The 71,503-nt window shown below is 42.6% G+C and overlaps 4 protein-coding genes across 6 annotated transcripts in view; 3 read left to right on the top strand and 1 right to left on the bottom strand.

Annotated features, from left to right (window-relative positions):
* Positions 1-1,266, top strand: part of aga (aspartylglucosaminidase) — a 7,410-nt gene extending 6,144 nt beyond the window's left edge. Inside the window, exon 10 of one of the 2 annotated variants that reach the window (XM_060926774.1) lies at positions 783-1,266. In XM_060926774.1, coding sequence (XP_060782757.1) covers positions 783-836 — 54 coding nt within the window. In that variant the 3' untranslated portion in view covers positions 837-1,266. The remainder of the gene's footprint in view (positions 1-782) is intronic. The other variant, XM_060926775.1, reaches the window with a different exon arrangement.
* Positions 1,267-16,208: 14,942 nt separating this feature from the next.
* Positions 16,209-23,238, bottom strand: gask1b (golgi associated kinase 1B). Of its 2 annotated transcripts, none has more exons than XM_060926777.1 (4): positions 22,002-23,238; positions 19,765-19,970; positions 18,536-18,762; positions 16,209-16,582 (listed from the first exon to the last, which is right to left on the bottom strand). In XM_060926777.1, exons 1-4 carry the CDS (start codon positions 22,918-22,920, stop codon positions 16,420-16,422), a joined length of 1,515 nt encoding a protein of 504 aa, XP_060782760.1. In that variant the 5' UTR covers positions 22,921-23,238; the 3' UTR covers positions 16,209-16,419. The 2 variants fall into 2 exon arrangements, with proteins under 2 accessions (XP_060782760.1, XP_060782759.1); XM_060926776.1 differs by having other exon boundaries at positions 16,209-16,619.
* Positions 23,239-29,207: 5,969 nt separating this feature from the next.
* On the top strand, positions 29,208-44,596 carry LOC132890390 (alcohol dehydrogenase class-3-like). Its single transcript, XM_060927209.1, has 9 exons — positions 29,208-29,225; positions 30,280-30,381; positions 30,493-30,643; positions 31,934-32,021; positions 40,649-40,868; positions 41,559-41,819; positions 42,075-42,207; positions 42,303-42,441; positions 44,501-44,596. The coding sequence occupies exons 1-9, from the start codon at positions 29,208-29,210 to the stop codon at positions 44,523-44,525; spliced, it is 1,137 nt and encodes a 378-aa protein (XP_060783192.1). The 3' UTR covers positions 44,526-44,596.
* A 9,345-nt stretch (positions 44,597-53,941) lies between these two features.
* LOC132890391 (alcohol dehydrogenase class-3-like) lies at positions 53,942-65,572 on the top strand. The gene is made up of 10 exons (XM_060927210.1): positions 53,942-54,103; positions 54,223-54,269; positions 54,419-54,520; positions 54,662-54,812; positions 54,950-55,037; positions 59,728-59,932; positions 60,087-60,347; positions 60,578-60,710; positions 64,735-64,864; positions 65,295-65,572. The coding sequence occupies exons 2-10, from the start codon at positions 54,252-54,254 to the stop codon at positions 65,317-65,319; spliced, it is 1,113 nt and encodes a 370-aa protein (XP_060783193.1). The 5' UTR covers positions 53,942-54,103; positions 54,223-54,251; the 3' UTR covers positions 65,320-65,572.
* Positions 65,573-71,503: the final 5,931 nt, after the last annotated feature.

The following is a 71,503-nucleotide window of genomic DNA, read 5'->3' on the forward strand; positions in this document are numbered from 1 at the left end:
TTCTAATCATCCATTAGCCTTCTGAGGCAATGAGCAAACACATTGTACCATTAGAACACTGGAGTGAGAGTTGCTGGAAATGGGCCTCTATACACCTATGGAGATATTGCACCAAAAACCACACATTTGCAGCTAGAATAGTCATTTACCACATTAGCAATGTATAGAGTGGATTTCTGATTAGTTTAAAGTGATCTTCATTGAAAACAACAGTGCTTTTCTTTCAAAAATAAGGACATTTCAAAGTGACCCCAAACTTTTGAACGGTAGTGTGTGTGTGTGTGTGTGTGTGTGTGTATGTATGTATATATATATATATATATATATATATATATATATATATATATATATATATATATATATATATATATATATATAATATTTTAAATGAAACATTCACAAATTATTAATGTAGATTTTTTTTCACAACAGAATTCTAGCGAACGTCTTTGTTTATTTAAAAACACAAGCTCATGATGATAAATAAAAAAGCTCTTAAATAACTTGAGAACAATTAAGAGCCTTTGTTTAATTGTTATAAAGTTAATTCTGTATCGTTAGCGTTAACATAAAATCTTTTACTATTTCAGAGAAAAATTAAAAGAAAGATGAAAAATTAAAAACTGCTTCCATATAAAATAAATGTATTAAACTACTCTTTAAAAAAGATTATTTTAAAATAATGAGTATTATTTAGGGTCATAATTAAATATAACAAACAATAAAGTTAATAAAGCAGTGTTTCCAGTGTAAATAATGTTTTCTTGTGTTTTCTTTTAAAGGTGCAGCATGTAATAAAGTCTCGAGCTTCTCGCAGTTTCCCTTCATGGTGTTGAATCCACAGAGCAGCAAACCTGAGCTGCACAAAGTCGACTGTGTGTAGCGCCGAGTTTACACACACACACACACACACACACACACACACACGGAGTAAACACTGAACTGTGGAACGGACTGAAATCACTTCAGCACTCAGGCACAGGGATCGTTTTTAATTCCTGTGAATTGAAGTTTTAATAAAAACTTCAGACTCAAAGTTGGAAATTTCGTGATTTGAGGAATCCGAGAAAGTCCGTCTCTTCAACATGAACGCAAAGAGAAACTACTTTTATTAATGATATTTCTTTAAAATATTAAATATTTTATTAAATGTAAATGTTTGTACACCATTTGAAAAGTTTGATTTAGAAATTTACCAAATGAAATGAAGTTTTGCATAAAAGTGTATGTTTAATTTTTAAATAATGTTTTTATCACTGTGATGTAAAAAAAAAAAGAATTCTTTACAATAATTATTAATAATCCTTTGTTTTCATTTTTGGGTATTTCAAAAATAAGAATATAGAAAATGTATTCAGAAAATTTAAAAACTTTCATAAATTGGGATTAAATCAAAATAATTATTGTGTACAAATATAACCTGCATTCCTAAAAAAAATTGTCATAATAAGTGTTGAATTTTTTTTTAAATCTAAATTTGATTAGCAAATAAGCTGCATTTTAAAAAATGAAATGAGTTTTTAAAAGTGTTTGCATATTTAAATGAAATATTTATAATAAAAGAATCCACAGTGCTGGAGGTAACTGCGTGCGATGATGTGTGAGGTGAGCAGCTGATTGGTTCACAAGCTTTTCTCCGCCCACTGGAACAACACACATCGTTTCAGCGAACAAACGTTAAAAACGTTGCCCGTTATTCGTCCCCGGTTTCAGGACCGGGTTCTCAGGGTGTGTTTACTGTGATGACGTGCAGATCAGCCCACTGCCACGACACGGGGTGAGAGTTTGGGGGGGGAATTAAAATCTTTTTGTAAAAAATTTTATTTTAGAGTCGATAGTACTCCTAAAGAAAAGTAAACAAACTAGCAATATTTATGTATTGTTTTCCTTGATATTTGCTATTTTAATAAAACATTAATTATTGCTGTAGTTTTCTCAAGAGAAAGCATTATAAAGTTCCGGTGTTTAAAAGCTGCACAATAACAACTTTTACATGAAATTGCGTTTTAGATTTTTTTTTCTAATCCAAAACATTGCTGAACTCCGGCAACTCAAACAGGACAAAAACTAAATAGGTTCCACCATTAGGAGGCGCTGATGCGTCTGTTCTGTGCCTGATTCCACCATTAGATATCCAGTATATATTCATTTTTTCTTCAAGAATCTTTCCTTTATTCATCTTTAATGTTTTGATTTCTATTTTTTTATCTTTTCTTGAAATTTAAAGAAATCACACCTTATTTTTTATCTCAAAGAAGTTACACTGGGGGGGGGGGTTGAAGTGCCTGCCCTTATTCTCCCCCTCTTTAATTGCCATCCTGAGGACATTGGGACGGCGGTGAGTGGTGCAGCAAGGGATTGTGGGTCGGGATGTAGCGCCATTGCTGGAAAGAGAAAAAAAAACCCAAGCAGGTTTGTTTTAAAATGGAGAGATAATAAAGTAGTGCACACTATAGGTGATTTAAACACAGCTTCACCTTAAAGTGTCCTGGGTTTTACCCTGAACCTCTTCTCCTGTCTGAGGTTCACGCTCCATTTTCTCCTCTCACTGGGAAATCCAGATGAGGCTGGTTTGGAGATATGAGCTCCTGTGGGTTGTGTTCCAACCCCAGCAGTGTTGGAGTCAGTCCCCAGCCCTACGCCGCTCCAGAGTGTGACCCGGAGGCAGGGCCGTCGACAGGGGGGGACAACCGGGTATTTTGTCCCGGGCCCAGGCATGAGGGGGAGCCCAGAACTGGTCCCTCATGAAGATGCCATTAATCATTCTGTTTCATTTCAAAATGTGTTGATTTGGGGGAGAAAAATGTGCTATATTTGCATTCAATGAATGATTTCTGGTTCTTTTGCCTTTATTGTCTTCGAAAATAGATTCAAGAACCCACCTACCACCCCTAATGCAGAAATGGTTTGGTCTTTGATTAAGGCGCCAAATAACACGGCACTATTCCATCATAACGCTTCGACAATAAGCGTGCGAGCCCGTTTGCCAACATGCACAAGTCAGGAGCAAAGAAAAGAGAAAACGAGATGAAGAAGCCAAGAGCCTCAGGGGCTCACTGCATAGATATTTTAGAAAAGATTCAGATGATGCAGCAGGTGGTGAAGGCAGTGGGGCAGCTGAGCCAGGTAAGACACAGATAACTTTTTTCCAGCCCCGTAATGTAACCCCAGCACGCGCGACGCGCCATTCATAATTATAAAGTAGGGGATAGCAGGGTACACTGAGTGAACACTGAAATGCACAGGGCATTGAATTATTTCATAAACATATCGGTTTAATAACACTGTGTTGCATATATCTCAATGAAGCAAAGAATAGCACATTGGCCCGCAATCATATCCAAATGTTTTAGGCACGCTTGCTGAGCTGCGCTGAGCTGGACTCCGGTTAGCTGAAAGCCCGTGGAACGCTGCCTCTTGTTAATTAAACCTTATTTTGTTGGAAATCATCCCGTGTAGATACGACGGCATGTGAAATTGCCAGCTAGATAGAGTTTAATGTAACGAATGGGCTATAAATGGGGTGTTTTGAGGTTAGTCTGTTGCAAAACATTAAACTTTCGCTTAGACTGGATACTCTTCAAACAATTCCCTTGCTCAAGTGAAAAATGATAGGCCTGTATGAAAAGCACAATTAATGAAAGTAGCCTAATAAGCCCTAAATGAATAAAACAACCTCTGTTTTATTGTTGTTGCTTACACGTTAAGATTTTGAAATCTTCTCGGTCCAGTTCTATATCCAGGGAACGTTGTAATCCTTTTGGTTTATCCGTAATAAACGTGTCAGCCCCCAGGTCAGATAGGCTAATGTTACGTGGTTGGGAGGGTGTCAATTTTTTTTTGTAACATTCTAAATCGAGTACGGAAAGGACGTTTATGAAAAACAAGACAAAAAAATACACTGAAAAACTCACTGTACACATCACTAGTGGTGATGCGTCTATGTTCAGATTTTGGGAAAGCCATAACTCCGTTCTCATTGAGGCCCAGTTCCATCCCGTAAACAATCATTTTGGTTTATCCGTAATAAATGGAATTTCAGCCCCTTGGGCAGATGACGTAACGTGGTTGGGAGAAGAGCGATGGATTTCCTACTTTCGTGTCTCTGGTTGGGAGTGTGATAGGCTAATAATAATAATAATAATAATAATAATAATAAATATTACTATTATTTATTAACAATTAAAAAAATGTGAAAGTGTGTCAAACTTTAGGCCTAGGCGTACTTGTAAGCTTTGGGATATGTTATCCAGTTTGCTCATCTTTCATTATTCCTTTCTGTGATTGATAGTCTAATTAAATATTTTTCAAATGGTTAATTGTGAAATGGTTGATTTTGACCCCTGTTAATGTAGCCAGGCCTACTTTGTAATAAAATATTTTACCTCTAGAAACTGTTGAGGGTGGAAGCTCCAAGGAGGATGAGAGAGAGAAAGGAGAGGCTACCAGGGAGGATGAGAGAGAGGAGAGAGAGGGTACCAAAGAGGAGAGAGAGACTAGGCCTACCAGGGAGGATGAGAGAGAGGAAAGAGAGGCTACCAAAGAGGATGAGAGAGAGGAAAGAGAGGTTATCAGTGAGAGAGAAGGAGGAGAGAGAGAAAGCCAAATTGATGCAGGAGGAGGGAGTCCATCCCTCAGAGTAGAGGAACAGTCAGAGGCTACCGGTGAGAGAGAAAGTCACAGTGGAGTGGAAGGGGCTCATTTCCCTGATTACCTTGATCCTGCCTTATGGCCAGCAAACATGGGAGACACTGACAGAGTAAATGTTGTGCGTGTGATGGCGAAACGAACACCGTTTTCAGAGATGGCAAAAGACTTGCCAGCAGATGCAGAAGGGAGGGTATTTCCCCACTATTTAACATATTCCACCTCTCACAATGGACGGGAAAAAATTGAAAGGGACTGGATAGTCTACAGCAGGACAAAGAGGGCCTTATTTTGCCTACCATGTTTACTGTTCTCCCATGAAGTACAGAAAAGGTCAACAAGTGCACTAAATTCAACAGAAGGGATGCACATTTCTAATGTGAAATACAAAAAATTGTACGAAAGATTTCCAGAACATGAGAGAAATGTTGCACACAAACATTGTTATTGGAAGTGGAAAAACCTACAACATTCTGTCTTGCATGCAGCTGGGATTGATTGTGAACAACAAAAATTGCTGGAGACAGAAATTGAAAAAAACAAAGTACTACTGAAGCGAGTGCTGGATGTGACCCTGTACTTGGCTTCGAGAAATCTGCCATTCAGGGGCAGCACATGCACCATCGATGAGCCAGATAATGGTAATTTCCTCGGCCTAATTGAGCTGTTATCGAGGTATGACAGTGTCCTAAAGGATCACATCAAAACCATCAGACAGAATCTGCTACAGGGGAAAAGGCTCCAAGCACATTACCTCTCACCGTCCAGCCAAAATGAGTTCATTGAAATTTGTGCACAACATGTCCTTAACACCATTTTGAAGGAAAGGGAGGAAACATCCTTTTACTCAATAATTTTTGATGCAACCCCAGACATCTCCAACCTGGAGCAAAATGTCCTTTTACTGAGGTATGTCAACCAAACTGAAGGTGAATGGGAAATAAATGAACGTTTCCTGGAATTCAAAGATTTCTCAAAGAAGACTGGCGAGGAAATAGCCAGAATGATGGAAGAAACACTTGCTCAACATGGTGTAGATATAGCTGATTGCAGGGGTCAGTGTTATGACAATGGGGCAAATATGGCAGGAAAGGTGAAAGGGGTACAAGCACGCATACTTAGTAAAAACCCCTTGGCCAAATTTTCACCATGTGCATCTCACACCTTGAACTTGGTTGGTGTTCATGCTGCCAGAGCCTGCCCAGAAGTGGACCTTTTCTTTGGATTTATCAATCAGCTATACAAGCTGTTCAGTGGCAGCCCTCATCGTTGGGAAATCCTGCAGAAAGTTTTAGGATGTTCTCTTCACATGTTATCAGACACGCGATGGAGTGCCCGGATTGAAGCTGTGCGCCCAGTGGCAAAGCATTTGTCTGGTGTGATAAAGGCACTAGACACACTGATTTCAGCAGGAAATCTGAGCAATGAAACAAAAGCTGAAGCACATGGGCTGAAAACATATTTTCAGTCATTTAATGCTGTCTTGCTCCTCACAATTTGGGTGAAGGTGCTGCAATGTATTGAGGACAGAAATATCATAAGCCAGTCCTCAGCCATCTCACTCGATGTCCAAGCATCCAATATTAAAGAGTTAGAGGGGGAGATTGCCTACATGCGTTCCTGTTGGGAAAATTTTCTGAAAGAGGCAACTGTTGTTGCCACATCCTTGGGCATCAGTGCCAACATTGAAATGAGGGTGAGAAAGAGGAAGCGCTTCTTTGATGAGGTAGAAGAGCAAGAGACCGAGGTGCAAAGTCCAGAGAACCTCTTCTGAGACAGGGTGTTTCATGCTACAATGGACAGCATAATGTCCCAATTACAAACAAGATTTTCATCAATGCAGCAGATATGTGGGGAATTCTGTGTCCTATGGAAATTCAGAGATATGCCAGAGGAGAGCATCAGTGAAGCATGCACAATGCTCTCTGAGAAATACAAGAGTGACCTGACAGAGTCCCTTGAGGACCAGATCCAGCACATTAAAAAGATATATAGCGCAACATTCCAAGAAAATCTTCAACCCCTGGATCTACTGAATGCCATACACAAAATGGGGCTACAGAGCATCTATGGGGACTTCTGCATCTTGTTGAGGATCTTCCTGTCCCTGCCTGTGACTGTGGCTGGAGGTGAGCGTGCCTTTAGTAAAATGAAGCTCATAAAGAACTACCTGCGCTCAAACATGTCACAGGAGAGGCTCAATGGGCTGGCTATGCTCTCTATAGAGCGCGAACTTGCAAAGAAGCTGGACTTCAATGACCTTATTGACGACTTTGCCACAGCAAAAGTCCGGCGCATTGCATTTCGCACCTGAATAGTTGCAGACTAAGGAAATGTTCAAACTGTAAATATGTTGAAATGTTGAAATAAAATGGTTGACTGTTATAATGGGCTTGGAATACCTGTTATTTAAGGGTTGGAGTGAATGGAGACTGTGAAAAGAGGGGTTGGGTGTGGGTGGTTGCTGTGTGGCGATGTGCGTGCGCGCGTATGTGTGTGTGTGTGTGGGGGGGGGGGCACTCAGATTATTTTGTCCCGGGCCCAGCCAAAGCTGTCAACGGCCCTGTCCGGAGGTGTAGCAGGTCCAGAGCCGAGGTCAGACAGGGCAAGGGTGGTGTTCCTGAACACGGCTTCACTTCCTGCTGTGGTTTGAACCCAAATTAAACCAAATGAAATACCTAAAATATCTTCGGTTCCAGGGTTTTGTTATTGTGCAAAATTTAGTGATGACAAATAATGAATTAGAAAAAAATATATTTTTCTAAACTATTATATAAAACTCTGTAGGACTTTTATTTGGCCACAAGATGGCAGTGTAAATGTTATCATTACAGAGATGGAGTTTGAACTGAATAATTATCCAAATATTTATCTCTTTATTATCAATCTGATTAAACATAGAAATTGATAATGAATAGTAGAATTTCTCCAAATGTAATCAATCAGCCAAAACAGTTTGGTGTCTGATGCTAACAAAATGTGGCTAACGAATAAGAAAAACATAGCTTTAGCCTCCTGTTTAGCACCGAATCTGTGTGAGACATCTGTCCCGAAACAGATGAATAAAATATCTGTATTATTAAAAACAAAAATACAATTCAAACCCGAACTCTTTTTTAAAAAAATAAATAACATCTATTTTATTTCTACATTCTCCTGCTGTGTGATGATGATTTACACCATGCTTAACTGGGGGCTAATCTGTTAGCTACACAGAGCCTGTGATGAAGGGACTTTAGGGACATTTTATTTTTGGATGAATGATGGTTTAAGTGCAGAATGACACAAGGAGCTGCTTTTATTCTAGTCTAATCTTAACACTAATCTCAACACGTGACGTTTGACACTTTACCCTCCTCTTAGAGTGCCTACACACACACACACACACACACAAAAAAAAAAAAGCCAGATGCACTTCATATTCCAAGAAAGGAAGTACACACTGGGTTTGCCATGCTGTTGTATTAAAATATTAGTAAAACCCTTTGGGATGAATAAATTAATGTTTCAGAATGAAATGTACAAATCTCTCATGTCTCGTGTGTGTGTGTGTGTGTGTGTGTGTGTGTGTGCGCTGCACAGTCTAAAGTCTCCGGATGACTCTGGATGGAAGGAATGGTGTGTTTTTTCCTCGGCTGTTCTTTGTCCTTCCTCTTTCCTGTCTGAACTTTGCCCACACGTTCCTCCTGTTTGTCTTCCTGTAAACTACGACATCATTTCCTTTAAGAACCTTACCAGACATGTAAAAGCAAAGGCTTGGGATTGTTTTTGATCGGGTTTATTCAGCGAATCCACAGTTCAAGATAAATGTCATAGTTTTTCTTTGAAGAACAGAGATTTGTCTTCAGTTAACGCCTGATTTCACTCAGCGCTAAACTCATTACTCACTTCAGTGAAAGAGATCAAATGAAACATTTGGAATGTCGTAACCTTTCAGTTTGACCCCAGTGACCTCTAACAGTGCCTGATTCAGCAGGTTAGTCCAGGTGTCACTGTTCCAAATAACTGTCTCAACACACCACCACCTCAGACTCAGGTAGGGGCGGGGCCTGGAGCTTGAACTTTGGAGGTGAGAGGTGAAAAGCTATTAGTTTCATTAAGACTGATTTGTAAATTTCATGAGTCATTTATCCTCAACTTTAATATTTCAGGTTTATTTTTACACCCTCTCTTACCCTGCCCCTCCCTCTCTTACCCTGCCCCTCCCTCTTTTGGCCTTGCACCACCTAATCCTGTTGTGCTCCATTTTTTTTCTTCCATTGCCTCCCTTTCCCTCCGGTTATCTTTTCTTTTTCTTATACATTTCACAGAGACAAAAACAGAGGGAGGGAACTGGATAAAGAGAGGGTTAGATACAGATACAGGTAGAGAGAAAGTGAGGGAGAGAAGAAGAGAGAAAGATAAGGAGAGAGAAATAGTCTCATATCTCTCTCCCTCTATTTTATTTCTTACATTTCTTCTTCTCTTCTCATTCCATCTTTCCATTCATTTGTCTCTCCCACTCCATTTCTCTCTCTCTCTGTTTAACAGAAGGGTCTTTATGAAGTTCAGCTTCTCAGCATATTCACTTCACTTCATGACTCACTATGACCCGGTTTTTCCTTCCATTCTCTCTCTCTCTCCTTTGACCCCAGATGAATTTGGTTCAGTTGCAGTAGGCTGAGTCTTTCATTATGCTGGATGATGTTTCTGTCCCGGCATTACTGCCATTCTGGAGGGTGATGTGTGTGAAATTATTTCAGCAGAAGGATTGTAAAATTTTGAGATATCCATCCATCCATCCATCAGGGTTGTGGGGAAGCTGGAGCCAATCCCAGGTGACTCCAGGTGAGGGGCGGGGTTCACCCTGGGCGTGTCACCAATCTGTCACAGGGCTACACAGAGACAAGCAACCATCTCATACACACACTCTCTCTCTCTCTCTCTCATATCTCTGGGGGGTTTAGAGTCACCAGTTAACCGAATCCACGTCTTTGGCCTGTGGGAGGAAACCAGAGACCTGGAGGAAACCCACACAGACACGAGGAGAGAACATGAGAACTCCACACACCCCAGCCCACCGCAAGGCTCGAACCCAGAACCTTCTTGGTATGAGGTGACAATGGACAATGGTCACTGGACCACCGTGTCACCCCATGAATATTTATGAATATGCAAATTACAAACGCCCCAAACATTCTTTATATTATGTGGATTATGATTTCTTCTTATCAAACAATATTTTTTCTGATAGTATCCACACTTATTGTGTGAGTTCAACCTCACAGTGTGTGTGTGTGTGTGTGTGTGTGTGTGTGTGTGTGTGTACTTAGAAGTGCAGATCTTCAGATTAGAAGTGGGCATGCATTCCTTCCTCTGTGCCACAACACACAAAGAATTATACACAACACCTCTCTCTCTCTCTCTCTCTCTCTCTCACACACACACACACACACACACACTAAGGAAGCTGTGTGAAGCTGCTCTACGAGTCAAAAATGGAAGGAATGAAAGCAGTAATGACCACAAGACGATGATTTTGTGATTAAAATATTTGGAAGCTTTTCTCTACTGAGTGGCATGTTAAAGCCTGAAGAGCATGAGTGTGAGAGGCCTGTGTGTGTGTGTGTGTGTGTGTGTATTTCTCATGGGATTTTCCTGCGGAGGAAAGGACAATCTGCATGTGAAAACAGCACTCAGGGCCTCAGGCTTACAGCCAGGTCTTTGTGTGTGTGTGTGTGTGAGAGAGATGTGGATTCTCAGATATTTGGGGATTTGCACAGCAGTCAGTTCTGACAGTTTGATATGAGACACTGAACTCTCCCTCCATTCTCTCTCTCTCCCTCTGTCTGTCTGTCACTCTGCCCAAATCACAAAGGTCAATATTACTGAACTTACCTTCCTCCTTCTTGTGATCTTCAGGAAATTTGGATGATGCAACTTCCTGTTGAAATATTTCAGAGGAGTGAGTGTGTTCAGGTACAGTGGTGCTTGAAAGTTTGTGAACCCTTTAGAATGTTCTATATTTCTGCATAAATCTGACCTAAAACATCGGATTTTCACACAAGTCCTAAAAGTAGATAAAGAGAACCCAGTTAAACAAATGAGACAAAAATATTATACTTGGTCATTTATTTATTGAGGAAAATGATCCAATATTACATATCTGTGAGTGGCAAAAGTATGCAAACCTCTAGGATTAGCAGTTAATTTGAAGGTGAAATTAGAGTCAGGTGTTTTCAATCAATGGGATGACAATCAGGTGTGAGTGGGCACCCTGTTTTATTTAAAGAACAGGGATCTATCAAAGTCTGATCTTCACAACACATGTTTGTGGAAGTGTATCATGGCACGAACAAAGGAGATTTCTGAGGACCTCAGACAAAGCGTTGTTGATGCTCATCAGGCTGGAAAAGGTTACAAAACCATCTCTAAAGAGTTTGGACTCCACCAATCCACAGTCAGACAGATTGTGTACAAACGGAGGAAATTCAAGACCATTATTACCCTCCCCAGGAGTGGTCGACCAACAAAGATCACTCCAAGAGCAAGGTGTGTAATAGTCGGCGAGGTCACAAAGGACCCCAGGGTAACTTCTAAGCAACTGAAGGCCTCTCTCACATTGGCTAATGTTAATGTTCATGAGTCCACCATCAGGAGAACACTGAACAACAATGGTGTGCATGGCAGGGTTGCAAGGAGAAAGCCACTGCTCTCCAAAAAGAACATTGCTGCTCGTCTGCAGTTTGCTAAAGATCATGTGGACAAGCCAGAAGGCGATTGGAAAAATGTTTTGTGGATGGATGAGACCAAAATAGAATTTTTTGGTTTAAATGAGAAGCGTTATGTTTGGAGAAAGGAAAACACTGCATTCCAGCATAAGAACCTTATCCCATCTGTGAAACATGGTGGTGGTAGTATCATGGTTTGGGCCTGTTTTGCTGCATCTGGGCCAGGACGGCTTGCCATCATTGATGGAACAATGAATTCTGAATTATACCAGTGAATTCTAAAGGAAAATGTCAGGACATCTGTCCATGAACTGAATCTCAAGAGAAAGTGGGTCATGCAGCAAGACAACGACCCTAAGCACACAAGTCGTTCTACCAAAGAATGGTTAAAGAAGAATAAAGTTAATGTTTTGGAATGGCCAAGTCAAAGTTCTGACCTTAATCCAATGGAAATGTTGTGGAAGGACCTGAAGCGAGCAGTTCATGTGAGGAAACCCACCAACATCCCAGAGTTGAAGCTGTTCTGTACGGAGGAACGGGCTAAAATTCCTCCAAGCCGGTGTGCAGGACTGATCAACAGTTACCGCAAACGTTTAGTTGCAGTTATTGCTGCACAAGGGGGTCACACCAGATACTGAAAGCAAAGGGTCACATACTTTTGCCACTCACAGATATGTAATATTGGATCATTTTCCTCAATAAATAAATGAGCAAGTATAATATTTTTGTCTCATTTGTTTAACTGGGTTCTCTTTATCTACTTTTAGGACTTGTGTGAAAATCTGATGATGTTTTAGGTCATATTTATGCAGAAATATAGAACATTCTAAAGGGTTCACAAACTTTCAAGCACCACTCTAACAGGGATGAGAAGTAATGTTGACTAAAATGTAATTTTTTTTTCATCATCTCTCACTAATGACTCGTGTAAAAGGATGTTTCGAGCAGGAATTCAATCAATTCACACAAAAATGCAAAAGTAACACTTTACACTGAAGCATTTGAAGTTTGAAGGTAAAGTTATACATAACGTGGAGTGCAGCTTCATAAATACTTAGTATACTGATGTGTATAATGTCCTGTGAATGCGTTATGAATACGGCCTTCAGAGAAAGTCTTTCCTCATGTTTTGTTTGAATTATTTGTGTATTTTTTGTTTACCATCTGCACTTAGATATCTGTAAATGTAATATCAGTGGAATATAAACAACACCTCGATCAGAGAAATCATTCACGGAGAAATAAATCAACAGGTTTAATAATGATCAATCTGGCAACAATGTTTAAAGCCATGCATATAGATATGAGCTGGTTATTTTCTCTCTCTCTCTCTCTCGTCCACAGGAATGCAGCTTGAACACTGTGTGTGTACGGTACGTGTTTATATCAATACATTTATAAACTATTCCAGATTATATAATTTTTAAATCATCCCTACTGTTCCTAAAGACAAACATTTAATCAGATGCTTCAAATTTTGGAGCGTCACACATCTTTCATGGAAAAGAAAGTCCTATAATTATACAATTCCCCAAATTTCCCTGTGGGGATCAATAAAGTCTGTCCATCCATCCAATTCTACTTTATTTTTCTAAAATATATAAAAAGCAAGTATCCTGTGATATAAACGTTAAATATCATGACTGGAATGACTGTGACACACTAATGAACGCCTTGGAGATTTCCCCCGTGTTTATTTGGGAATCGCAGAGCTCAGGACTGTGTGTAATTACAGCCTGGGTTCAGTTCAGCCTGCTGAATTTTCCAGCAGCATCACTGAGAACAGAAACGGGCTTCAGCTGACTTCAGGCTGCTTCCTGTGTGTGTGTGTGTGGAGAGTCTGTGTGTGTGCGGAGAGTGTGTGTGTGTGCGCGTGTGCGCGGAGAGTCTGTGTTAGTGTGGAGACTCTGTGTGTGTGTGTGTGTGCGGAGAGTCTGTGTGTGTGTGTGTGTGTGCGGAGAGTCTGTGTTAGTGTGGAGACTGTGTGTGTGTGTGCGGAGAGTCTGTGTGTGTGTGTGTGTGTGCGCGGAGAGTCTGTGTGTGTGTGTGTGTGTGTGCGCGGAGAGTCTGTGTTAGTGTGGAGACTGTGTGTGTGTGTGTGTGTGCGGAGAGTCTGTGTGTGTGCGGAGAGTCTGTGTTAGTGTGGAGACTCTGTGTGTGTGTGTGTGTGTGTGTGTGGAGAGTCTGTGTGCGGAGAGTCTGTGTGTGTGCGCGGAGAGTCTGTGTTAGTGTGGAGACTCTGTGTGTGTGTGTGTGTGTGTGTGTGTGTGTGTGGAGAGTCTGTGTGCGGAGAGTCTGTGTGTGTGCGCGGAGAGTCTGTGTTAGTGTGGAGACTCTGTGTGTGTGTGTGTGTGTGTGTGTGCGGAGAGTCTGTGTGTGTGTGTGCGGAGAGTCTGTGTGTGTGTGCGGAGAGTCTGTGTTAGTGTGGAGACTGTGTGTGTGTGTGTGGAGAGTCTGTGTGTGTGTGCGGAGAGTCTGTGTTAGTGTGGAGACTCTGTGTGTGTGTGTGTGTGTGTGTGTGTGGAGAGCCTGTGTGTGTGGAGAGTCTGTGTGTGTGGAGAGTGTGTTAGTGTGGAGACTCTGTGTGTGTGTGTGGAGAGTGTGTGTGGAGAGTGTGTGTGTGTGTGTGTGTGGAGAGTCTGTGTTAGTGTGGAGAGTGTGTGTGTGTGTGGAGAGTGTGTGTGGAGAGTGTGTGTGTGTGTGTGTGTGGAGAGTCTGTGTTAGTGTGGAGAGTGTGTGTGTGTGGAGACTCTGTGTGTGTGTGTGGAGAGTGTGTGTGGAGAGAGTCTGTGTTAGTGTGGAGAGTGTGTGTGTGTGTGTGTGTGGAGACTCTGTGTTAGTGTGGAGAGTGTGTGTGTGTGTGTGTGTGTGTGGAGAGTGTGTGTGTGTGTGTGGAGTGTGTGTGTGTGTGGAGAGTCTGTGTTAGTGTGGAGAGTGTGTGTGTGTGTGTGTGTGTGTGAGAGAGAGAGAGAGAGAGAGAGAGAGAGAGAGAGAGAGAGAGAGAGAATCAGATGCTGTATGAGTTTGGAAAGTTTATTTGGTGAAGCAGACTACAAACCAAAGTCTGGGATTTTGTGCGTGATGTCTCTGGACCTCCACACCTTCATGCCTGCAGTCCAGACGTCGCTGTCTTTCGGAGCGCTGCAGGTCGATGGATGGTTTCAGCTGATGTTGGAAAGCAGCAGGTTATTTCTGCAAACTGTCTATTTCAGTGCTGCAGCCTTCAGCTGCTCTGTTTGTGTTAAAGCTGTGTGTAAATCAGTCAAGGACAGCTGACAGACCACACACACACACAAGAACTGAACATCTAAAACAAAATGTTTACCTCGGGATGTAGCTACACAAGATGCATGATGTAATGAAATAAAATTGATATTGTGATAAATTCAGTTGACCGTCTACTGCACTTCTCTCACACACTCGAAATGGACTGGAAGCACCTGATATGATTATTTTTTCTAAATTTGTGACTTTTTAAATTTCAGAATTTCTCAGCTTTTATTTCATGTAAATTTGTCCATCCATTATCCGTAACCGCTTATCCTGTACAGGGTCGCGGGTAAGCTGGAGCCTATCCCAGCTGACTATTCACCCCTTTCCCAAATCCCAGCATGCATTGCGCACTGGGAACTTCCGGTGGCTCGGCTCACGTTACTGATAACGGTACAAAAACAAATATTGGGCTGTGTAATCATTTTCAATGTTCTAATACCAGATGTAAGCTGAAATGTGATATTATTAGATTGCCTTTATTTGTCTAGTTACTGGTTCTGGTATTTTTTGTCAGCACAGAAGCTTTTAATCAGTCATTATTATACAGAGTGTTTCAAAAAATTTTATATAAATTTGAGATGTAAATATCCCAGAAACTACATAGTCCAGGCAAATGAAACCGAACAGGCTTAATGTTGATCAATTATAAAAGATTTATTCCTCAAAATTTGAATGAGAAATTCAAAAGGTATGTGGATTCCATGAACGATTTGACAAATTTTCAATATGCACGCTGCCTGACACACACACACACACACACACACTTCCTCTTTGAACTTTTTGTGCCATGTCCAAATCTACATTGCAGTTGGTGCATTTTTAGAGAATTCTCTCCCTCATAACCGCGTGCTGTACAGTCTTGTTCGACTGTTTGAGCGTACTCTAACACACAAAACGCCTTTTCTTTTCCAGTGAATGGCATTTCTATATGTAAAAAGAAAAAAAAATTTTAACCTGTTTCCACACATGCTGTTAAAATCTGAGGTCAATTGAATGAGAATTAGCACAGTTATTAGATTGTCTCATCTCATTATCTGTAGCCGCTTTATCCTGTTCTACAGGGTCGCAGGCGAGCTGGAGCCTATCCCAGCTGACTACGGGCGAAAGGCGGGGTACACCCTGGACAAGTCGCCAGGTCATCACAGGGCTGACACATAGACACAGACAACCATTCACACTCACATTCACACCTACGCTCAATTTAGAGTCACCAGTTAACCTAACCTGCATGTCTTTGGACTGTGGGGGAAACCGGAGCACCCGGAGGAAACCCACGTGGACACGGGGAGAACATGCAAACTCCACACAGAAAGGCCCTCGCTGGCCCCGGGGCTCGAACCCAGGACCTTCTTGCTGTGAGGCAACAGCGCTAACCACTACACCACCGTGCCGCCCCGTTATTAGATTGTGAAATATAAAATTTTTTGAAACACCCTGTATAATCGCATTGTCTTCGGCTCTGATCCAGAGCGTGTCATTGTGTTACACCTCGATAAAGCCCAACCCCTCACAACTCCAGAGCAAAACTAAAGAAATCACATCTCGCATAATCAGATACCTTTAGAGAGAGAATGGGAGATTTATTTTTGGCCAAAAATGTAAACATTTCTTTATAAAAGGACATGAAATTGTTACAATGGAACAACGATGATGTAATCAACGATGATGACATGAAGCGTTCAGGAACATGACGACGTAACTGGACCTCTATACTGCCGTCATTACTAAACTTTAATGACAAATAATAAATTAAGTACTGAAAACACGTCCTGTGTTTTTTTTTATGAGTTCATGGCGACGACTTTGATGCCGTGAGCGTTGATGTAGCGCAGTAAGACTCTCGCTCGTCTCTCGATAACGTCGATGAGCTTCTCGATGCCTCGGCGTCCTCCCTGATTCTCCCAGAACTGTTCATCCACAAACAGGGACTGCAGGAGGTTCTGCCTGAGACGCTGAGAGCGCAACACACTCACTGTTACATCAGGGAGTCTGAGAGACACACACACACACACACACAGTCTAATTTTTATTCTGCAATAATTTAAAGAGGAGAAATGGAGAAGTGTAAAGTGGGCGGGGCTAATGTAAAGTTAGCATAAACTCCTCTCTTGCCAATCAGAGAACCGTCACTGATCCCACCCGCTCCTGAACAGTCTCAGTGAAGGAGTGCACGCTAACCTAATGAGCTCAAGTTCCTGTGATATCTGTGTGTCGAGTTACATCAGAAGCAGAGTCTCAGACAGCTGTCAATCAAGAATGCTTATTAGAATACCATCAGTCCTCTCAATAACTGCCGGCAACCGGCGATTTTACCGCCTACAAACGCTCCATTCCCGGCTACTCACAGTGGCTTTTCAAAGAATTGAAATTCATAAGTTTTTACTTCATAATTTATACTTCATAAAAATAACATTTTGCATTCAGGATCACTCAGAATTCACCATTTAACATCGACATTTTCAAAATTTTCCGGGGGAGGACCCCCCTCTTTTTTATACATCGCAGCAGCTAACGCAGCCTCCGCTCAGCTTACGCTTAACATGGATCCCAGACGGACGCTATTGAGCGGAATTCCGCTATTTTTCTAGCCAAAGTGTTGTTTTTTTAAAATCTCTTGTATATCCGTTAAAAATATGTTGAAGTAAAATGACCAGCAGAATACGTTCTGATTTGGTTTGCTTGTTTAGCGATGTTTTCGTCGGCTTCGTTTGTTCTCGTTGACATTCAGAAACACTCGGAAGTTAAATTGATGTAAATACCGCAAGACTGTACGCGATAGAACGAGAAAACAATATGGCTGCGCCCATTTGCTAGAAAACATGTTTTAACTCTGTTCATGCTTTTGTTTCTAATGCGTTGAACTTAATTCAATATGTCGTGGAAAGCGTAGTTGCGCTTAGCCAGAGAGGAAGTTGAATCCAAGAAGAGATTAATGAATGTGGTGAATACAGAACTTGAAACAAAAGCTCATGCGAACAGAGTAGCCAAGAAACGATCCAAAAGAGCACTGCAGGAACATCAGAAAAAGCAGAAGGAAAGATCAGAGAAACACAAGCAGAGAAAACTGGAGGAAAGATCACAGAATGCACCCCAGAAAAGAGCATTAAACTCCTCTGCAGTGAAACCTTTCAAAAAGAGAAAGGTTTAAATCAAATATCTCCAATATTTGCTGTACATATGTCTATATCTAATATTACTGAATCACTGATTTCTGCTCATATTCATGATTTTTGAAAAATGAATGTGGCTTATATTAGACTAGTACTGACATTAACTCGAAACAAAAAAATAAACAAATGAGATGAACTATGGATGTTATTGTTATATTATAACAAAATCAGTGGAATATTTAGGCAAGTATATTCTTCAAAGCTACATTTTCGTCTAATTTTTATAATTTTTTTTTTTGCCACTTATGTCATAGATTACAAAATATGGCATCAAATAGATACACGTTATTGTTAAATTCTGTTGCTTTTCTATGTTAAATCTATGTAAAAAATGTGTTCTATAGCATCTTTAAATGTTAAACTCTCAACAGCTTTAGGGGGCGTCGCCCCCTGTACCCCCAGCAGGGGCGCTGCCCCTGCACCCTGCAAAGGGCTTGCAGCCCCCTTGACCCATGCTGATAGTTTCTTACATTCCTCTATTTTTTTCAATGACTGCTGGGATCCCTGGCTTAACCTCTGCCTACTACTCTTTCTTACTCGCCCCTTTCTCAGAAATATATTGAGAGGGCTGGAATACAAGGCCACACCCATTGGGAATCCCATGCTGAATGTGATCAGCCCCCTTTTCAGTGTTTTATCACATTTACATCCCCTCGACACTTAGCTGAATGTTTAACACACTTGTGTTTGATACCAAACAAACATTTTACACTCTGCTCAGGTCGAACAACTCACTCTTTGATTCCCTCGAGCAGTTTAAAGTCGAGGTTTTCTTCGCCCCGGTCGAAGAAGGCAGCGTTGTTGACATAGACGAGCCGTCTCGGGTCACTCTTGCGATGGACAATGTGTGAAAGCTCGAGGTTGTCCACATTACTGCACTCTCTGTGATAGCCAAGCTGGACACAGCTGTCTTGTGGGCGTGGCCTGAAACCACAGCAGTTCCTGTCGAGGCGCTGGTGATTCTGAAACCATGGAAGCACCTGGTTACGTACTTTTGGGGAAATCTAAAGCACTAAAACATCAAATGGAGTTAAACCCTGAAGGAACCCTTGGAGAATTTTTTATTTTTTTACTGAGAGTGTGTATTAACTGCATAAGTGTGTGGAACAAACCAAATTATTGCTCATTATAGGGTTCTTTAAAGAGACATTTAATAATTACATGTTCTTAGCCCTCTAAAAGCATTCTACTTGGAACCCTGTATGATATGGAAACACTGTTGTAGGGTTCTACATAAATCCTTTAAGGGTTCCCAGCAGAGGAACAACTAAAGAACTGAACCATTGTGGTACTTGGTACACTCACAGAAAAAAGATGTCTACAAAGGTTCTTCACTCAAGAATTAAGGGTTCTGACTTCCAACGCTTGGATCCCCTTCCACAGTGAATGCTCTGTGTTTGGGTTCCACATAAATCCTTGAAGGGTTCTCCCAGAGGAACAACTGAGATGCTAGTCTAGGAATTGGTACACTCTTAGAAAAAGTTTCCAATAAGGGTTCTTTGGATAATTAAGAAGTGTTCTTAGCTTGGAATTCTTTCTGAGATAGAAACACTTTGGTCCAGGGTTCTACGAGGGTTCCACAGTGCGAGAAACAAAGAAACCTTAAGGTTCCCAAATTGTTTTTTTTTTTAAAACACTGTACTCATTGTAACAGGCGGCTAACATTTTTTTAAAACTTCATTTTAATTATTAATACTTTGATAAATGTTGAATTGTTCTGTAATTGTTGAAAGATATTGGATCATACACAGACTTGGTGTTAACGTATTCAAAAAGAAAAAAAACTAAGAATAATAAGTAATAAACATTATACGTGTGGAGTAATGCAATATTTTGTGATGTTTTAAGACAGCTGGACGATACAAAATATATTTAAAAATGTCCAATCAGCTCTGCAAGTGACTCCACCCCCTCATGTAGAAGCTCCGCCCTCCAAAATGTGACCCAGACATTAATGCACACACCTGCAGCAGGAAGTCAAACAGCGTCACTTTGCTCCACTCGTGATGATGGAGGCTGCTGCAGCGCCACTCAGGTTTCGGGACGCCGTGCTGCCAGCACCTGTACTGTAACGACGTCTGATACGAGCGCCATCTCAGAGAACCTGAGCTCGACCCGGGTACCGGAACAACAGACGGGTCATACAGGGTCACCGGACACAGCTGACCACCTGAAACAACACGGGGTCGTGATCATACTCTACACCATTCAACAGTACGTATTCTAGAACAGTGCTGAATTCTGTTGGTTACAGATTTATGTTAATGCCCTCATTCTAATATCGTTTCTATAGCAACAACTACAGCGTGTCCCAAACAAATTTACTCACATTGACTCCTCATAACAAAGAGTGAGTACATTTTTTTTGGGACACGCTGTATATAAAAAAACAAACACACACAAAAAAACGAGAGGTGTGTGTGTGTGTGGGATGACTGTTTATAGCTGCTATAATGAACATTACATGCAACTAGAAAAAAGATTGAAAACTACAAGGCAGTGTTCTTTAATGAATAAGAATATTATAGTTGTGGTGTAAGAGGAATAAAACACTCAGGGACGTGCTGTTTGAGGAAAATAATCAACTTTGTGTTTCCATTAATCTGTGTAATGCGCAATTTGAAACAGCAAACTAAAAGCTAGTAATGGAAACACATGCATTTTGAAGCCCCCCACAACCAATATGTAAATATTGCAAAACAAGGTGTTTTTTTTTTTGCTCATGAGGTGGATTTTTTTTTAAAGACAATTCGATAAAACGATATTTTGTAAAGTTGAAACATGTTTTTCACATCTCAGTCGCATGCAGGGGTTGCACGGTGGTGTAGTGGTTATCGCTGTCGCCTCACAGCAAGGCCTTTCAGGCCTTTCTGTGCGGAGTTTGCATGTTCTCCCCATGTCCGCGTGGGTTTCCTCCGGGTGCTCCGGTTTCCCCCACAGTCCAAAGACATGCAGGTTAGGTTAACTGGTGACTCTAAATTGAGCGTAGGTGTGAATGTGAGTGTGAATGGTTGTCTGTGTCTATGTGTCAGCCCTGTGATGACCTGGCGACTTGTCCAGGGTGAACCCCGCCTTTCACCCGTAGTCAGCTGGGATAGGCTCCAGCTTGCCTGCGACCCTGTAGAAGGATAAAGCGGCTAAAGATAATGAGATGAGATGAGTCGCATGCAGGATATAAAGAGCAAATGGAAACACAGTCTTTCTGAAAAACAAACAAAAGAGCGCTGTGTAAGAGCCATCACAATAATAATACGTTTTATTTATAAGCGCCTTTCAAGGTACCCAAGGACGCTGAACAGTAAAAAACAAACAATAAAAAGCAAAACAATAGAATAACAATAAGAAAATAATAAGAAATCAATAATAATAACATTATTAAAAATCAAAGAGAAAAGGCCAAGCTAAAGAGATGTGTTTTTAGCTGTTTTGTTGAAAGTGGACAGTGTTGAGCATTGGTGCAGCGCTAGTGGCAGGGCGTTCCACAGCTTAGGGCCGTTTACACTGAAAGCCCCGTCACCCATAGAGCAGAGCCGAGAGTAAGGGACTGCTAACAGGTGGACATCTGTGGAGCGAAGATTTAGAGGTAATTGATATGGAGTTAGGAGATTTAATAAATAGGGAGAAGAGGAGAAACCCAGCTTTAAATCAGTGAACATAAACACAACTTTCACAACTGTGTTTTGTCAAAATATTTAAAATACAGCATCACTTTTTTGTGCAGAAATACAACGAAAACCTGGCTGCTGCCTGCACAAAACCCCGGCACCACCATGTCAGGGTATATTCTCCTACAGCAGCACGACACGGAGTGTTTTATTATTATTTTTTTTAAATGTAGACTAAACACACGTTATAATCATACAGGAGCAGGTGCTAAAAAAGAAAACGGTCCTGAACTTACAGCTCCAGCTGTGAAACTAATGAAGCTAACAAACAGTGGATTCTTATTTCCTCCAGTTTCACATCATGCAAACTGCAAGCACAAGACCTCAAAGCACATCTTTAACATCTGAGACACTAAAAAACTCCATAAACCTGATCGACGTCACTGTGATCTGAGATCAATAATACAAAGGCATTTTATCATCATCACCTCTAATGTCAGTATCTGTGCTGGAACATGATAAAACGTGACACCGGTTCCTAACATGCAAATTATCAGATGATTAGTGTACAAGTGAGGACACGAACTGTGACGTACTTGGAGTGTGGAACCTCCTGCTGATGGTCACTAAACTCCGATTGAGGCCTAAAACTCGGTCCAGGTGGAAAGCGAACACTTCACTCATGTCCTCAGGTCTCTTAATGACCCCACATCGTCCATCACAGTCTCCCGCATGGTCCAAGCTCTGATTAAATCTGCTCACACTCTTAAACAGGACCGCAGGAGGAGCGTTCTCCGGTTTGAAAACTTCCACATGGCTGATTTTACACTTGGAGAGGAAGTGCATGGTTTCTATATCAGCTCGGCTGAACCACGGTGGAGATTTTTGGCTGTAGATACGGATGGAGCTGACATCATCATTATCAGCAGCAGCTAGCTGTCCTGGTTTATAAAACGAACGGAGAACCCGCGTCCACGAGTCTCTAGCTTCAGCACGCTTCAGCATTTCCTCACCATAATGGTGGGTTGCATCTTGGCTTTGGTTCTCCATGTTCCTCACCTTCTTCCTGCGTGATTTAGGGCGCAGTGTTGCTCTCAGGATGGCAGGTTTGTGTCTTATGGACTTGAGGGTGATATAGATGACGTTGGAGAGCGTTGGAGAAGGAGATCCTGGAATGCTTTCCAAAATCCATCTTCTGCCCTGGGTCAGGTTTTGGTCATGATTTCCATGGCTGATCCACAACTCCAAGCAGAAGAGGTAGAGCAAACAGGCGAAGGCAAGGAGTAAAGCTCTCCTGGACCTGGAGAATCTCCAGCAGGATCTTAAGACCCTCCACAAGGACAGGCAGGTCAGATGGGTGAGTGTGTGCGCGCTCCGACCAGGACGGAGGAGATGTTTCTCCATCAGGATGGGAAGGTTATCTCTGCATGGTGCTCTGAAGCCTGGAACAGCACAGCTCGAGTCCACAGCTGCTTGACAAATAAACTCCTGTATTTCCTGAATGTTGTTTATCATTAAAAATACCGACTAATAAAAAATATATATATAAATAAATAAAAAAAGAAAAATGAATAAAAGACGCGCGTGCAGTCGGTCAGTAAATCATTCCAGCTGCGGGTTTCTGGGAGATGAGACACAAAACCACAACGCATCCTCACTCTCACTCTCTCACTTCACCTCCATCTGCAGGAAACTCTCTTTCTCTCTCTCTCCAATTAGTCGCAATTATGTTTCACTTTCAGATAATAAACCTCCAGCAGCTTCTCACACTCATCAAAATCCTCAACACTGATCTGACATGAAGTCCAATAAAACACCACCCAAACTCCAGGAGTGACCCCACCCCGCGTCTGAGGCTCACAGGGAAGAAATGACGCCGAAATCCTCCACAGTCCCCAAACTCTCCGACATTAAAGCGCCCCCTGCTGGTGACAGGCGGCCCTAACAGAAACAAACAGGACAATTACAAGACTCAGATTTGGAAAACGTTTACTTAATGCTACACTGTCTCATCTCATCTCATTATCTGTAGCCGCTTTATCCTTCTACAGGGTCGCAGGCGAGCTGGATCCTATCCCAGCTGACTACGGGCGAAAGGCGGGGTTCACCCTGGACAAGTCGCCAGGTCATCACAGGGCTGACACATAGACACAGACAACCATTCACACTCACATTCACACCTACGCTCAATTTAGAGTCACCAGTTAACCTAACCTGCATGTCTTTGGACTGTGGGGGAAACCGGAGCACCCGGAGGAAACCCACGCGGACACGGGGAGAACATGCAAACTCCACACAGAAAGGCCCTCGCCGGCCACGGGGCTCGAACCCAGGACCTTCTTGCTGTGAGGCGACAGCGCTAACCACTACACCACCGTGCCGCCCTATGCTACACTGTTTCTCTTTAAAAAAAAAAAAAAAAAAAACCCTCCAATGAAGGTACAACTTGTGTTGTGAAAGAAAATATCAAACACTTGCTTCTAGATTGTATCAAATATCCAAACTTTCATGATAAAATTATTCAAAAAATGAGAAATAAACAACTAGAAATTCTCATCTCATCTCATTATCTGTAGCCGCTTTATCCTGTTCTACAGGGTCGCAGGCGAGCTGGAGCCTATCCCAGCTGACTACGGGCGAAAGGCGGGGTTCACCCTGGACAAGTCGCCAGGTCATCACAGGGCGACACATAGACACAGACAACCATTCACACTCACATTCACACCTACGCTCAATTTAGAGTCACCAGTTAACCTAACCTGCATGTCTTTGGACTGTGGGGGAAACCGGAGCACCCGGAGGAAACCCACGCGGACACGGGGAGAACATGCAAACTCCGCACAGAAAGGCCCTCGCCGGCCACGGGGCTCGAACCCGGACCTTCTTGCTGTGAGGCGACAGCGCTAACCACTACACCACCGTGCTGCCCCCAACTAGAAATTAATATTAAAAATTTACTGCTACATAAAGAATTTTATGATGACATTTATAGGTTTATTATTGGAAAAGAAATAAATTTAATTTTGGAAAAAAAGAAACTCGTATTTAATGCATGTGCTTGGTCACAATATGAGAACTACTGTAGCAGTTCCAATCCTTATAGGACGCCGAATCACTTCGAATGGGAGCGGCCCTGAAAGCAGCTCAACAGCAGGCGGCCCCTGGATAAAATGCTTGGGGAAGATGTTTAAGAAGCTCTCATCCTAAATGGTGCTATAATCATGTAAAAGAAACATCTGTGACCTTCTGCGTGCTCCAGTCAGGACAGGAAGTGAAACTGGGACACAGTGTGAAGAGAACAAAAATGAAGAAAATGATTTAATTCAAATAAATGACTCCATACAATCATTCATCAGCGTTAGAGACTTATGTGAGACTTTATCATCATAAACAGTCATCATCCATCAGAAAGACAGTGAGGACAGAACACAATTAGAAGCACACAGGACCCCAGAGCAAACAGCAGGCCGGGCCCCAGGCCCGAAACATGAAACGAATCGAAATGAAATTAAACTCATTACAAAGCAGAAAACATCAGAACAAGAACCCAGAAGAACCTGAGAGCTTCAGTGGAACAGAAATGGAAATAAATACAGCATCCAGACAGAAATAAACATCACATCACACAGTCAGGAGCAACATTATTATTATTATTATTCATTCATTCATTCATTCATTATCTCTAGCCGCTTTATCCTTCTACAGGGTCGCAGGCAAGCTGGAGCCTATCCCAGCTGACTACGGGCGAAAGGCGGGGTACACCCTGGACAAGTCGCCAGGTCATCACAGGGCTGACACATAGACACAGACAACCATTCACACTCACATTCACACCTACGCTCAATTTAGAGTCACCAGTTAACCTAACCTGCATGTCTTTGGACTGTGGGGGAAACCGGAGCACCCGGAGGAAACCCACGCGGACACGGGAAGAACATGCAAACTCCGCACAGAAAGGCCCTCGCCGGCCCCGGGGCTCGAACCCAGGACCTTCTTGCTGTGAGGCGACAGCGCTAACCACTACACCACCGTGCCGCCCATTATTATTATTATTATTATTATTATTATTATTGACAAAACAAAATGCTAATGCATCTTTTTAATTTTATTCCCATATGAACATGAATATACTGGAAATTTGATATCAATGTTTAGCTGTTAAGCTGTTTACATTTTAAAATAAACTTTATTCACAGCAGTTTTCATAGAAGTCGTAAAAAATAAATTCACATACAGAAGTGAAAATCACAATATTAAACAGTATAAAAATATGAACAAATCTTCTTCTTCTTCTGGCTGCTCCTGATTAGGGGTCGCCACAGCAGATCTTTCGTCTCCATTGCTCCCTGTCTTCCGCATCCTTCTCTACCACACCCACCACTTTCATGTCCTCTCTCACCACATCCATGTATCTCCTCTTTGGCCTTCCTCGTTTTCGTTTGCCTGGCAGCTCCATCCTCAACATTCTCCTTCCCACATGCTCTGCATCTCTTCTCAGGATGTGCCCATACCATCTCAGTCTCATCTCTCTTAGCTTCATTCCCAAGCTCTCCACATGTGCTGTCCCTCTGATGTGCTCGTTCCTTATCCTGTCCAACCTCCCATCGCAAACCTTAACATCCTCAACTCTGCCACCTCCAACTTTGCCTCCTGTCTCTTCGTTAAGGGTACGGTCTCCAATCCATACATCACAGCTGCTCTCACTACTGTCTTATACATCTTACCTTTCACTTTTGCTGGGACTTTCCTATCACAAATGACTCCCAAAATCCTTCTCCACCTGCTCCACCCTGCCTGCACTCTCTCTCACCTCACTATCGCAGCCCACATTTTCCTGCAGAAAAATGGAATTTTTTTTAATCCAGCCACTGGGGTTGCATAAGCATACTCTTGGTGCCGGTCCCAAGCCCGGATAAATTGGAGAGGGTTGTGTCAGGAAGGGCATCCGGCGTAAAACTGGGCCAAATCTAACATGCGGAATTAAAAAATATGAACAAATATATAAATAAAAAAATAATTTTAACTGAAAACAAAGAAAAGAAAACAGTGGCTGAGAATGTATTTTTAATTAAGTAGTAAATTTCAAAGGTTTCTTGTTACTCTAAAATGTTTATTACTATTATTATTTTGTAGTTGTGTAATCTTCCCTCCCACTACTAAGGCAAGACAGATGAACTTCATCAAGCTGATGGTTTTACATTTTTGTCCATCTCTCATCAATCCAATGTTGTGCATTTTTTTAAAAATAAAGATTGCAACTTGCACTGCATAATTGGGAATTTGTGAAACCCGATTTTGCAAACATGTCTGTGAAGATTCTCAGTCATCCAGGTCATAGTAAACTGTGGGTGGTAAAAGAGAGCAACTGGACTTGCTTGAAGATTCTTGAAGACGTTTCACCTCTCATCCGAAAGTTCTGTCTGACTAATAGGGAGTATCAGGTATTTATCCTCTCATGGATGAAAAGCAATCGTAAGGTGTGGTTGGGTCATCCTGTTGGTGTGGGTCACTGAAGGCTGGGTGCGAACGGCCTGGAGAGTCGTTGGGGTGATCAGTGGGTTGTTGGTTCTCTCTGTCCTCCTGTGAGTCGCTGAAGACAGCTGGGTTTTGGTGTGCATTCAGTGGTGTGGGAAGTGTGCCAAGGACTGCATTGTGGGTGGCTGCTGCACACAAATCTGCGAAAATGAACAAATAAAACTGATTTTGCAAACTAATCTTGGGATTTTGGGTGAATCTTCATATAATTGGTATCAAAATACATGAATAGTGCTTGGACCACACAGGTCACAAGTTGTAGATATTATTAATAATTATAATACTGTGGAAGTGAATATACTGTAGATTAACTCTTAATTAATCTTCACCACTCATCAGTGTGAGAAAGAGAAACAAGAATAAAAGAGCTGTTAAACTCCTCACAGCCCCATCAGGGCTCATGCTGCTCAAATCCTCACACCGGAAACCGGAAGTGACAGTCTTATCACGCGGCCTTCAAGACACTGGAAGCGCACTGAGGAGCGCACGTGCCATTAATTAATCACCAATCAGTTCTTTTTTTCTTCATTTCTAACCAATCAGCTCCATCCTCTCAGAGCAGGTTTAGAGGGACCACGCCCACTTCTAGAACAAGGCGACGGTTACTGCAGTTCATCAATGTACCACCAGGGGGAGCTGCCTTCCTTTCTTCCTTTATTTTTTTCAGTTATTTATTGATTGATTGATTTTATTAATTTAGATAAAGCTATTTTTAAATACATTTATTTAGAAAAAAATTCTGGAAAAAACAAGAAAGAAATTAGAGGAAATTATTACAAAGAAAGAAAGAAAGAAAGTGAAAATGGTGTTTCAAAACAGCAACAAATAAAAAAAAAACCCCTCACAAAATCAAAAAAGATGAATTTCCATTTTTTTGGTCTTTTTTAAAAATTTTATCCCTGAATTAATTCACATTTATATTTACTTTTTGATGTTTGAGCTGCAGTGTGGAAATTATTCTGAATAACAAAATTTGTATCTAAAACTTTTCCAAACGAAGTAGAGCTGTGAAAAAATATTTCCCCAAATGTTTCTGCAGATGTGTGCAGCAGGGGGCAGTGTTGGGTTCATGACTCACAGAACCGCAGAAGTGCAGAAGTTCCAGAATCTCTCACACACACACACACACACACTCTTACTCCCTCCCTCCCCCTTCCCCTTCCTCCCTCCCCCTCTCCCCCCTCCCTCTCTCTCCCTCCCTCCCTCCCTCCCTCTCTCTCCCTCCGCTTCCTCTCCCTCTCCCTCCCTCTCGCTCCCTCCCTCTCCCTCCCCTCCCCTCCCTCTCCCCCTCCCTCCCTCTCTCTCCCCCTCTCCCTCCCCTCCCCCTCCCTCTGTCCCCCTCTCTCTCCCCCTCCCCCTCCCTCTGTCCCCCTTTCTCTCTCCCTCCCCCCTCCCTCTCCAGCACAGATAATATCAGAGCTGCCTCTGTAGGTCTCAATGCTGCACTAATGCCGCTTTTCCACTACAAACGCGGCTGAGCCGTGCCGTGCTGAGTTGGGCTGAGTCGAGCTGAGTGGGGCTGTTGGAGTTGCATTTCGACTACAACCGCGCTGAACCGTGCTGGCTGGAAGTGGGTGGACACATTGGGTGGAGTTAGCGAAAGTGGGTGGACGTCACGTGATGTCGTTAAGCAGCGCAAACAGTGACATCAGTGATCTTTTAAGCGGTAGTCTCACAACCCGAATAGTAAACAATAAACATGGAGGACATGGAGTCGTTAGTGTTGCTGGTCTTGGTGCTGTGGCTTGTTGTCACCGACAACGCCAACAGATACTGGCAAGAGCGTATAGATGAGGCGAGGCGCATAAGGCTTCAGAAATTCTCGTAATTCGTAATTATTCTCCTTCCGGGTTTGCGGTGTTTACAGATCCCAGCGCGCTCGCGGGGCGTGTGTGGGCATGTGAGGACACTCCTCCTCACCAATCAGTGCACAGGGGATTGTCTGCTCACGCCCCCAGCCTCACTCGGCTCGCTTTGGCTCGCTTCAGCCCCACTCCAAAACCGTACGAGTTTTAGGGGCTAAGCAGGGCTGAAACGAGCCGAGTCGTGCTGTTTTTTGGTAGTCGAAACGCGAGCCGTGTCGGGCTGAAGCGAGCTGAAGTGAGCTGAGAAAGGGTAGTGGAAAAGGGCCATAACAGTAAGAAAGGTTAATAGTGATAGTAGTGTGTAGTTTTGGTTGATATTGAATGTGCAATAAGGAGTGTGTGTGTGTGTTTTTGTTTTTAGAAGAAGAAGGGAGTGTAACTGAGGTTCTTATTTTTATCAAGATGGGAACTGAGAATAAGGTAAGAATAAAACTGCAGATATAATAAATACCTAATGAAAACTGTGTGTGTGTGAGAGAGAGATGGGATGGGATGACATGACACTGAGTTACTATTCCACTCTCTCTCTCTTTCTCTCTCTGTGTGTGTGTGTGTGTGTGTGTGAGAGAGAGAGAGAGAGAGAGAGAGAGAGAAAAGGTGGTGGGATGACACTGTGAAGTTGATTTATTTTCCTTTATCAGTGCGTCCCTGGGTGTTTTATTCCTCTTACACCACAGTAACATACTGACTGTTAATGGCCCAATCTCATCTCATTATCTGTAGCCGCTTTATCCTTCTACAGGGTCGCAGGCGAGCTGGATCCTATCCCAGCTGACTACGGGCGAAAGGCGGGGTACACCCTGGACAAGTCGCCAGGTCATCACAGGGCGACACATAGACACAGACAACCATTCACACTCACATTCACACCTACGCTCAATTTAGAGTCACCAGTTAACCTAACCTGCATGTCTTTGGACTGTGGGGGAAACCGGAGCACCCGGAGGAAACCCACGCGGACACAGGGAGAACATGCAAACTCCACACAGAAAGGCCCTCGCCGGCCACGGGGCTCGAACCTGGACCTTCTTGCTGTGAGGCAACAGCGATAACCACTACACCATCGTGCCGCCCGACTATTAATGGTTTTCTATTTATTAAATGATGATGCAGTGGACATTTGATCCATTTATACTTTAATGTTCATGAAAAAGTTCTCACGTAGATTATCGCAGCGATAAACACTCGTTCCCTCACCAGTGTCTCTTTATTCTCTCTTCAAGTTAATAAGATAAAAAAATAAATCTCAGCTTGTTCCATCGTGTTCCTGAGAAACTGTAAGGAAGTGTAAACTCCTCTGTCCTGAAGAAACAGTTCCAGCTTCCCCTCTAACTGATACACAGCACTCACACTGGAGACTCCTTACAGAGACCATACAGAAAACATTGATTTATTAGAATGAGTGTATTACTGTCAGAGTTGCTGTTCGAGAAAATGAATCAATGCTTTCTGACCAATCACAATCCACAACTAGGTGATTAGGTGTAAAGCAGCTGTTGCGTGGGAACCTGGGAAACCTCTTGCTGTTGAAGAAGTGGAAGTTGCTCCACCTAAAGATCATGAAGTGAGAATTAAGGTCCGTGTTTCTCCTCAGGACTAACAGGAACAGTTTTATTCTTTTACTAAAAACTTGGCTGCGGCCTTGACTTTTTAATTGTGTGTGTTTGTGTGTGTGGTGTTGCTGCAGATTGCAGTGAGCGGTGTGTGTCACACAGACTGGATGTGTCTGTATGATTGTGGGAAGGGAGTGAAGACTCGGCCGTTTCCCCTCGTTCTGGGTCATGAAGGTGCCGGTGTGGTGGAGAGTGTCAGCCCGGGGGTGACCACTGTGCAGCCAGGTGCAATAAACACACCACATGCGACCTTGCTGACCCGACTACTTGTCCTACGTTCATCTTGGTTTTCTTTCCCTGTCAGAGTTCTCCAGAAAACCTGAAGTAGCCGTCTAAAAAAAACAGTAGTAGGCGCCTCTGAAATTTGCAGCAGTGAAGCCAAAGGCACAGTAATGAAATTTGCATGTGTTCTGGTGCATTCTGGGTGGATAAATTACTCATCTCCCTGTAAAATACTTGCAAAATCTGTATGAAATTTCCCTCCAGGTGTTTGTGTGCTTGGTTTTCTCAGTTCCCCTCTGTAGTACGCTGCCTGACTCTGCAACATAACTACATACGCTACGGTGTGGTCATGTGGTCCAGCTCAGCCAATCAGAGTGTGACAATCAATCAACAGCTATGGCGTCACTTCCGGTCACACTCAAACCGAATCAAAGACAATTTCTTGGTGGAATAATTGGATTTGCAGCAAATTCTGGGCAGCAGAGACGATATAAATCACTTGAACATTGAAAGGCAAGTTTAAATTTTTTTCTGGGATCGAGTCGCTGGCGCAGACCATCTGTGTAGGTGGAGAAACCTGCCGGTCGCCGGCACTTGTAGACATCTCTGTCTGTCCTTCGATTTTTACTCATTTGTCTTTTTCTTTTTTTCACATTTCCTATAGATGTGATTTTAAAAGTGCGTTCTGTGAGATTTGTCAGTGGAAATGGGATCTGAATTCATTTTTTTTTTTTTTTACTCTTTGAGCCGACCCCTCTATTCCTGCACCTTGCACACAAAGCTCCGCCCCAGAACCTCAAGTGGTTCAGCTATATTTAGCGTGTGAACAAAAGTTAGCATTAGCAAGAACCGTCATGACATCACTTTCAAAGTTCTGCATCCAGCTTTATCCCCTTCAGCAGTAATAAATGTCTCCATCTTGGAAAATCACTGACTGTTTACTGCAGAAAGGGTTTTTGGAAGCACAGAGTGTCTTCTTCTTCTTTGCTCACAGGAGAATTATCAGGCTGCGCTGGGCGCTTACCGATTTCATGTTGTTGCTGTGGTTCTTCTTTTCCTTATTACCTTCTCCACCTGTGTTAGAGGAAGTTATGTTTGCATCTCCATTTGTTTGTTCGTTCCCAACGTAACTCAAAAACCAATGACTGGATTTTGATGGAATTTTGAGGAAAGATGATCCATGGGCTGAGGAACAATTGATCAGATTTTGATGCAAATCCAGATATGTGCCTTGATGGAGGTCTGCACTCTACCAAGTGGTGTTCTAGTTCTTCATGTTGTTCTTTCCTCCAGGTGATCAGGTGATCCCTCTCTTCCTGCCACAGTGTGGTGAGTGTGAATTCTGTCTGATCCCAAAGATGAACCTCTGCTTGAAGAACTTGTGAGTTTGTTGTTTTTAAACCCAATTTTGTTCTTTTTCACACAAACAGTTGTACAGATTTAAACTCCTGATCAACATGACCAAACCTCACAGTCTTTACTACTGTCCTGTAATATGATTAACATACACTCGCCGGCCACTTTAATAGGAACATGTTGTTGATTCTAAGATCCCTGTTCTTGGCTGCAGGAGTGGAACCCAATGTGTTCTTCTGCTGTTGCATGCTGAGATGATTTTCTGCTCACCACGGTTGTAAAGAGTGATTATATGAGTTACTATATCCTTCCTGGCAAAAAAGCTCAAACTAATCTGTCCATTTCCCTCTGACCCTCTCTAATCAACAAGGCGTTTGTTTCCACCCACAGAACTGTCGCTCACTCACTCAGTGTTTTTTGTTTTCTGCACCATTCTGTGTAAACTCTAGAGACTGTTGTGTGTGAAAACCCCAGGAGATCAGCAGCTTCTGAAATACTCAAACCAGTCCATCTGGATCAAACCAACACCCATACCACAGTGAGAGAAAGAAAGTCACACTTCACTGTGAGATCATGATTTTTCCCGTTCTGATGTTTGAACATTGTGAACATTAACTGAAGCTTTTGATTTGTATCTGTGCGATTTGATGCATCGTGCTGCTGTTGTGAAATGTGCATGCGCATTCTGTGCTATGCACTTCCTGGTTCCTGAGTTGTTTGCGACAAGTCCTTTTTTCCCGCGAGTGTTGGCGTTAATGACTAATCTTTTTAAAACATTTTTCTACAAATAATTTTCCAGTATCATCTTCATTTTTATTGTACTGTCACTTTCCTTTTTGTACTTTCCACTTTCGCTTTCCTTTTTCCATTTTTTTTTCAGAAGAACACCAAGACCGGAAGCTTTCTTTCTTTTTTTTTCTCCTCCTGCGTAAAGACCACAAGTGGAGGCCATCCACATCAGATCTGCTTTAATATCAACAGATCTTTGATTAAGGTACGTGAATCCTTTCATCATGGCACACCTTCAGCCTGTTCAGTGTGCTGAGTGCAGGATGTTTAGTCATTCTTCCTCTGTCGCTAGCGATAGCTTTATTTGTGATAAGTGCAGATTAGTTAGCTCTCTGACGGAGAAGATTACAGTGCTAGAAGTGCGTATCCAGGCTTTAGAGAAGGCCACTGAGCATGAGAACAGTGTAGTTTCTGTAGGGGAAAGTCTGGACGCCCTAGGTGGAGTTAGTAATCCCCCAACTCCAGCATTAGAGCCCTTACAGCGGGGCGAATGGGTGACGACTCGGTGGCATAAGCGTAAAGCCAAAGCTACCGCTGAGGCTCGCCCACGGGAGCACCACTCCTCTCTGCGTCACATGTCGAACAGGTTTGCTCTCCTTAGTGATGCACCCGCTGAGAAACCCGAAAGAGCTCTGGTTATAGGGGACTCTACCATATGGCACTTGAAATTAGCCCAGCCTTTAGGGGCACCAGCAGCTTTAGTCAGGTGTATACCGGGAGCCAGGGCACCAGACATAGCAGGTAATCTTAGGGTCCTAGGCAAGCACAGGTTCTCAAAGATAGTTATCCATGCAGGAGCTAACGATATACACCTTCGTCAGTCTGAGGTTACTAAGAGTAACTTTGTAGAGGTGTTTAAATTAGTGAAGGCGATGTCCAATGCTGTAGTATGCTCTGGCCCCATCCCAATGCGGCGTGGCGATGTAGCTTACAGCAGGTTATGGTCGCTGAACTGCTGGTTGTCCAGGTGGTGCTCTGAAAACAGTGTGGGCTTTATAGATAATTGGGCTAATTTTGAGGGCACTGCTGTCCTGTTAGGGCGGGACGGTATCCATCCCACTCGGGAAGGTGCTGCTCTCATTTCCTGCAGCATAGGTCATAGTCTCAGAACAGGCCTAGTTAATTTCTGACAATCCAGAGCCAAGGCCAGGGAGCAGACGAACAGGCTAAACCGACTGTCTGCTAGCTGCACAGAGTCGTCACTCAGGGTCCACTACATCGAGACTGTGTCTGTTCCCCAAGCTCAACAAAAAAAGCAGAAATACTCAGAGAGTTTGTTCCAGTAACCTAATCAATATAAAATTAGATCATACTGACTGTACAGCTGCTGCCAGCACCTTTGATCTAAAGGTGGGGCTATTAAATATTAGATCTCTTACATCTAAAGCGCTAATGGTTAATGAACTCATAACTGATCAGGAGTTTAATGTACTTTGTTTAACTGAAACATGGATTAAGCCAAATGAATCTCTCATCTCATCTCATTATCTCTAGCCGCTTTATCCTTCTACAGGGTCGCAGGCAAGCTGGAGCCTATCCCAGCTGACTACGGGCGAAAGGCGGGGTTCACCCTGGACAAGTCGCCAGGTCATCACAGGGCAGACACATAGACACAGACAACCATTCACACTTACATTCACACCTTAGACCACACCTTCACAATTTAGAGTCACCAGTTAACCTAACCTGCATGTCTTTGGACTGTGGGGGAAACCGGAGCACCCGGAGGAAACCCACGCGGACACGGGGAGAACATGCAAACTCCGCACAGAAAGGCCCTCGCCGGCCCCGGGGCTCGAACCCAGGACCTTCTTGCTGTGAGGCGACAGCGCTAACCACTACACCACCGTGCCGCCCTCCAAATGAATATATAGCATTAAATGAAGCGAGTCCTCCTGGATACAGTTATATACACCAGCCTCGTCTAACTGGCAGAGGAGGAGGTGTCGGAGTTATTTATAATGATTATCTAGGTGTAACACACAAACCTGGTTATAAATTTAATACATTTGAAGTTCTTCATACTCATATAATGTATGTAGCCTCGAAAAATAAGTCTACCCAGTTAATTCCATTGCTTATTATTTACAGGCCCCCGGGGCCATATTCTGAGTTTCTTTCTGAATTTGCAGATTTTATCTCCGATCTGGTTATTTCCTTAGACAAAGCTTTAGTTGTCGGAGATTTTAATATTCACTTCGATAACCCAGAAGACCCTTTAAAAACAGCGTTTGTGTCCATTTTAGATTCAGTAGAGATTAATCAGAATGTCATAGGACCAACCCATAATGGTGGTCACACCCTCGATCTAATACTAACATTCAGGTTAAACCTAGAAAATATCATCACACTGAAGTTATCTCAGATCATTATCTCATCTCATTCAAACTATGTCTGAGTAATAATAAAACCCCGATTCCAAAAAAGTTGGGATAAAGTACAAATTGTAACTAAAAACAGAATGCAATGATGTGGAAGTTTCAAAATTCCATATTTTATTCAGAATAGAACATAGATGACATATCAAATGTTTAAACTGAGAAAATGTATCATTTAAAGAGAAAAATTAGGTGATTTTAAATTTCATGACAACAACACATCTCAAAAAAGTTGGGACAAGGCCATGTTTCCCACTGTGAGACATCCCCTTTTCTCTTTACAACAGTCTGTAAACGTCTGGGGACTGAGGAGACAAGTTGCTCAAGTTTAGGGATAGGAATGTTAACCCATTCTTGTCTAATGTAGGATTCTAGTTGCTCAACTGTCTTAGGTCTTTTTTGTCGTATCTTCCATTTTATGATGCACCAAATGTTTTCTATGGGTGAAAGATCTGGACTGCAGGCTGGCCAGTTCAGTACCCGGACCCTTCTTCTACGCAGCCATGATGCTGTAATTGATGCAGTATGTGGTTTGGCATTGTCATGTTGGAAAATGCAAGGTCTTCCCTGAAAGAGACGTCGTCTGGATGGGAGCATATGTTGCTCTAGAACCTGGATATACCTTTCAGCATTGATGGTGTCTTTCCAGATGTGTAAGCTGCCCATGCCACACGCACTAATGCAACCCCATACCATCAGAGATGCAGGCTTCTGAACTGAGCGCTGATAACAACTCGGGTCGTCCTTCTCCTCTTTAGTCCGAATGACACGGCGTCCCTGATTTCCATAAAGAACTTCAAATTTTGATTCGTCTGACCACAGAACAGTTTTCCACTTTGCCACAGTCCATTTTAAATGAGCCTTGGCCCAGAGAAGACGTCTGCGCTTCTGGATCGTGTTTAGATATGGCTTCTTCTTTGAACTATAGAGTTTTAGCTGGCAACGGCGGATGGCACGATGAATTGTGTTCACAGATAATGTTCTCTGGAAATATTCCTGAGCCCATTTTGTGATTTCCAATACAGAAGCATGCCCATATGTGATGCAGTGGCATCTAAGGGCCCGAAGATCACGGGCACCCAGTATGGTTTTTCGGCCTTGACCCTTACGCACAGAGATTCTTCCAGATTCTCTGAATCTTTTGATGATATTATGCACTGTAGATGATGATATGTTCAAACTCTTTGCAATTTTACACTGTCGAACTCCTTTCTGATATTGCTCCACTATTTGTCGGCGCAGAAATAGGCAGAATTGGTGATCCTCTTCCCATCTTTACTTCTGAGAGCCGCTGCCACTCCAAGATGCTCTTTTTATACCCAGTCATGTTAATGACCTATTGCCAATTGACCTAATGAGTTGCAATTTGGTCCTCCAGCTGTTCCTTTTTTGTACCTTTAACTTTTCCAGCCTCTTATTGCCCCTGTCCCAACTTTTTTGAGATGTGTTGCTGTCATGAAATTTCAAATGAGCCAGTATTTGGCATGAAATTTCAAAATGTCTCACTTTCGACATTTGACATGTTGTCTATGTTCTATTGTGAATACAATATCAGTTTTTGAGATTTGTAAATTATTGCATTCCATTTTTATTTACAATTTGTACTTTGTCCCAACTTTTTTGGAATTGGGGTTGTATATGCACCTCACCACACTACTGTATTAAATGTACATTCACGTCAACTACTGCACAGAGCTTTATAAATGATCTCCCAGAGTTATCAACTTTGATTGGGTCACTGTCAGCCCCTGCAGAACTTGATCAGGCAACTGAATGCTTATAGTCAACATTCCGCCATACCTTAGATAATGTAGCTCCTCTTAAAAGGAAAATGGTCAGAGACAAAAAATTAGCACCCTGGTATAATGATGACACTCGCACTTTAAAACAGACCACTCGAAAATTTGAACGTAAATGGCGTCAAACAAAATTGATAGCATTCAAATTAACCCTTGCCTTTACAAATGCCCAAAATTCTCTCCTTTTCGGTGAAGTAGTGCAGTCTGATAACAATGGGCCATGGACGCCCACCTTGTTTTGGCTTGGGAGCCAAAGACCTGTGGGAGCGATCTATGACCACAGGAGATGTGAAGTTCTCAGGGCCCACTAACTCCGATAGAAACTCTGACATGACGCATGTAATGTTAGCCCCTTCAGCACCCTCTGGGACACCGATTACCCTTAGGTTATGTCTCCGACTTCTAGCCTCGAGGTCCAAGCACTTCTCTTGTAGCCGTTTCACCTCGTTCGCCAGAGATTCATGTTCACGGTCAAGTTTGGTAGTCTGCTCAAGTGCCTTGTTAAGACGGTGTCCCATCATAGTCTGTTCAGTCGTAACTTCCTCGTGGTTTCATTGAAGTTTTCCAATTTCGTCCTCCAATTCCTGTCGCAGCCTTTGAGTGCTAGAAACAGACTCTGTACGTAGAGCCTCTATGTCTCTACTCAAATCATGACGAAGACTAGCTATTTCAGCTTTAAATTCTTCCAATGAAGCTTGGCAAGATATCTGTAGTTCACATCTCAATGTTTGTAGCGTGAGCGGTGTCTCCTCCATCTTAAGATGCTACAGTAAGTAGGCTAGCCAAGGTTAGATCAGTAGGCCTAGCCTTTTCGTAGGTTTCAGCGTGGTTTTAAATCAAATGAAGCAAAGTCTACATGTAGCTGTCTTTACTAGTATTAACTAACTATGTTTTCGAAGTGGAAGCCAACAATAATGCAAGTATTTCAGCTGTAAATGATAAGTGAATCGGGAGCTACGTGACTTCGGACTACTCCATTACCACCTGCCTCAAACTACTAATTTAAGGTCAGACAATGTAAGTGACCCTGTAGTTAACAATATAACTGTATCAGATCAGCAATTAGAATGTTTTACTCCCCTTAGAGAAACTGAATTACTTTCATTAATCTCCGCATCAAAAGTCTCAACTTGTGTACTAGATCCCTTACCTACACGTCTATTCAAACAGATAATACCTGAAGTAATTGAACCGCTTCTAAAAACAATAAAGTCTTCTCTTACGATTGGCTATGTACCCAAATCCTTTAAACTAGCAGTTATCGAACCCCTGATTAAAAACCTGACCTTGATCCCTGTCAGCTGTCCAATTATCAGCCAATAGCAAACCTCCCCTTTATCTCCAAGATCCTTGAAAAAGCTGTGGCACAGCAGTTATGCTCATATTTACATAGGAATAACATCCATGAAATGTATCAGTCAGGATTTAGACCTCATTATAGCACAGAGACAGCTCTGGTTAAAGTAGTAAACGACCTACTGTTGGCGTCTGATCAGGGCTGTGTCTCGCTACTTGTGTTGCTTGACCTTAGTGCAGCATTTGATACCATTGATCATTCCATTCTTCTGGATAGACTAGAAAATGTTGTGGGAGTTAAGGGAACGGCCCTCTGCTGGCTCAGCTCTTATTTAACTGATCGCTATCAGTATGTTGATGTAAATGGTGATATTTCTAGACGTACTGAGGTAAAGTTTGGTGTTCCACAAAGTTCTGTCCTGGGTCCACTGCTTTTTTCTTTATATATGTTCCCTCTGGGTGATATTATTCGTAAACATAGTATTAGTTTCCACTGTTATGCTGATGACACACAGTTGTATGTTTCTGCAAAACTTGATGAGAGACACCAGCTTAATAGAATTGAGGAATGTGTGAAGGACATTAGACACTGGATGCTTATTAACTTCCTTCTGCTTCACTCTGACAAGACTGAAGTACTTGTACTCGGACCACATGCAGCTTGAAGTAAGTTTTCTGATTACACAGTAACTCTGGATGGCCTTTCTGTTTCTTCACGTGCAGCAGTAAAAGACCTCGGAGTGATTATTGACCCCAGTCTTTCATTCGAAACTCACATTGATAACATTACCCAGATAGCTTTCTTTCATCTCAGAAATATTGCTAAGATAATAAATTTAATGTCCCTACATGATGCGGAAAAACTAGTTCATGCTTTCGTTCCCTCCAGGTTGGATTATTGTAATGCCTTACTGTCTGGATGTTCCAATAAGTGCATAAACAAGCTCCAGTTAGTTCAAAATGCAGCAGCAAGAGTCCTTACTAGAACTAGAAAATATGACCCCATCACCCCTGTCTTATCCACACTGCATTGGCTCCCAATCAGATTTCGTATTGATTATAAAATACTACTATTGACCTTTAAAGCACTGAATGGTCTCGCACCACAGTACCTGAGCTAACTTCTGGTCCTCTATGACCCGCCACGCCTACTTAGATCAAAAGGTGCAGGCTATCTGCTGGTACCTCGTATAGTGAAGGCTACATCAGGGGGCGGAGCCTTTTCTTACAAAGCCCCACAGTTATGGAACAGCCTTCCAAGTAGTGTTCGGGAATCAGACACAGTCTCAGCGTTTAAGTCTCGGCTGAAAACAGATCTGTTTAGTCAAGCCTTGTGTTAATGGTGTTTATGAGGTAAAGGAGTAGATCTGGAGGATCCTCAGACAGAGTGTTTTGGTAAACTGGGATGTATGGATGCTGTCAGTCCCCACTCGCTTGCTCACTCGAGTTTGTTGACGGTGTAGTGGCTGCTGCTTTATGTCCCGGGACCCCTCATGCCTGTGTTACCTTCTGGCTCTCCCCTTTTAGTTATGCTGTCATAGTTAGTTGCCCGAGTCCCTGCTTGCACTCAGTGCAATATGTATACTGTTCCTACTTATTCAGGTGACATTGGGCATACCTAACAACCTGTCTGTCCCTCTGAGTTACATGTCGGTCCTGAGATCGAGATGCTGAACCTCTTCTGCTCCTCGGACCTGCCTGATCCATCCTGGTGCCCTGTGTCTGGTTGGAGTCTCATCACATCGCTCCTGTGGAGGACGGCCCCATGAGGACAGTTGAAAGTCACACCTGGAAGACGCTCTGGACTCTTACAGTAATGCTTTTATGGCTGAGGACTACAGTTGACTTGCTAACTTTAGGACTGCAGTTGTCATGAACAGTTTTGCACTCAAGTTTCCATCAATGAAGAGTTTATAACATCAACGAAACTGACTTCATGTTAAAACTGTTAATGTTATAGTCATGCTGTCTGTTGTTGCCCAGATGAGGATGGGTTCCCTTTTGAGTCTGGTTCCTCTCGAGGTTTCTTCCTCATGTTGTCTGAGGGAGTTTTTCCTTGCCACCGTCGCCACAGGCTTCATCATTGGGGATAGATTAGGGATAAAATTAGCTCATGCTTTAAGTCGTTCAAATTCTGTAAAGCTGCTTTGCGACAATGTTTATTGTTAAAAGCGCGATACAAATAAACTTGACTTGCTGTCGAGGGATCGGCTGATTAGAGAAAACAGCAGGTAGGTGTAGGGGTGTTCCTAATAAAGTGGCCAGTAATAATGAGTAGTGTGTTAGATTTCTCCTCTCCATGCTGATGCTCAGTTTGAGTGATGATGATGATGTCTGTAAAGAATGCTGTAGAAATTCTCTCTCTCTCTCTCTCTCTCTCTCTCTCTCAGGGAGAAGCTTCAGCAGTGTGTGCTAGCTGATGGTACGAGTCGTATCACCTGTAAGGGTCAGCAGGTGTATCAGTTTGCTGGTGTGAGCACTTTCTCCGAATACACCGTCGTTCCTGAATACAACGTCGCTAAGATTCACCGAGACGCACCGCTGGATAAAGTGTGTCTCCTCGGCTGTGGGGTGGCTACAGGATACGGAGCAGCACTAAATGCGGCCAAAGTGTGTGTGTGTGTGTGTGTGTGTGTGTGTGTGTGTGTGTGTGTTGGAACACTGTTTGTTTCTTATCACTCATTGCTGATGAACGATGGTGTCACACTGAGATGGTTTTAAAGCTCCTGATGATGATTTTGAGATTAAAGCTCTGAGCGCTGAACTTTACTCTCTCCTGCCGTTTTATAAACTCGACCACGTGGCGTTTCAGACGTCGTCGGGATGTTAAGTGATAAGTTTTATTTTCTTGCATTTTATTCCTCCTCTGCTCTGTAAAGTGAGGCTGAGTGAGACCCTTTTTCATTCACAATTTATATGCTGACTTTTTTTAAAAATCGTATTTTCTCACTACTATTTTTTCTCTTGTTTATCGTCTCTTTCCTCAGTTTCCTTCTTGTTCTTTCTTTTCTTCTCCATTCTTTTTGTTCTACTTTCTTTCCCTGTTTTTGTTCTCCTGATTTCTTCTTTTCCTCCTTCAGTTCTTCACCTTGATCATCTTTTTTCTTCTTCTTAGTCGTCTTTACTTCATTTGTTTCTTTTTTCCATTTCTAATCGTTTTTTTTCCTTTTCTTCCTCTTTCTTGTTGCTGAACAAGTTCTCATTCTCTTTATCTTGATTTAAATTCTCTTATGTTTCTGTGGATGAATTTATTTTACTTTATTTACTAAACCCTGTGGTTGTTCCTCCCCGCCTCTGCAGGTGGAGCATGGTTCTGTCTGTGCCGTGTTCGGTTTGGGAGCCGTCGGTCTCGCCACGGTGATGGGCTGTAAAGCTGCAAGAGCCTCCAGGATCATCGGCGTCGACATCAACGCGGAGAAATGTGAAGTTGCCAAGAAGTTCGGTGTCACTGACTTTGTGAACCCTAACGATCACAGCAAACCCATTCAGGAGGTGCTGATGGAGATGACGAGTGGAGGAGTGGACTACAGCTTCGAGTGTGTGGGGAACGTCACACTTATGGTGGGTTTGAGGTTGATTCATGAAACATCAGCTTCACTGTGACTGGTCTGTCCTTTCTCTATTGACAGAAACGACTTCTTTTCTTTCTCCTTGTACTTTTTGTCCTCATCCTTCCTTTGTTTTCTTTTTCTTTCCCAACTTCATCTTGTTGCTCTTATTTTTTTCTTTTCCTCCTCCATCTTATACTACTGTGTTCTTATCCTTGTTTTCCTTTCTTCTTTATTGTATGAAGCGAATGTGTTTTGTCTCCACTAGAGGGCAGTGTTTGAGAGCTGCAGAGTTGCCTGGGGAACCTGTGTAATTGTGGGATGGAATGAAACGGGCAGCCTCTCGCTGGCTCCCATCGACGTCCTGAAGGGACGAACGCTTAAAGGAACCTACTTTGGTGGTAAGAGTTGAGCAGATTATCATGTAGCAGCTCTCGTTTACCAGAGTGTCAGGTCTGAAATCCATCAGTTCTGACAAACGCTGCTTTCTGAACAGGATGGAAGAGTGTGAGTAGTGTACCCAAACTGGTGGAGGACTACATGAGTGGCCCAATTCTGCTGGATGAGTTTGTGACACACACGCTCCGTCTGGAGGAGATTAACCACGCCTTCGAACTCATCATCAATGGGAAAAGGTCTGAGTCACATGACCAGAATCCAACTGATGGAGCTGTTATTTATTGACTACCTGCACAACAAAAACATTTATTTATTGACATCCCTTTACTGCTTGTTTTTTTTTTTTCTGAAGCCATTTAAGCTAGCTGTGTAATGTTAAGTTGCTCTCTCTTCACACTTTATATTAAACTTTAACAGTGATGTCACTAAACATTTATGGTTGAGGGGCGGAGCCGTCGCTGAGGGGTTAACGGCATGTTTCTCCCTTACGGATAAATACGAACCTCAGAAAGTCGCTTTTCATTAATTTCAGAGTAAAGCACATGAAGCCTGACTGTAGAGCTCATCATAATTTCTGTTAAACACGACTCCACTGATATGAACACCATCCATCAGTTTCCAGCAGTCACAGAGCGAAGGCTTTAGAACCAATAACCTCCTTTATTCTACACGGTCCTGCTCTGATGAATGTTATTCATTTACACAGTTCACAGATTTGTTCAGTCAGAAAGAGCAGAAAGTAGAATGTGGAACAAAATGGACATTTTCATGGTAACAGCACAAATCTGTAAAATCCCTTAAATTGTTCATAAAGGGTGGCACGGTGGTGTAGTGGTTAGCGCTGTCGCCTCACAGCAAGAAGGTCCTGGGTTCGAGCCCCGTGGCCGGCGAGGGCCTTTCTGTGTGGAGTTTGCATGTTCTCCCCGTGTCCGCGTGGGTTTCCTCCGGGTGCTCCGGTTTCCCCCACAGTCCAAAGACATGCAGGTTAGGTTAACTGGTGACTCTAAATTGAGCGTAGGTGTGAATGTGAGTGTGAATGGTTGTCTGTGTCTATGTGTCAGCCCTGTGATGACCTGGCGACTTGTCCAGGGTGAACCCCGCCTTTCGCCCGTAGTCAGCTGGGATAGGATCCAGCTCGCCTGCGACCCTGTAGAACAGGATAAAGCGGCTACAGATAATGAGATGAGATTGTTCATAAAATATTCATCAAATAACAAACAAAAGTCTCAACTGAACGCTAGAAACCTATTTCCTTTTTTTAAACCCCTAACCTCCATCAGACCTGCTCCTTGACCTGCTCTCTCTCTCTCTCTCTCTCTCTCTCTTTCCATTTCTGTCTGTATTTCTGTCTCTCTCTCTCTGTATCTTTCTCTCTTGTTCTCTTTCTGTCTTTCTTTGACTGTCTTTGTCTGTCTCTCGCTTTCTGTCTGTCTCTTTCTCTTTGTCCCTCTTTCTGTCTTTTACACACACACACACACACACACACACACACACACACACACACACACACACACACACACACACACGTTGGTATTAAAATAATTAAACTCAGATAATGGCAGTATTTTCTCACCACTCTGGTCTTTCAGAGCTGCCGGTGCAAAATAATTTTCATATCTCTGTCAAATGATCAAGAAAAATTAAGGATTTGCATCTTCAAAAAAAAACACCATTGTTACGACACAAGACTCTTCTATATCAAAACAGTTCTCGTTACCTAGCAAGGTAACTTTTCATTAGCAGTCAGCTAATAAACAACTGCAAATGCGAGCTGGTTTTTAATATTTATTAGCTCATATCTCACCACGGATCAGTGCGTCGGGTCGGCGGTTTAACTGAAGTACTTTACTATTGCAGCTTCTCCACATCCCACATGAACTGTGATAAGTGTCACTACATTATCGACAGCGTGGCACAGAAATAAAAAATGTAGCCTTCCAATTCACTCAGTGCTCTGGATGCCGAGTCGGTGTGTGTGTGTGTGTGTGTGTGTGTGTGTGTGTTATATGTCTGGCTGTGACAGGCGCTCGTTAGTGAAGGTGTATCTCTGGTGTTTGTGGTGATTGATTTCTTAAACAGTAAAATGAATCCATCAGCATTAAGGCAGAAAATGAACCTTTTGTAGGTTCACTGGAACAAATGAGATTAGATTTTTGAACAGTAAACAAAACCATGAGTGAAGCAGGTTTATTTGGGGGGTTAAAGCCCATCCTGAATGATGATGATATTTGAGTTATGTAATTCATCCCACTTATCTTTCATTGACTGCTTTTTTTCTCTCTGTCTCTTTCTCAGTATCCGAACAGTGATAAAAATGTGAGCCATAAACATCAAATCTCAGTTTGTTAACCGTGAAGACATCAGTCAACAGGATGACGGCATCAATCGCCATGACAACAGACTCACTACCCAGTGGGCCTCGGAGCTGCTGGTCCTCCTGTAAAGTTTAAAGGAAACACAGTGATGTCGACAGAAACTCAAGACGTGTTTGTGCTGTGATTGCAAATAAATATGACGTAGTACAAACGTTGGCGAGCGTTTTGTTGGTCTTGCTACCACACGATTTGAAGCTGCTACTTCAGACATATTGATGACAGTTAATACTGCATTGCTCCACCCACTAACACCTTTACCACTCCCTGCAACACGACAGCACCTGAGCTACAGCCTAGCAACCAACTGACATCGCAAACACCTTATTGAACTACAGCGTTGCTAGAAAGTTTGAGAGCTATTTACAGTTTTCTGTTTCTACATAAATTTGACCTGAAATGTAATTTAGATCTTCATGTAAGTCCTAAAACTAGATAAAGAGAACTTTAAACAAAGGATGTGATACAATAACATCCACCAAATATTTCTGGTAACTGGTAAGTAGTTCTGCACAACAGGTTGGAGGAATTTTGGCCCATTTCTTCTCACAAAACTGCTTCAGCTCAGTGATGTTGGTTGGCTCTCTTATGTAAACTCAAGGACGCGTTATCCTAATGGGCTTCATGGGCAGCTGCCCAGGGCCTCGGCCACTAGGGGGCCTCGGAGGTAGCGAGATCGGAAAATATGAAACGATATTTTCAGAAGTTTTGATTAAATTGATAACATTTTTGATGCATTTCGCCACCCGTAAGGAAGCCCACCTTGTCCCGTCGCATAAATCACCCGTCATTGTCAATATGATCGCTGTCCACCATGTCTTCACACGCTACGCCAGCTTGAGTTCAATGATTTAATTAATGACTTCACTTTCCAGAAAAGTAGGAAAGTGCCCTTGTAAGTTGACCCATGGCTGTGAAACTGAATGCGCTAAGCTGTGTGCCGCTGCTGTTTGGGACATTACGTGTGTGAAAGGATGAAATGTTTCACACAGCCTAACATTTTGAGATTTATTTCTGAGAAGCAAGATATTTTTCTTTCTTTGTTATCGCTCTTTGTTTTCACAAGTTAAAAGTCGCCTGGATTCCAAAATGAAAACGAACGGTTATATACCGAATGAATGTTCTTGTTCTGAATACTAAAGAAACTGTTGTAGGCCTCGGTTATGTTCTTGACATGTTGTTCATTGACTCAGTCATTCAAAGGCTTCTTGAGGCTAAACTTTAGTGAACCAGACTTGTTAACCGTGATGTCTGATGGATTTTTTCACCATGCAGTTGCCTATTTCACCATTGCTTTTTCTCGATTGAATAGGTGTTGATGGATATAAAGTTTTATTATTCAATAGTATTTCTAATTGTGCCACTGTCATTATTTAAGTTTCTGTGTCTAGTTAGACAGGCACGTCTGAGGGGGTGAATTTGCTGAGCGCAGTAGACAACAGGCGGGGGCGGGGCCTCGGGGGGGTGTCTGCCCAGGGCCTCGGCAAGGGTTAACGCGGCCCTGTGTAAACTATGTGAATTTGTTTCATTCATTATCCAGATGGTGAGAAAAAGGTGAGCTGTGATCATCAAATCTCAGTTCTTTAACCATGATGATGTCATCAGTCACCCTAAATCACAATGACAGTTGTTTAGTCGGCCCTTTGTTGCTGTCTGGAACACACTGAGACGCGTTTGCATTCACACTACAAATGTGATGTGGCCGTATGTGTCCCAGACCACCTCTGAACGTGGTTTGAGGGATCAGACCACAATGCGTTTTTGAGACCCATTTGAACCCATTCACACCTGTACTTAATACTGTCCACTTGTGATCTGATCACCCCGGATGCATGTTCATGCTAGGTCTGAATGAGGCCCTAGATTCTAATGAAAAGCTTTTTGAAAACATTCAGGCTATTCACTTAGACAAATTGATTACTGACCATGAAGATGACAGTATAGCCATTTCAGGTCAGTGATTAGAATCCTTTACTCCCCTCCAAAAGACCAAACTAATTTTACTAATTTCCTCTTCAAAATCATCAACTTGTGTACTCGATTCCTTAACTGTACCTTTCCTCAAACAGATACTACCAGAACAACTCCTATTAAAATACACCTATCAAGGGGGAGCCATGGCCTAATTGTTAGAGAAGCAGCTTTGGGGCCAAAAGGTTGCTGGTTCAATTCCCCAGACCATTAGGAATGGCTAAAGTATATATGTCTTATGTCTTTTTTTCGTTGACCCTTTTCCATTTCCGTTTCAGGTTGAGTGTACGCCGTGCGCATTCTGGCTGCCGCTTCTCACCGGAGCTTTTTATTTTGTTTTGTTTTTTGTTTTTCTTTTTTGTGTAGTTTGAGGTTTGTTTTTGTTTGAGTGTTTTGTCCGCCAGTTGTGATGTAGCTCCGGACCCAGTTTTGGGCGTCGGTTCCCTCCAGGCCTTGGTTTGCTGTAGGTGATGCCTGTGCTCCTCACTCATTTTAACATCATGGTTGTCCAGAGCTCTGTGCAGCAGTGTTTTAGTGCTTGGCATGATGTTCCAAGCGATGTTGCATGGTGGCGTCGCGGTGGCTGTGCAGGCGGTTTGGGACATACCAGCACTCTGCATGGCAGTGTGTCTGTGCTCGCTTTGTGGATCCATGGTGTGGTGTTCTGAGTGATGTTGCCCGGTGCCATTGCGGCGGCTGTGCTGGTGGTGTGGGACTTGTTTTCATGCACCTTTTGGTGGGACTGTGGCTGCTACACCATTGGAATGACATCCTGACCTCTATTTGGTGGACGTTTTTTTTCCCTATAATTGTAAAGCGACCTTGGGTTTTGAGAAAGGCACTATATAAATTGACCTACTACTACTACTTATTATTATTATTATTATTAAAGTGCCCTTGGGCAAGGTACCTAACATCCAACTGCTCCCCAAGTTGCCCTGGGTACATTGTACATCACTCTAGATAAGAGCGTCTGCCATTAAAGTAATGTAATGCATCAATTCTTCTCTTAGCACTGGCCATTTACCTAAATCCTACAAACTATCAGTTATCAAAACCACGATTAACAAACCCGACCTTGACCCATGTCAGGTGTCCAATTATAGGCCAATATCAAACCTCACTTTTATCTCCAAGATCCTAGAAATGGTTGTGGCGAAGCAGTTCAGCTCATACTTACAGTATGTAGAATTAACATTAATGAGGTCTATCAGGAAGGATTTAGGCCTGTTAACAATATTGCCACATGAGGTGTTCATCTCAGTACAGCAACCACATTAAACTGAAGCTGCACCTTATCAACTCTCTTGTATGGAGTTGAGTGCTGGTGGATGATAGAGCATTATTTGATGAAGCTGTCTTCATTTCACACTAAAAGCCTTTGGAGGATACTGCGGATATTCTGGCCTCACCCTCCATCTCCAACAGAAATCTCCTGCAGTGGTGCAAAATAGACAGCATAGGCACAATAGTTATGAGAAGACAGAGGAGATGGATTGGTCATGCCATCAGGCAAGGGAAGGAATCCACCACAAAGATTACTCTACATTAGACACCTGATGGGAAGAGAAACAGAGGAAGACCCAAAAGCATGGTGGTGTACAGTGGAAACCAAAATGACAGGCATGTGCAAGAACTAGAATGAAATAAGGAAGATGGCAGAAGACCACCAGCAGTGGAGGAACATTGCTGCTGTGATATGTGCCACTGGGAATGATGGGAGTAATTAAATACAATACTGACACAGCACTGGTTAAAGTGGCAAATGATCTACTACTTGACAGTGATCAGGATTGTATCTCCTTGCTTGTCACCTTAGTGCAGCTTTAGACACCATTCATATAATTCAGATCATATTATTCTCACTGATGGACTAGAAATTATTGTTGGAGTTAAGGGAACGGCCTTCTCCTGGCTTGGGTCTTATTTGAATGATTGCTATCAGATTGTAGATGTAAACAGTGATTTCTCTGTTTCTCACTACGGTATGCAACAGAATCCATGCAACAGAGTCCTTGCACAAGAACCAGAAGACATGATTGCATCACCCCTGTCTTATCCACAGTGCATTAGATTCCAGTAAAAATTTCCATTGATTATTATATACAGGGAGTGCAGAATTATTAGGCAAGTTGTATTTTTGAGGATTAGTTTTATTATTGAAAAACAACTATGTTCTTGATGAACCCAAAAGACTCATAAATATCAAAGCGGAGTATTTTTGGAAGTTGGAGTAGGGCTTTCTTAGTTTTAGCTATCTTAGGAGGATATCTGTGTGTGCAGGTGACTATAACTGTGCATAATTATTAGGCAACTTAACAAAAAACAAACATATACCCATTTCACTCATTTATTTTCACCAGGGAAACCAATATAACAACTCAACATTCACTAATATACATTGCTGGCATTCAAAAAAAACCAAACAAATCAGTGACTAATATAGCCGCCTTTCTTTACAAGGACACTCAAAAGCCTGCCATCCATGGATTCGGTCAGTGTTTTGATCTGTTTGCGATCAACATTGCGTGCAGCAGCAACCACAGCCTCCCAGACACTGTTCAGAGATGTGTACTGTTTCCCCTCCTTGTAGATCTCACATTTGATGAGGGACCACAGGTTTTCTATGGGGTTCAGATCAGGTGAACAAGGAGGCCACGTCATTAATCTTTCTTCCTTTAGACCCTTTCTGGCCAGCCATGCTGTGGAGTACTTGGATGCGTGTGATGGAGCATTGTCCTGCATGAAAATCATGTTTTTCTTGAAGGATGCTGACTTCTTCCTGTACCACTGCTTGAAGAAGGTGTCTTCCAAAAACTGACAATAGGACTGGGAGTTGAGCTTGACGCCATCCTCAACCCGAAAAGGTCCCACAAGCTCATCTTTGATGATACCAGCCCATACCAGTACCCCACCTCCACCTTGCTGGCGTCTGAGTCGGACTGGAGCTCTCTGCCCTTTGCTGATCCAGCCACGAGCCCATCCATCTGGCCCATCAAGACTCACTCTCATTTCATCTGTCCATAAGACCTTAGAAAAATCAGTCTTGTGATACTTCTTGGCCCAGTCTTGACGTTTCATCTTGTGTGTCTTGTTCAGTGGTGGTCGTTTTTCAGCCTTTGTTACCTTGGCCGTGTCCCTGAGTATTGCACACCTTGTGCTTTTTGACACTCCAGTGATGTTGCAGCTCTGAAATATGGCAAAACTGGTGGCGAGTGGCATCTTGGCAGCTTCACGCTTGACTTTCCTCAGTTCACGGGCAGTTAGTTTGCGCCTTTTTTTTCAATGCGCTTCTTGCGACCCTGTTGACTATTTTGAATGAAGCGCTTGATTGTTCGATGGTCACGCTTCAAAAGCTGGGCAATTTTAAGAGTGCTCCATCCCTTTGCAATATATGTCACTATTTTTGACTTTTCTGAGTCCGTCAAATCCCTCTTCTGACCCATTTTGCCAAAGGAAAGGAAGTTGCCTAATAATTTTGCACACCTGATATAGGGTGTTGATGTCATTAGACCACACCCCTTTTCATTACAGAGATGCACATCACCTGGTATGCTTAATTGGTAGGAGGCTTTCAAGCCTATGCAGCTTGGAGTAGGCCAACATGCATAGAGAGGGTAATGTGGTCAACATACTCATTTGCCTAATAATTCTGCACTCCCTGTACCACTCATGATCTTTAAAGCACTGAATGGTTTTACACCACAGTACCTGGGTGAACTTCTGGTCTTTTATGATCTGCCATGCCTGTTTCAGTCAAAAAGGTGCAGGACTTTTGTTGGTACCTCAAATAGTGACGGCTACAGTAGGGGCAGAGCATTCTCTAACAAAGCCCTACTGTTATGGAACAACCTTCCAATTAGTGTTCAGGACTTGGACACAGTTTCAGTGTTTCGGCTGAAGACATTTTTTTAGTCAAGCCTTTTGTTAGCAAGGTAAAAGAGCAGATCTGGAGGGTTCATGGGCGTTCATAGAGTGTTCTGATTAACTTGGATGTTTGGATGCTGTCCTCCCCATCAGTTTTGTTAAACAGTGGCGTGGCTAGCTGCTTTATGTCTGAGGACATCCTCATGTCTCTATTACCTTCTGCCTCTTCCTTTTTATGCTTTTTAGCCTTGCCAGAGTCTCTGCTTGCAATTAGCATATAATGTATATTTTCTAAACCTATTACGGACAAAAGCATACAGAATATTCTGTCTTCTGCCCTCACCAGTTCCCCTGTTTTTCTCTAAAGTACAAGTTAGAGATACCAGTGATCCTGATTCCTTCTGCCATAATAAAAACAGCAGCGTAGCAACGCTCCAAAGTGTGTTCCTGCCAACCCCCATCCCTACAAGATTACACGGGGAAGGTTTCATGGGTCCTGCCTTCACAAGAGTTGAAGCCATGTGAATTCGGAGATATTGATGACAGTTAAGGAGCAGGGCCGTGCAAAGACCTTTGGAAGGGCAGGGGCTCAACATTCAAAAAAGGGCACTTGGAACAAATTTTTCACACAAGTTAACTTTATTCAAAACTAAATTTCAATTGCAACTGAACATTCTGTGTGTATGATTTTCTACATCTTCTGCACTCTCTTCCTCGGTATCTCCTTCCTCCACATCAACATCTCTCTGTGACTTCGCTGTTTCCTGCACACTTCCTGTGCCTCCTGCGCTAACTCCAGCTTCTGCCTCAACCTGTTCATCTGATCTGGAACTTTCCACTCCTGAGAACAAGTAACAGTTTGTTATTTACCATTCAGTAATCTATTCAGCAATCACTTCAATGTGAGCAACTGGTACATTAGTTCAGAATTGACAACATGCATCTGACTTATTACCAACATTTTCATACTGTATTTATTGAAGCATTAATATGAAAATATAGTTGATCTTGGTAACAAGACATGTCAGATAGTTCTTGTTCATTCTGAAGTGAAGATTAGTCTGACCTGTAGTTTTCTTTCTGACCCAACTGGACAGAGATCCACTGCCTTTTGCTGCCTCCCGCAGCTCCTTCTCTTTCTGCTTCTTTATCCTCTCTTTCCTTGGCATCTTTGCATAATGTAGGCTTTCACTTATTTAGAAAACGTTTCCCTATGTTTTAACTCAACTAACCTAACCTACTATAACATAAGTCTTGATAGAATATGTTGTGGACGTCGTCATTCAGCCTTAAGTTTTCGAAGCTGCTAGAATATGTTATTAACGCCGTCGTCCAAACTAAAGTTTCCGAATCTGCCATGTTAATGAAATGGATGGAGCAAACGGTTTAAATAGCCTAGGCGGCTTCATTAAATGATAAACAACCCTACGCATTTACTGTTGTGTTCTAGCTGCACAATATTGCATGCAGTGCTGTATTAAGCCAATGCGGTGCCCCTGGGCACTATACCTCAAGTGCCCCCCCACACACACACCACCACCACCCTGCACGCACGCGTTCAGTAACCTCCTGCACACACTCACAAACCTTGCCCTTTGCTGTCAAAAATAGTAGCATATACATAAACAATAGTACACATAAACAAGGTCATTCTTCCTCATTGAAAATGTATTAAGTACAGTAGGCTACATCAGCCCATCAAATTCACTGAAAACAACCAATGATATGCATGTAGGCATATTGAAATGTCTTATTCAAAAATGAGCAGCATATATTTGTATGTCTCAATAAAAACCTTCAAAGCATCCATACTCTATTCTATCCATATTCAAATGTCTCAATTCAAAATGTGTATCAATTCAAACAGCATCAGCAATTTAAACAGCATCCATCTATATACAATACAGCATATTCAAATGTCTCATCTCATCTCATCTCATCTCATCTCATTATCTGTAGCCGCTTTATCCTTCTACAGGGTTGCAGGCGAGCTGGATCCTATCCCAGCTGACTACGGGCGAAAGGCGGGGTTCACCCTGGACAAGTCACCAGGTCATCACAGGGCTGACACATAGACACAGACAACCATTCACACTCACATTCACACCTACGCTCAATTTAGAGTCACCAGTTAACCTAACCTGCATGTCTTTGGACTGTGGGGGAAACCGGAGCACCCGGAGGAAACCCACGCGGACACGGGGAGAACATGCAAACTCCGCACAGAAAGGCCCTCGTCGGCCACGGGGCTCGAACCCGGACCTTCTTGCTGTGAGGCGACAGTGCCACCACATCACCGTGCCGCCCCCAATTCAAAATGTGTATCAATTAAAATAGCATCGATCTAGGCAACATATTCAAATGTCTCAATTCGAAATATAAATTCAAATAACATCCAGAACGGCATATTCAGATGTACAATGTACATATATGTATCAATTCAAAGAGTATCTGTTCTGTATGAACCTAGACATGTTCTCCCCATAGCGCAGGATCAGTTGAAATAGAGAAGTGTTCTACTGGCGTCGGCTGCGCTGGGTTGACATCCATAACACCCTCGTCTTCCTTCTCGTCCTCATGGTGTGAACTGATCTCTACCTGGCTTAAAGTGGCTTCGCACATCCCCTCCTCCTCCTCCTCCTCCTCCCGGCTTCAGCGCTGGGACTGACAGCAGTTGTCAATGCTTTTATTAAAAAACGATCTAACACTGGAACATTTTTAATTGCAGCTACACGCCTGGAGTCTTTCTCTTCTTTAGTTTTCTCTTCGCACAACCACTCAATTGATGTCTGTCCATTTTTCATTTCTACCGCGGTTTTTAAAAAATTGATGCATTTCACCGTAGGTGGACTGGCTCAACTGACAGGTCGAGGAAAGGGGGGTTAATGGTCACATAGGCCACTCTTCCTCAGAATTATGATTATTGTTGTTGTTGTTCTTATGAAATTAGTGTTCATAATGAATTATATATGACTATTTAACAATGTCAAGTGTATAACCATTTTAAGTGTACAAACATTCACGAAAAATATTTTTAAAGTTTCTGTCATGTGGTGCCCCCCACTGGCTGTGAGTGGTTAGTGCCCCTGGGCACTGTGCCGCAGGCCCATATAGTTAATCCGGCCCTGATTGCATGTTCAGATAAGAAATGAAAGGAGACTTTCAGTGTGACCTCGCCATGCCGTTCCTCGCACCGTCTCCCGCTGCCACCCGCCTGCAGGCGCTTTCTGCACAGAGGCGCACTGAATGCATGACGTCACGGATTGATGCCCGCATTTACATAGAAAAACGTTATTTTATAAATCCATAATTTCATATATTATTGTCAAATTGTAGAGAATATTGATGTTGGAGCTAACTTATCTTTTACAAATATTAAAAAAAAAACAGTCCCTATGAAAAGGGCACTTTGGACAGCAAACAGAAAAGGGGCGGGGGCTAGAGCACCTGCAGCACCGGCTCATTGCATGTGGGTGTTAAGGAGTGTGCAGCAAGTGGCAGGGTTGGGTTTATGACTCTGTGAGAAAGATAGAACACAGGAAAAGCCCATTCTGCAAGAGTTCCAGGACTATAAATATGTACCACAACAACCCCGAGAACACATTTCAACAGGCGCTTCAGCACACACTTCAGCACAAGTAATGTTATATTGGGCATCTCTGTAACTTCAAACGCTGCACTACTAAAAGTAAGGGATGATAATAATAAAAGAACTGCACACTAACTGGGGCATGCTTTTAGTTTATACTGAATGTGCAATAAGGTGTGTGTGTGTGTGTGTGTGTGTGTGTGTGTTGCTTTTTGAAGGACTAACTGAATATCTGATTATTGTTGAAATGGGGACTGAGAATAAGGTAGGAACTGATTTAATATTTGTTCTTCTGTGGTTTAATATGCCTTATGATATGAAATACACTCTTAGATCTGATCTGAGCAAAGAAAGATTCTTGTACCATGAATACAGTCTTACAACAACCAGACGACTGAATCTGTGTTATTTTAGGTGATCAGGTGTAAAGCGGCTGTGGTGTGGGAACCTGGAAAGTCTCTCGCTGTTGAAGAAGTGGAAGTTTCTCCACCTAAAGAACATGAAGTGAGAATTAAGGTCTGTAATTATCCTCAGGACCAACAGGAGATTTGTTCTCTCTTTTTTTTTTTAAAATAAAAACTTGCTGCAGCTTTGACTCTTTAAAGATGTTTGAAGCTGTGTGTGTGTGTGTATGTGTGTGTGTCTGTGGTGTTGCAGATAGTGGTGAGCAGTGTGTGTCACACAGACTGGTTATATTTGCGTGATTGTGAGACAGGAGTGAAGACTCAGTCGTTTCCCCTCATTGTGGGTCATGAAGGTGCCGGGGTGGTGGAGGGTGTCGGCCCGGGGGTGACCACTGTGCAGCCAGGTACGTACAATAAACACATCCAGGCACACACACACACAACCATGCAGACCCCACTACTCGTTCTACTTTCATCATTGTTTACTTTCCCTGTCCTTCTATTTTTACTCATTTGTTTTTTCTTCTTCTCTTTCCTCCAGGTGATAAAGTGATCATTCTCTTCCTGTCTGAGTGCAGAGAGTGTGACTACTGTCTGAGCCAAAAGACAAACCACAGCTTAATCAACCGGTGAGAACGCTGGGTTTCTTTTCTTTCCTTGTGATTTTTTTTAACCCCCCCCCCCCCCCCCCCCCCCCTTAAAATCCCTGATCAACATGATGCTGTCTTTTCTAGTGTTAATACTCTCATCTTTTCTTATTTCTGCATTATATTTTTTCATTCAAGCAACTGAGCCAAGCTCATTATTATGGGGAAAATGACATAGTACTTAGAAACAATCATATTTTCGTTAGGATTTTCTTCTTCTTCTTCTGATTGCACAGAAAAACTGTAAGTGCTACAGACATGTAATGTGGTGAGTAGGTACTAATCCCTCCCTCTACTCAGGCAAGAGATTATTCCTTTGACCCTCCCAAACAAAATAGCCTCAAGAACAATTTAGCTCCACCCACTTAATTTTCAAACTAATTTGCATAATATGCAACACCTACTTTTGAGAACTTGTCCTAAGATTTTTCTCCTATCTTCACAAAATTGGGTCTAATCTACAACCCTGATTCCCCCCCCCAAAAAAAAGAGGGACGCTATGTAAAACACAAATAAAAAAGAAGACAATACAAAGACAAGATAATTAATGTTCAAACTGATACAACTTTATTGTTTTTGTAAATATACACTCATTTTGAATTTGATGGTAAAATCCCTAAATTCCTTGTAGTTGTACGTTGAGAATCATTGTTCTTCAACTGCTGGACTATTTGCCTCTCACAGTTTTTCACAAAGTAGTGAACCTCACCCCATCCCTGCTTGTGAACGACTGAGCCTTTGGAAGATGCCCTTTCATAGCCATTCACGATACTCTCACCTGTTACCAGTGAACCTGCGGACTGTTTTTTGAGCATTCCACAACTTTCCCAGTCTTTTGTTGTTCCTGTCCCAACTTTTTTGGAATGTGTTGCAGACATCAAATTCAGAATGAGTGTATATTTACAAAAACTATAAAGTTTGAACATTAAATAGCTTATCTTTGTATTGTATTCAGTTAAATATAGGTTTAAAATGATTTGCAAATTGCAAGGGCCTTTCTGTGCGGAGTTTGCATGTTCTCCCCGTGTCCGCGTGGGTTTCCTCCGGGTGCTCTGGTTTCCCCCACAGTCCAAAGACATGCAGGTTAGGTTAACTGGTGACTCTAAATTGAGCGTAGGTGTGAATGTGAGTGTGAATGGTTGTCTGTGTCTATGTGTCAGCCCTGTGATGACCTGGCGACTTGTCCAGGGTGAACCCCGCCTTTCGCCCGTAGTCAGCTGGGATAGGCTCCAGCTCGCCTGCGACCCTGTAGAACAGGATAAAGCGGCTAGAGATAATGAGATGAGATGATTTGCAAATCATTGTATTCTGTTTTTATTTACATTTTTTACAGCGTTCCAACCTTTTTGGAATCTGGGTTGTAGCTGAAATTTGGTACACCTCAGCTCTATGCTAATCTGTAAGTGGATGTTTGACAATAACCTGATTGCCTAAAAAAATGGGCATTATTGGCCAATCAGATTTCAGGATGTGTTTGCCTGGAGTTAACATTGAGCTATTAAAAGTTTGGTTCCTCGAAGGAATGGGCAATCCCATTCAACTTGATCAATGTTTTTGCACATAAAAAGAACGTGTACAGTAAAATGTGTTTCCAGTGCCTTGTTTCATTACACCATAAAAATTTGCCTTTTGGCCCATTCAGCGCCTCACCACGAGACAGTTCCAGTTTGTTTAATTTGTTTAAGATGCAAAACACACTTCTGAGAACTTGCTTTAGGAATTTTGATGTACTTTCAAAATTGTGGGATCACATTACTCAGCAAAGTCTGACTCAATAATTATCAAAAACAAACTGATATTTGTGAACAATATGCCTGCTACATACAATCCATCATTGCATGGTAGCGCTTCATTTACTAAGGCAGCTATAAGACAGGGTTATCATTGAACTATCAACACCAAATTTGGTAGTTCGGTCCTATATCCTACCCACTACTCTGCCATATGAAATGACACTTACCCACCTGGGTGGCATGGTGGTGCAGTGGTTAGCACTGTTGCCTCACAGCAAGAAGGTTCCGGGCTCAAACCACTTGGCTACTACAGATCAATGAAATTTTAGGCCACTGTATGTACTAAACCAAGTCAAGTTTATTTGTATCACACTTTTAACAACAGACATTGTCGCAAAGCAGCTTTGCAGAAAATTAAAGACTTTAAACAGATGAGCTAATTTTATCCCTAATAAATTTATTTATCTCTGATGAACAAGCCTGAGGTAACGGTGGTGAGGAAAAACTGCCTGAGACGACACGAGGAAGAAACCTTGAAAGGAAGCAGACTCTAAAGGGAACCCATCCTCATTTGGGTGATAACAGATAGTGTGATTATCAATAACTCACTTCTAGCGAGTGGGGACTGACAGCATCCATACATCCCAGGTACCAAAACACTCTGTCTGAGGATCCTCCAGATCTACACCTTTACCTCATAAACACCATTAACACAAGGCTTGACTAAACAGATCTGTTTTCAGCCGAGACTTAAACGCTGAGACTGTGTCTGATTCCCGAACATTACTTGGAAGGCTGTTCCATAACTGTGGGGCTTTGTAAGAAAAGGCTCCGCCCCCTGATGCAGTCTTCACTATACGAGGTACCAGCAGATAGCCTGCACCTTTTGATCTAAGTAGGCGTGGCGGGTCATAGAGGAGCAGAAGTTCACTCCGGTATTGTGAGAGCTCTTTATTCTAAATGCAAAGTTTGATTTCTACAACCTTTACACTATGTAGTCATTAGGATACCTTGTGACCATGCTCCAAATTTCATCAAAACTGGCCAACAGATGAAGATGAAATTTGCTATGCTTTTTTTCTTGAGGAACATTGAAACCTTTATTTGAAGTTATTTGTACAATTAATATGTTTGCAGCAGAAATATAACCAAACAAAAACTGGAAAAGTCTGCAACTGGAATGAATTCATCCCGATTGGTGAAAATCTTTGCATGTAAACATAGTGAGTGAGGTGTTTACATGAAGAGCTTTGTTTGTTTGTTTGTTTATGTATTTATTTTCCCCAGTTGCGCTCCCAGTCAGGTTATTGGCACATTATTAATCTGCATATAAACTCAGCCACTGGTACCGGTAAGACCCTGGCCTGTTGTTCTGACCAGCTGAGGTTGATGGCTGCTTAGGTAATGGAGTACAACACAGCAGTCACCCTTATGATCTCGATTCACATCTGATTCAGTATTATCAACTGTTTTAGCTTTTGAATCAGATATAAAAATGTCAGTAAATTGCTTCAGTAAAAGATCTGCAGTAATGTTCAAAAACATGTTGAGATGTGGTATGCTGTAAACATCATGGCCACCACATGCTAATCAGTTCTTGAATGGTGGAACTTTATTCAGTGTGCTATAACTTGAAATTTTAGAAGAATCTGCACAAAACCAAAAGTCTTACTCAGGACTAAATGCTGAGGCCATGTGTCAGATTTGGGTGTGGTCAGGGTTAAATTCAAATAATTGTTTCTCCGGAACTGCAAATTTAATCTTGCAGAATATTTGGTATACTGCATCTGTGAGTGGATTTCCAAATAAAAATGCTCACCATTGGCAAATCATTTTGCAACACACACATCAGTGTTGGCATGGAGTTACTGTCATGAAATTTGAGCAGTACACTCACCGGCCACTTTAATAGGAACTTGTTGTTGGTTCTCAGATCCCTGTTCTTGGCTGCAGGAGTGGAACCCAATGTGTTCTTCTGCTGTTGCATGCTGAGATGCTTTTCTGCTCACCACGGTTGTAAAGAGTTGTTATGAGTTACTATATCCTTCCTGGCAAAAAAGCTTGAACCAATCTGTCCATTTCCCTCTGACCCTCTCTTATCAACAAGGCGTTTGTTTCCACCCACAGAACTGTCGCTCACTCACTCAGTGTTTTTTGTTTTCTGCACCATTCTGTGTAAACTCTAGAGACTGTTGTGTGTGAAAACCCCAGGAGATCAGCAGCTTCTGAAATACTCAAACCAGTCCATCTGGATCAAACCAACACCCATACCACAGTGAAAGAAAGTCGCACATTTTCCCATTCTGATGTTTGAACATTGTGATCATTAACTGAAGCTCTTGATTTGTATCTGTGTGATTTGATGCATTGTGCTGCTGTTGAAGGATCGGCTGATTACAGAACTGCAGAAGGAACTAGCCATCGTTATTGGTGATGCAATCTGCAACATGTTCTTGGCCCCTGCAGATCACTGCCAGCTATATTTATTGTCTCATCTCATTATCTGTAGCCGCTTTATCCTGTTCTACAGGGTCGCAGGCAAGCTGGATCCTATCCCAGCTGACTACGGGTGAAAGGCGGGGTTCACCCTGGACAAGTCGCCAGGTCATCACAGGGCTGACACATAGACACAGACAACCATTCACACTCACATTCACACCTACGCTCAATTTAGAGTCACCAGTTAACCTAACCTGCATGTCTTTGGACTGTGGGGGAAACCGGAGCACCCGGAGGAAACCCACGCGGACACGGGGAGAACATGCAAACTCCACACAGAAAGGCCCTCGCCGGCCACGGGGCTCGAACCCGGACCTTCTTGCTGTGAGGCGACAGCGCTAACCACTACGCCACCGTGCCGCCCTATATTTATTGTAATTTTTATTATAACATTTCTAATTTTGACCCCAAAACTCACAGTACTGACTTTTAACTCTCAGGGAGAAGACTCAGCAGGGTGTGTTAGCTGATGGTACGAGTCGTTTCACCTGTAAGGGTCAGCAGGTGTATCAGTTTGAAGGTGTGAGCACTTTGTCTGAATACACCGTTGTTCCTGAACACAATGTCACAAGGATTCACCGAGATGCACCGCTGGATAAAGTCTGTTTCCTCGGCTGTGGAATCGCAGCACTAAACACGGGCAAAGTGTGTGTGTATTCCAACAAGTTTGACTAACATGATCGTTACTCATGTTACTTTTTCTTTCCTGTTCCTACTTTTGTTTTTCTTATTTAAATTTTCCTTTTCTTTCTTTCTTTCCTTCTTCTTCTTCTGTGGTTGTTCCTCCCCGCCTCTGCAGGTGGAGCATGGTTCTGTCTGTGCTGTGTTCGGTTTGGGAGCCGTCGGTCTCGCCACGGTGATGGGCTGTAAATCTGCTGGAGCTGCCAGGATCATCGGCGTCGACATCAACGCGGAGAAATATGAAGTTGCCAAGAGGTTCGGTGTCACTGACTTTGTGAACCCTAACGATCACAGCAAACCCATTCAGGAGGTGCTGATGGAGATGACGAGTGGAGGAGTGGACTACAGCTTCGAGTGTGTGGGGAACGTCACACTTATGGTGGGTTTGAGGTTGAGTCATGAACTATCAGCTTCACTGTGACTGATCTGCAGTAACTCTTCTGAAGGCAGAGACTGCACATTAGATGTGCTTCAGATGATAATAAAGTTCACATTTTTATTTGACTGACGCTCTTTTACGAAGCTGTTTATGTGTAAATGGTGTCACTATGACAAGTGAGAATGTGCAGATTCAGACTTGGATGAATAAATTTATTTTGTCTCCACTAGAGGGCAGCATTTGAGAGCTGCAAGACTCCCTGTGGAACCTGTGTGGCTGTGGGATGGACTGAAAACAACCTGATCTTGCAGTCACCTGAGGACCGTGTGTATGAACGGATGTGTAAGGGACTTATCTTTGGTGGTAAGAGATGATTGATTAATCATGAAGCAATTCTCTGAATCAAACCGTCCAAAACACTGTCTAAGGCTATTAATTGGTTAATTTTCTTAAATACAGTTAATTGTGCACTCTCTGTGATTAATTATATGATTAATCAGATATTTAGTTACATTAAGATTTCATGAAAAACTCTAAAAGTGCTGATCTTGATTATTGTTTATTCCAAAACACAGATCTCAACATCGAGATAGTAGTAATAAATACATACAAAAACACTGTGCTAGAACATAAGTGTCTCACACAGGTATGTCCAATTCCAGACGGCAATCTAGAACTTCACTGGCAGACCACTGTTCTGCACATTGACATGCTAACTAGAAGGGCACTCGGAAGAGTGCATACCTCCACCAAGCCATATTAGAATATCCAGATGTTTACATACATGTCCAGATTTGTATCAAAATCTAACCAATTGTTCCTTGGTCCATGACTTACCTTTCCTCAAAATATCATCAAAATCCTTTCCCTACTTTTTGAGTTACTTTGGAAACAGACGAGCAAAGTCAAGTTTATTTGGATCACGCTTGTAACAACAGACGTTGTCTCAAAGCAGCTTTACAGAAAATGAAAGACTTTAAACAGATGAGCTAATTTTATCCCTAATAAGTTTATTTATCTCTGATGAACAAGCCTGATGTGACGGTGTTGAGGAAAAACTCCCTGAGACAACATGAGGAAGAAACCTTTAGAGGAACCAGACTCCTAAGGGAACCCATCCTCATCTGGGTGATAAGAGATAGTGTGATTATCAGTAACTCACTTTTATAACTGTGTAACCAGGAAACACTTTATAGTTTAACAGGAAGTCTGTTTTGTTGAAGTTATAAACTGTTCATTGATGGAGACTTGAGTGTAAAACTGTTCATGACAACTGCAGTCCTAAAGTTATTGTGATGATTGTAGTTCTAAACCATTGGAGCAAAACTGTAAGAGTCCAGAGCGTCTTCTAAGTGCGACTTTATACTGTCCATATGGGGGCCGTCCTCCACAGGAGCGATGGGATGAGACTCCAGCCAGAAGTAGGGCATCAGGATGGATCAGGCAGGTCCAAGGAACAGGAGAGGTTCAGCAACACTGGTGTCTCAGGATTGACCTGTAACTCAAAAGATACAGAGAGAAAGAGAGAGAGAGAAAAAAAACACAGGTTGTTAGGCCTGGTCAGTGTCACCTAATGGTTCAGATGCAAGCAGGGACTCCGGTGAGACTAACTATGACAGCATAACTAAAAGGGGAGAGCCAGAAGGTAACACAGGCATGAGGGAGCCCCGGGACATAAAGCAGCAGCCACTACACCGTCAACAAACTCGAGTGAGCAAGCGAGTGGGGACTGACAGCATCCATACATCCCAGTTTACCAAAACACTCTGTCTGAGGACCCTCCAGATCTACACCTTTACCTCATAAACACCATTAACACAAGGCTTGACTAAACAGATCTGTTTTCAGCCGAGACTTAAACACTGAGACTGTGTCTGAGTCCAGAAAACTACTTGGAAGGCTGTTCCATAACTGTGGGGCTTTGTAAGAAAAAGTCTCTGCTCCCTGCTGTTGCCTTCACCATATGAGGTACTAACAAATAGCCTGCACCTTTTGATCTAAGTAGGTGTGGTGGGTCATAGAGGACCAGAAGTTCACTCAGGTACTGTGGTGTGAGACAATTCAGTGCTTTATAGGTTAATAGTAGTATTTTATAATCAATACGAAATTTGATTTCGCAAGCTGTGGAAAGCCTGGAAGAATGGGGGTAGCAAAGAGGATTACCTGGCAGCTAAATGCCGGGCTAGAACTGCAGTTTATTTTGCCAAGAGGAATGCCAAAGAAATCACCTTTGCTGGCATAGATTCAGGCACAGACAGCATCTACCATGTGGCAAAACAAATGCACAGAGATAACCAAGATGTAGTAGGTGAGAAATGTATTCTTGATGATGATGGCAACATGGCATTTGATGAGCATGCTAAAAAAGAAGGCCTGGAAACAACACTATTAACGGCTACTTAATATCAAATTTCCTTGGACTCAAAACCTTCCCCCAGTAGATCCTGTCGCTGGACCACCATGTAATGTCACTCACAAAATGGTCTCGATACACTGAAGAAAATGAAAATGGGCAAAGCAGCTGGTCCTTCTGGCATTGTTGTCAAAATGTTGAGTGCATCCCTTGAGGTGTGTTGCCAAGTTGTTGCGGATTTGGCCAATGCTATTGTGAGAGAGGAAAAGATCGCTACAGACTGGGACGAAAGCATAATCCTTAGTTTGTTTAAAGGTAAAGGTGATGCATTGATTCGAGGCAACTACAGAGGCCTGAAGCTTACAGAACAGGTACTTAAGATCATTGAGAGAGTGGTGGAGAAAAACATCAGAGGTTATGTCAACATTGATGAAATGCAGTTTGGGTTTTGCCCAGGACAAGGTACCACTGATGCTATTTTCATCCTCAGACAGCTACAAGAAAAGTATTTGGCCAAGCAAAAACATTTGTACTTACCATTTGTAGACCTTGAAAAGGCATTTGATAGGGTCCCCCGAAGAGTGCTGTGGTGGGTGATGTGGGTCATTGGGGTGCCTGAATGGATTGTCAAACTGGTACAAGCCATGTACAGTGGTGCAAAGAGTCAGATGCGGGTCAACAATTCACTCGGTGAAGGTTGGGGTCCATCAAGGATCTGTTTTGAGCCCCCTGTTGTTTATAATTGTGTTAGAGACCTTATCAAGAGAGAGTTTCAGGTTGGTTGTCCTTGGGAGATGCTTTATGCTGATGACCTGGTCATAATCGCAGAATCCCTGGATGAACTTCTTGAGAAGCTGAACCACTGGAAGGTTGGTCGTGAGGAAAAGGGCCTGAAAGTCAACATAGGGAAGACCAAAGTCATGATCTCTGGTAATGACCTAAACACACTGAGAATCTCTGGAAAATATCCTTGTGGTGCGTGCAGAAAAGGGGTTGGCCAGAATTCAATTTTCTGTAGTGGTTGCAAAATGTGGGTACACAAAAGATGTTCTGGTGTGCAGGGGAGGTTAGTTGAAAACCCAGATTACAAGTGTCAGCGTTGTCTTGGAGGAGCTCGGCCGATTGATGCAAGACATGCAGTGAGGTAATGTTGGCAGGTAGCAAACTAGAGGTCGTCAATAGCTTCATATACCTTGGTGATGGTATCTGCCCAGGAGGTGGTTGTGAACTGGCCACGATTATCAGAACTCGTTCTGCTTGGGGAAAGTTTAGAGAGCTGCTGCCATTGTTAACCTGCAGAGCTGTCTCACTTCATACCCGTGGTCAACTATACAGCAGCAGTTGTGTGCGTAGCACCATGTTATACGGTTCTGAATGTTGGGCACTCTGAAGAGATGACCAAAAACAGCTTGAGTGTAATGAAAGAGCCATGCTTTTATGGATGTGCAACGTAAAAAGAGGAGTACGAAGTAGCACGTCTTCTGCGGATGCTGAACCTCCGTCGCCTCGACACTGTCCTCAGATGCAATCATCTCCATTGGTTTGGACACGTCCAACGTAGTAATTCTTGGATCAACAGATGTACTACCCTGGAAGTTGAAGGATCGAACAACCATGGCTGACCTTGAAAAAGCTGGAAAGAATCTGTCTGTGCCGATTTGAAGCTATGGAATATCGCAGAGGAGGCAACTCAAGACCGTGCTGAATGGAGAGCTCTGCTGAAGACTGCTAGTCATACACACGTCTGACGTGTCAACTGACTCAAAACGGATAGTGAGTGAATGAGCGAGTGACTGTTTCAAACAAACAAGCAAACGGGTGAAAACATAACCTCCTTCAACAAAGTTGGCGGAGGTAGTAATGTTCATTAATGCAAGAAATGTGCATTTTTATGTAATTTTCAGCAATACTGAGGTAGTTTTGGTTGTTAAATGATGTCCTGTAGTCCGCTGCCACTGTAGTCTGTAGGTTTTCATGTAATTTACAGAATTTACAGAGATATGAAATCATTAAGGGGTGTGTTTTTCTGAACAGGATTGAGGAGTGTGACTCTTGTAACCAAACTGGTGCACGACTACATCTGTCTTTTGCTGGATGAGGGGACATACACGTCCTCTCTGGTGGAGATTAATCACGTCTTCAAACTGATGACCAGTGGGGAAAGGTCTGAGTCACATGACCATAATATGATCAATAGAACTGTTTTCATTATTTATAATTATACAGTACATTACTTTAAATGAGTTGATAAACATTTATCAAATATAAAGTTGTGGAATTTATCCCACTTTCATTTATTTTTGTCTCTCTCTTTCTCTTCTCTTTCTTTCCATATTTTCTCTGTGACTAATCTTTCTAACAACCTACTAGTTACATCCGGTTACTTATTTACATTCTTTACTTTTTAGTTCAGTTTGACTGAATGACTGACTGAAAGTCGTTCGCTGATCAAATCTGATTAAATGTGTTATAATTAAAATGAGCACAGAATGATGACACACTTTATAAAAAAAATGAAAGCTGAATATAAAGAAGTCACTTATCCAACTTACCACTGACTGCTTTTCTCTCTCCATCTCTTCTCTCTTTCTCAGTGTTCGGTCGGTGATAAAAATGTGAGCCGTGAACCTCGAATCTCAATTCTTTAACCATGAAGACATAATCAGTCACCATAACAACTACATCAATCACCATGACAACAGACTCATTACCCAGTGGGCCTCAGAGCTGCTGGTCCTTCTGTAAAGTTTAAAGGAAACACCGTGATGAAGACGGAAACTCAGGACAGAAGATGTGTCTGTGTGTTTGTGTTCATGTGTTAATGCTGTGATTTATTAAAAAAAAATGATAATAAAACATAAAGAAATTGAAATGTAGTCCAAATACACCTTATCAGCAACAGGAAGTGTAGTGTCCAATGAAAAGAGGTCATGGGATAAATAAATAAAAGGAAAACAAACAAACCATAGAGAGTAATTTTGAATTTTATGCAGAATTTTCAGGGAAGGGTGGCACGGTGGTGTAGTGGTTAGCGCTGTCGCCTCACAGCAAGAAGGTCCAGGTTCGAGCCCCGTGGCCGGCAAGGGCCTTTCTGTGCGGAGTTTGCATGTTCTCCGCGTGGGTTTCCTCCGGGTGCTCCGGTTTCCCCCACAGTCCAAAGACATGCAGGTTAGGTTAACTGGTGACTCTAAATTGAGCGTAGGTGTGAATGTGAGTGTGAATGGTTGTCTGTGTCTATGTGTCAGCCCTGTGATGACCTGGCGACTTGTCCAGGGTGTACCCCGCCTTTCGCCCGTAGTCAGCTGGGATAGGCTCCAGCTTGCCTGCGACCCTGTAGAACAGGATAAAGCGGCTACAGATAATGAGATGAGATTTTCAGGGATTTTTGAAATGATTTAATTGTTCAACTATTTAGAAATGAAGTTAGAAGTGTGGTGTGATGTCAGTCGAGAGCTTGCAAAGCATAGGATGCTCTTCCTTCTCCATCACCTGGGACGAAACCTAACTGGAAGGGTGACAAATGGGTATAACCCAAATGGAGTGGAAAAGAACATTTTTCTCAGGATATTGGAGTCAAGGGAATCTGCTAATACCCCTTGGATAACTCCAGTGTCGAATAAAAGCGAGCTGCACCTAACTGATTGAGCAGTTCATCAGTGCAAGGCATCGGATATGCATCAAATCTAGACATTGCACTGAGTTCCCTAAAGTCCACACAAAAATAGACCAACCTGTTGGTCTTTGCCACCATGACCACCACGTTGCTCCAATTGCTGTGAGACTTCTCAATTACCCCCTTGTTGAGCATAGCATTGAGCTCCTCCCAAACCACATTTTTCTTGTGTTTAGGTAATCAGTATGGGCGGCTGCATACAACCAGACCTGGAGGAGTCTCAATGTGGTGCTCTATGAGGTTTGTTTGGCTGGGTAGAGGGAAAAACAGATTAGAGAATTCCTCCGGCAACCTGTGCTCTCTGGGATGGCAAGAGGCAGTCTCCATGGGGGACCAGGGTGAATTTGACCACACTTTTTGCTGTTAGAATACTGTTCCTCTCAATTTTCTCTAATGTCATCTAAGACACCATGAGGATTGCGCCCATACAGTAATTCAAATGGTGGAAAACCCTGTGGAGCCTTGACGAACCTCTCATACTACAAATAATAGGGGATGAGTCATTTATCCCAAGCCCACACATCATTGTGCACAAAATAACGCATCATGTTTTTAAGCATTTGATTAAACTGCTCAGCCTGTTTGTCTGTGGATAGTAAACACTGATATGAATCAATTTAATCCACAACAATTCATACAGTTTGCGAAGTGTACATGACATAAAGGTTGTGCCTTGATCAGTTAGGATTTCTTTCAGAATCCCAACCCGAGAAATAATGCAGACGAGTGCCTCCACAATGGAGATGTTGCACAGAGGCACGGCTTGCTTGTATTGTGTTGCATAGTCTGCGAAAACTAACAGAAAATGATGCCCTTGTGCAGTTCAGTCTAATGGCCTGACGAGGTCCATATTAATTCTTTTGAAGGGGACCTTGATTAATGGAGGAGGATGCAGTGGCACTTTTGGGGGTGGCTGGAGGATTCACCAGCTGACATTCATGACATGCCGCACACCACCTGTGAATATTGCCATGAATGTCTGGCCAATAGAAACGATCCATGAAATGTTTTTGTGTTTTATCCTGCCCCACATTCCCAGCCATGGGATTATGATGAGCTGCAAGGAACAGGGGTTCCCTACGGCTCTTGCAGGGGCGTTGCACCAAATTCTGGGCCCTATGCACAAGCAGTGGCCATGGCCCCCCCCCCAAAAAAAAAGCTCACCAGTTAACAATGCTGAAAGTATCTAACAAGGGCGTACTACCAGTCCAGTCAGTTATGTAGCCACACATTAATCTAACAACTCTTAAATGAATAAAAATCCCTAATCACACAATACGTCACTGAATCTTTGTTTTATTTGCAGAATGATTAAAAGTTGTAACAGTAAATGCCACCAAAGGTCACCAAACATAATAGGCCTGCATGAAAATTGAGCACCTTTGCATTGGGCTGAAGAGAACAGATTTTTATCAAGTAGCTTATTTATTACATAAAAGAAATGCCATTTCCAGATTTCTACATTAACAAAATACTTCCTTTAGAATGAAAGGTAAACAAAACTTGACTCTCGTCATTTTTCAATTTAAAAAGGGCAAAAAGAAAACAGGCTTCCACAAAGTGCTAAACACTGGAATTTATACCCCAGCTATTAGCCTAATTATGTTATGGCCCAATATAATTTAATTTTAGATTAGTATACTATTGCAATGCAGAGAAAAAAGGCATCATGTTATTTCTAATTTTGTGCTGTGCAGTTTTTAGCACTGACAATCGCGGTGGTATTGAAGCATTTATAACCGCGGGTGTTCATTTAATGTAGGCCAGGGCTTTTCAAAGTGTGGGGCGCGCCCCCCCTGGGGGGCGCCAGAGTTCTTCGGGGGGGCACAACGTGAGAGACAAAATGGATCGATTTTTAGTACCTAAAGCTACAGGGAGTGAGGAGACAGCCAAGCAAAAAAAACAGAGCCTCCAGGATGTTGCGATTTGCAACTTCAGCGCAAATTCAACCAATCCCCGCGAATTCAGGGCGGTGTTGCAATTATATCCAATCACCGCAACTTTCCCGCAAATTTGACCAATCGTTGGCGTCGTCTTGAGGTGACATCGACAAACTACCTTCCGCCTTACTTCCGGATGTCTATGTTGAAGAGAAGCAGCATGCGCACAGTGTTGCCAGATTGGCGGTTATAAGTGCATTTTGGTGGGTTTTGAACATATTTTGGACTGGAAACCGTCAGCAGTATCTGGCAACATTGCATGATGTGCGAGTCAGTGTTTATGTCGGCTTAAATTCTGTTACTGAAAGTGTGTTATGTTTACAGTGAAGGACTGTGTGCACTTTATTTTTTTTTACTTAATACAAGAAATTAATGGCTGCCAACATTTTTGCCAAAATGGTATTTCATTTTCCATTGTTTAGGCAGCTTCAGCATCATACTGTGAGATTCTGTTCAAATTGGTTTTTTTCTTCTATGAAGCCTGAGCCATTTATTTTATTAGTTTATAATTATTGTTTAATTTAGTCTTCAGGAGAGACTGCCTGCACACAGTACTAGTATTAATAGGTTTTTTTCTTACTTGAAAGCTGAGGCATTTATATTATATTTTAAGGTAACTTCATGTTGTGCTGTGAGGTTCTCTGCACTTTAACTTTTGAACCAACAGGTGCATTTGGATAAGTAAAGCCTAGTTTTCTGCATTTTTGTAGTCCTGGTAATCTTTTATATTGGTAAAGTTGTTTATAGGACCATTTCTCAGTGTCTTTGTTTTTTTAATCAATAGTTTTTCAGTAATAACTTAATATTTAACATATCACTCAATTTTAATCACAAAAAGAGAAAATCGCAACAATTTCTCGCAACTTTCACTTCCTCCCGCAATGTAATCGCAACAAAGACCTAAAAAACACCGCAACTTTCATCGCAATTTTTTTGGAAACCCCCGCAACATCAGACATTTTAGCCCGCAACAATCACAAAAAAGGCCGCGGAATCCTGGGGGACTGGAAAAAGAAGGAAGTATGACCACGATTATTCAAAGTTTGGATTTTCATGGACTGGATCTGAAGATGCTCCACTGCCACAGTGTGTTGTCTGCCAAGAGGTGCTAGCTAACGATGCTATGGGATGTTTAAAATGTGTAAAACAAGATGTTTTAAAAAGCACAGATGTTTAAAATGGGAAAAAGAAAAAAATGTGTACAACAACCATTTTTTTTTGAAAATACGAATGGAACATTAAGTATAGCAACAACAAAAATTGTAAGGGGGGGGCGCTGTTGTTTATTTGCTCTCCGAGGGGGGGCGGACTCTCCCACACTTTGAAAACCCCTGATGTAGGCTATTTGCTTTCACACTTGGGCTCACCTTTCTTGGGAAAGAAGTTTGTGAGCAGTTGCTTTCCCTCATTTCTTTCCTGCCTCTCTTTTCGTTTCTAAAAACCGGATTTTGTTTTCTTGTGCATCATCTTCCATAGTACAGATAGCCTACAATGCGCATGCGCTGCTTCAGCAGAATGAACGCTACGTTAAATGCGCCGAGTTAAAAAGCCCGGTGAAAGCGGACTAAACCATTTCGTGCAAAGGGGGGGGGGGCTGTCCCCGGACACTATATGCAGGCTAGGAGTAGGACAAACAATTCAATCCATTAATCAAACGATTTATTTACCCAAAACATTACATTTACATTAGTTAGCAACATATATTGTGATCTTTAAATGGTATTGATATTTAAAGGAAAATAAAATTACAGACTCCTCAAGGGCCCTCCCCCCACTTGGGGCCCTGGTAACTCAGTCCCCCTTTTCCCCCCACTACGACGCCCCTGGGCTCTTGGGTACCAACAATTGGGTCATCTCTTCCTGTGTCACTTGATATAACCTATCCTTAATAACTGCAAGACATTGTCAAGTTAGCACATCATTAGGCTTTTGAATTTACCATAAATTACTTTTACTTGATCAAAAGTGACTGCTCTAAGGGGAACTCACCAAGCAGATATATGAATATCCCCGTATACACACCTCACCTTCATCAATTGTGCATTTCCCCAATGCCCTGCACTGAATCAGGCTTTGATGGACTGTGTTCTGGCTACACCCTGAGTCCACCAAGGCTTGATGTGTACTCCATTGTATTCCGGATCAGTATCCCAAATTCCATGAGGGAACACTGATCCTGGAACTGCTTGACTTTCTGCTCCCCGGGTGCTGTTAGCATGGCTGCCCACTGCTCTGGGTATGTGTGTGTGCTCATTGCTCACATGTATGTGCATGTGTGTGTTCACTGCTTCAGATGGGTTAAAGGCAGAGAGGAAATTTCACAAGTGTGTGATGAATAAGTTGTGCTTTCTTTCTTTCAGACCTGCCTGAGCTTTGCCTGGTCTTGGTAGGCACAGTTGCTTCCACCTGTGTAGAGACAGATAGAGTTAGTAGAGACATTGGAATGGAAGGACAAGAGGGTGAAGGAAGACAGGGAGTGATATGGATTTGGGGAGCTGGTTTGGGGGGAATTGGCACCTGTTTCCATTATCCAGGAACCTGGGGATGATGGGGAGAAATGGGAAGGACAAGAGTGAGAGAGAGAGAGAGAGAGAGAGAGAGAGAGAAGGGGTGGGGAGCTCACCTACCCCCGGAAATGCTGCCACATGGTTTTCCACAAGATGGACCACCTTTTCCAGCAGTGCTGGATGGTGGCATTAGAACCACTCTACTGTCCCTTCTGGCAACTGAGTGATGAACTGCACCAACCACTTGATTGAAGACATCAAAGTTGCACCCCTCAGCCAGCAGCTGTTGGGCAAAGGCAAGCTCAAAGGCAAACTTGTGGCCAAGCTCCTTGAGCATTCCAGGGTGCAGTCAGTACTCTAGCAGGTTGGAGACAGGGAGCTATTGGGCTGTGAGCTGGGCTTCCTCTGACAAGAGTGGACTGCACAGTGCAAGTGTGGCCAAGCACACACTTCCATGGTGCATTCAAAATGCTCCAAGAGTGCTTTGGGGTCATCCTGCAGGACCCATCTTTCTGAACGTGACATGGGGAAATGCCATGGAGCTGCTGTGTGCTCTTGCTCATCTCAGCGAAAGGTGATGACTTCATGATGGTGCTCCTTCCCCAAGTTCTGTGTTTTGGCACCAGTGTAACACTCTCATGGTTCAGGGGAAACGAGGAAACGGGAGGCAGGCTTGTGACAAC

This window comes from Neoarius graeffei, chromosome 8 (assembly GCF_027579695.1).
Source record: "Neoarius graeffei isolate fNeoGra1 chromosome 8, fNeoGra1.pri, whole genome shotgun sequence".
NCBI classification, from domain to species: domain Eukaryota; kingdom Metazoa; phylum Chordata; class Actinopteri; order Siluriformes; family Ariidae; genus Neoarius; species Neoarius graeffei.

Excerpts from the sequence above, each read along its gene's own strand:
- LOC132890390 (XM_060927209.1), top strand. Across the intron at positions 41,820-42,074 it reads TGGGGAACGTCACACTTATG|AGGGCAGTGTTTGAGAGCTG; the intron begins GTGGGTTTGAGG and ends TGTCTCCACTAG. Across the intron at positions 42,208-42,302 it reads TAAAGGAACCTACTTTGGTG|GATGGAAGAGTGTGAGTAGT; the intron begins GTAAGAGTTGAG and ends CTTTCTGAACAG.
- LOC132890391 (XM_060927210.1), top strand. Across the intron at positions 54,521-54,661 it reads AACATGAAGTGAGAATTAAG|ATAGTGGTGAGCAGTGTGTG; the intron begins GTCTGTAATTAT and ends GTGGTGTTGCAG. Across the intron at positions 64,865-65,294 it reads CTGATGACCAGTGGGGAAAG|TGTTCGGTCGGTGATAAAAA; the intron begins GTCTGAGTCACA and ends TCTCTTTCTCAG.
- gask1b (XM_060926776.1), bottom strand. The coding sequence starts at position 22,920 with ATGATAAACAACATTCAGGAAATACAGGAGTTTATTTGTCAAGCAGCT. Across the intron at positions 18,763-19,764 it reads TGTTTGACTTCCTGCTGCAG|AATCACCAGCGCCTCGACAG; the intron begins GTGTGTGCATTA and ends CCATGGTTTCAG. Across the intron at positions 16,620-18,535 it reads CTGCTCGAGGGAATCAAAGA|ACTCCCTGATGTAACAGTGA; the intron begins GTGAGTTGTTCG and ends TGTGTCTCTCAG.